The following is a 69167-nucleotide window of genomic DNA, read 5'->3' on the forward strand; positions in this document are numbered from 1 at the left end:
GCTCCCCAGGATGGGTCAGCAAGGCCTCACCCAGACCCCGGAGGGACTCACCAGGAGGAGCTGGACAATAAATGCTGCCCACTGCTCTGGGGGTGATACGCAAATAAACCTACCCCTCTCGACCCAGCTCCATGCTATGGGTAGTGATAGCTCCACTGGCAAGGGGGGAGCAACCCCAGCACAGGGCACCCTGTGCTTCTTCAGGGCACGTGCTGATGAACCAGCCCAATTTTGGAGGAAGGACAGAAAGGTCCCGGCTGGGGAAATGGGCTCCCAGGAGATGATATGCTCAACCGTGGGGGATGCTTGGAAGCGTGTGCTCCAGAAACAAGGCCTGGCCCCCCTTTCTATCCCTGGCACTGATGCTGGGGCTGCATCTGCCCCAGCTGGGTGCACTGATGAGCTGCTTGGTGGGTGCTTGGTGACCAGCACACCCAGAGCTGGGGCTCAGAAACGACCACTAGACCGACAGCAGTCAGACCCCTTGGGATGCTTGCACCCAAAAGCCACCACCCAAAAGCCAGCGGCCAGGGCTTGCCTGCGCAGCATCCCTGCCATCACCCGTCCTCATGCGCGCTTCTCCCTGCAGCAGCGGGAGGGGGCTTGGCAAGCCGCCTCCCTGGGAGACCCCCGCTTGTGGGCCAGGGCCACGGGGACAGCGCTTTGGGGCTCATTTCGGCAGAGGCCAGCCCTTGCGAAGCCAGGCAGCATCCCGGGCTGGGAGTCAGGGACGGAAAACTCAGCAGCCTCGCAGAGACGCACAGCCGGGGAGGTGGGAGGGCACGGGGGGGCGGCCCTCGGGATGGGGACGGGGGGACCCACAGCTCTGCGGAGCCACCCTGGGTTTGGAGGGTGCTCGCCTCCTGCTCCCGGGCTGGTTCCCGGAGTGATGCCGCACCGGGAGCCGCCTGCTCGTCGCAGGGGCTGCGTCCCCCTCCCCGCCACCACCCCCCACCCGGGTCCCTGCGCGGGGGACCCGCTCCCGCGCCCCACGGGCGGACCCGGCTGGAGCAGGGCGAGGGCAGCGTGCGCCGGCCGGTGCCGGGCAGCCCCTGCGGCACCGGCGGCTCCGTCCCGGGCCCCCTCCGAGCCCGCCCCCGCCCAGAAAACACCGCCCCGAGCGAAGGCATAGCCCTACCTGCCCCTGGACGGACGGACGGTCGGTCGGACGGAGCGACGGGCTGTGCAGAGCGGGGAGGGGTCGGGCAGGGGCAGGCAGGGCTGGGCAGGAGGAGCAGCGGAGTTGGGGGCCGGGAGGGCGCGGCGGGGCTCGCTCCGAGGGAGGCGGCAGCCGGAGCCGAGCGAGTGCGCCCTGCCCGGCCCCGCAGCCCTGCCTGGCCCCCCCCGGCTCTGCCCGGCCCGCCCGGCGCCCCCTGCCTGCTCCACCCGCGCCCTGCCCCTGCCCCTGCCCCTGCCCTTACCTTACCTTGCCCTACCCCAGCCCCTACCCCAGCCCCTGCCCCTGCCCCAGACCCCTCCCCAGACCCCGCCCCTGCCCCAGCTCCTGCCAGGTCCCAGCTCCTGCCCACGCCTCAGTTCTTGCCCCAGCCCCAGCCCATACCCCTGCCCTAGGCCTAGCTCCTGCCCTGCCCCTGCTCCTGCCCCTGCCCCAACTACTGCCCTGCCCCTGCTCCTGCCCGTGCTCCTCCCCTGCCTCTGACCAGTCCTAGCCCGTGTTCCTGCCTTGACCCTGCCCCTGCTCCTACCCCTACCCACACCCCTGCCCCAGCCCCTGACCTTTCCCTTTCCCTGCCCTTCACTGCCACAGCCGCTGCCCATTTCCCAGCCCCAGTCGCTGCCCTGCCCCAGCCTCTGGCCCCGCCCTGCCCTTGCCCCTGCCCCTGCTCAAGCCCATGCCGGTGTCCCAGACCCTGCTCAAGACCCTGTCCCTTCCCCAGCGCCAGCACCAGACCTTGACACTGGCCCTGCCCCAGCCCCTGGCTCTGATTCTGGCTCTAAACCTGCCCTGCCCCAGCCCCTGCCACAGCTCCTGCCCTTGCCCCTACCTGGTCCCTGCTCCTGCCCCAGCCCCTGCCCTGCCTTCCCCCTGCTACAGCCCCTGCTCCTCTTCCTGCCCCTAAACTTGCTCTGCCCCTGCCCTCCCCCTGCTACAGCCCCTGCCCGAGCCCCTGCCCCACTTTCTGCCCCTGCCCCAGCCCCATCCTTCATGCCGAAGCCAAGTCCCAGCCCCAACCCCAAGCCCCAGCAGCCTGGCACCAGGGGATGCCAGCCCTCGGGCCTGGGGGGGTTGCCCCCACCGCATGAGCCAACCGATGGGAGGCTGGGGTGCCCTGTGCTGCCAGCACCCTACCCTCTGCACAAATGCATCTGACAGCCTGGCTCTTGCAGCCCTGGGTGCTATCCCAGGCTGGCGGGAGTCTGGCCAGTGCCCGGGGCTGGTAGCGGAAGCATGACTTGGCCAAGGGACGCACATTGGGGTGGGTGGGTGGGGTCCCAGCCGACACTGCTCAGGGTGACACTGCTCAGGGTCATTAAGGCCCACCAGTGGCCCCAGGGTGCACAGCATCACCCTGGACCCACACCCTGGGGTGCTCCTGCGCCCAGGTCCTGCTGCACATAAGGAAGGGACACAACCCTGCCACTGTCCTGGCAATCAGGGGATGGAGAGACAGGTGCCACCAAGGGCTGTGCTCGTGCCCAGGGGAGGTACACGGTGGGCACAGGGACCCTGCGGACACATCTGCTGTGGTCTTGCCATCCTCCCCCGGAGCAGCGCCTGCCTGGGAGGAGACAGGAGCCGGCTCCTTCTGCAGCACCAAAGCTGTCCTGCTGTCCTGGATTCCTCTGCAGGAAGGGAACTGTTTCGGGGAGCAAACGTGCCGTCATTAAAGAAAGGACCTGGGATGTTCCCCACCTAAATAACACACCCTGGCTCTACCCATTTAGCTGAGAAAAGGAGGAGAAAACCCCAAAAGAAATAAATGCTGGTCCAGCCCCTACCACGGTGGTTTGGCGGTGAGCATCTTTGCAGGGTGTTGGGGGGCTCAGTGGGATGGGAGGCCTCTGGGTGGGAAGACCCCAGGCTGGGGTGTGGCTGCCTGGACCGCTCACAGCCCTGGCCGGGGGGGGTGATGATTCCCGGACATCTGGGATCCCGCTGCCGCACTTCCAGGCGGGAACATATAAATATTTCAGTGGAGTAGCCGAGCCCTGTCAGGTTGCATTTGCTTCTGGCAGGGTAAGTGCTGGGAGAGGGGGAGGAAAGGAGGGAGAGAAGATGCTCTCAGAAGATCCGTCATCTCCCGGGAGACGGGATGCTCTTGCCTCCGGGACCGGTGCAGGGCGGTGGTTCGACCCCTGTTGTCCTGATGGCCGGGTCTCACCCCATAAGCACATCTCGGGGGCTGCTGCCAGGCTGTGCCGAGGGGAAGAGGGGATTCGGCAATTTTGCTCTGAGCGCAGCGGGCAGCGGCACGTCCAGGACCCTCTGGGACGCGGCACAACCCAGACTGTAACAAATCCCCTCCCCCCGCCCTGTAAAAAATGGGGGGCAGAAATAAATCCAAGCAGCTCTGGGCAGCGAGGCGTTAAATCGCTGGGGTGAGCCAAGGCGGTGGGCAGCGTCTCCCCGGGGATGCTGCCGAGCCGGCCCGGCGGGATGCAGGGCGAGGGGCCCCGCAGCCCAGAGGCGACGGTAGATGGGCGGGGAGCTGACCCCGGCGGGGAGGAGCCGGAGAAGGGCTCCCCCGGCGGGGGCTGCGCGGGCAGGATGCCCAGGCGAGGCTTTCGGGGGGGCAAATTCCCCCCGTCTCGGACACACAAGCACCGTCCGCCGACGGGGCTCCGGCACGGGGGTGGCCGGGCTCCTCCTCCTTCTCCTCCTCTTCCTCTGCCTCCTCCTCCTCTTCCTCCTGCCCGCTGCACTGTGGGGCTAGTAGTCCCCCCGCCGCCCCGCACATGGGGCACGACTACATTTCCCGAGGGCCCCCCCCACTCTCCTCCTCCTCCTCCTCCTCCTCCTCCTCCTCTTGGGGTTGCTGCGGCTCCGGCTCCAGCGGCGGCGGGGCCGCGGGGAGCCCCGGGACCCCCCCACTGCGCCCGAGCGCGTGCTGCCCGCCGCCCCCACGCCCGCCCCCCCCCCCCCAGGTACGGCCCGGACTGCGGGGCTACGGGGTGCTGCGGTACCCCCGGTGCTGGGGTGGCCAGGGTACTTGGGGTACCGGCGATGTGGGGTGTCCCCGGGGTGCTGGGGTGCCCGGCCTACCTGGGGTACCGGGGATGTGGGGTGCCCCGGGGTGCTGGGGTACCTGGGATGCCGGGGATGTGGGTGCACCCCGAGTGCCCTGTCTCAGGGTGAGCTGGTGCCGCGCACCCCCCAAAACCCTCCTCTACCACGTGAACCCCAAACTACCCCCCAGCACCTGAAGGAGCCACCTATCCCTTGGGTGCTGGGGGGGGAGGCAGATAGGTGCCCGCACGGTGGGCGAGGTTGTATTTTGGGGAGCTTCCCCCCCCCTGTTTTGGGGAAGGTGCCCCAGGGAGTCGCACACCCACATCCCCTGCCCGCTCAGCGACTCCCCACAAAATGTATCGTGCTTCGGTGGCATCACTTCTGTGCTACCGACATGCGGCTGCAGGGAGAGTATCCCCCCGGGGCTGTCCCCTCCAGACCTTGGTGTGGCTCCCCGGGGAGCTGTGCCTGAGCTCAGCTGCCCGAATCGCCTGTGGCCACTACGTTGACAGCTACGTAGCGTGACAGCGATCTCTTGTCAAGGTCACACCACAATAACCCAGCCATAACCAGGTTCACACAGTGATAACAGCCCGTGCTCTGCTCCTTCTCTCTGCCTGGCTTGCACTGGGGCAGAGAGATGACAGCACTGAGCTGGGAGCATCCCCTGGGACTTGTGCCTGCTCACCTCGAGTGGTGGCAGCTCCATGCATGGTCTGGAGAGGTGGAGCTGGGTCTGGCCAGATGGGTTTGGGGCTGGGGTCCCTGCATGTGTGGGGACACACGTGCCAGGAGTTAGGAGCCATAGGAGCCAGTGCTCCCGGGGACGGTGGCACTGGGACAGTGGCACCGAACTGTATCCCAGGTTTAATGTGGATGGTTTCCTTTGGGCCAGGGATGAGCAGTTGTAGCCATCCTGGATGGACACAAAAGGAAACAGGGAGCATCTGCTTCCCAAATGGGTTTAGAGCAGAGGGTGGAAAACAGCCGTCGGGGTCCCAGAGCACGTGGCAGGGGGCTGCCCCACAGAGAGCAGCTGCTGGAGGTGACGATCGCTCACATCTGCAGCCCAGCTCGGGGACGAGCCGGGGATGGGGCATGGTCCAGGCAGTCACGGCTTGCAGGAGCCCCAGGCGGGCATGGCACAGCGTGGTGCTGGGGTGGGCGTTCGGGGGGTGTTTAACCCCCACTCATTGCCCCTTGCCCTTCCTGGCACAGCGAGGGGGCTGCGCCTGCCACCGGCTCTGGGCGATAGCTGGCTGGCAGTAAGTGAGCACCAAATCCCTGTCCCGCCCCCAGGGATCTATGTAAGAGGTAGGGGCTGTTTGCCCAGCTGTGAGCTCTGAGATGTGCATGTTTTGGTGATGCTCGGGCACCAGTGCTGAAATCCCATGGGAATGCTGGTGAGTCCTCGCTGGGGTGAATGGGCACCCCACTGCCCACTGCTGCTTTTGGCTTCAATTATGACTGGCTCTCCCCTGCTGGCACCGGCACCGGCTTGTTTCCCTATTAGCCGCCTGCGTTATCTCACCTCTGAAGAGCCCCCCAGTCTGGCCACACAGGGTGGCAGAGGGGGGGCACAGACTGAGACCATGGACTTACTTTTTAATGACTGTGATTAGTCATTCTGCAATTAGCAGGGTAATCGGGTTTCTAGACCTTGCTCCCACGGCATGGATTGGCACACGTGGATTTTTATGGCTTGAAAAGTGCTGTCAGTGACTTGTCATGGGAGTGGGGAGCACTGGGAGGACACCCGGGCCAGGCCTTCTCCCTTCCCTGCCTTCATCCCATGACTGCTAATCGGGCCTCCCCAGCGCTGCGAGCTTTCCTGTGGCCAAACCTTAGGATTTGAGCATTTAATCCCCCTCTGGACCGTGAACCTCGTGGCATTTTGCATTCTCCCCAGGCTGGGGGATGCCACCTGAGCATCGAGTCCTGCCAGGGGAGAGCCAAGGGGCAGCCACTTGCCAGTGGCTCGGCTAAAGTCCCACTGACTGCCCAGCTAATGTATAACACAGGTGGCCCCATGCCCAGTGTGCACATTAACTTGCTTTCACAACCAGTGCGGTCCCTGTGGCTGCTGCCGTCTCCTTCCAGAGCATCCCTGGCACAGGGTGTCTGTATCCCTCTGCCTCTGGGTCTGCAGCGGAGCGACTTGGCTCAGAGGGAAGTGTTGCTTCGGTGAGGGGGTAAAACCCCACTGACTCTTAAAAGGGAGAAAAAGGAGGTGATGGGAGCCAAGGATGCCCCGCCACAGAGCCGGGCACTTTATGCATCCAGGCTCTTTTATACGGGATTTACAAATGCTGCCTGAAATGGGCCCCCCCACTTTTGCACAGCAAGACGTGCAGCTGCTTTTCTTCTTGCAAGAACATCTCCTGGGGAGAAGGTAGTGGTATTTATTTGCCTTGCGATTATGGAGGAATTTGAGCCCGTGCCAAATGCTGCTTTCTCCCCAGAAACTGCAGCGACGTGGCTTTCAATGTCTCAGAGAGCGCTTGCGGCCAGAGAGGTGCTGCCTGGCCCAGCAAAGCCCATCTAGCTGACAGTCCCCAGGATAACGCTGCTGTCCTGCTGCAGAGCCGGCGGAGCCATGCCCAAGAAGGATGATGATGCCAAAAAGCCAGCATCGGAGACGGTGCTGGACCAGCGCTGGAAACTACAAGTCTTCTACCTCTGCTTCTACGGCTTCATGACACAGATCCGGCCTGGGGAGAGCTTCATCACCCCGTATCTCCTGGGGCCCAACAAGAACTTCACACAGGCAGAGGTGAGCCACGGGTCCCCCTTGGTGTCCCTCTTTCCAGACATGATCACCACCCTGGGGCTGGCTAGAGCATCCTTCTGTGGTCCTAGGGTGTGGAGGGGTGCAGGCGTGCCACATCCCAGGCAAGGCAGTGTGTGGTGACACATAGCAGTGCTTTTTGGGGGGGAGAAGGTGGTGTGGTATGGGTCCAGCTGGCAGCATGTCCCTGTCTCACTGGGCTGCGAGGTCACCCTGTCCCTTAAGTCCCAGGCTCAACTTTCCCCAGCATAAGACCTCGTGCCCAGGCTGGCAATGGATTTTGGGAGGTGATACCTGACCTGTGCCTGCCTGGGCAGCCAGTGGGATGCCAGGAGGGTGCCGGGCTGGGAGAAGCCCCGTCCCATCCCACCAGGGAGACCCTCCCATGCTGGCGCGGTGCACAGTGGGGGGCACAGGGCTGGGCACTGCCGGGCTGCTGGCAACGATGGGGTTAGACGAGGAGGGGCCACATGTCGTCGTCCCCCAACCAAGAGATTCTGGCCCTGGTCCCAGCAGGCTGCTGTGTCCGTGGGAACGCTGTGTTCCCGGCACAGGAGGGGGCCAGTGCTCAGCCAAGCCCCTGGCTGAGCACACCATGGGCCACATTCCTCCCCGAGGAGGTGCTGTGATGAGGGTCAGTGGCTGGTGCTCAGCCAAACCGTGCTCCTCCAGACTGGGGACGTCCCCCAGGGACGTGTCCCATGCTCAGCCCCTCCTTGCATGCATGGCAGGTGACCAACATGATCATGCCGGTGCTGACCTACTCCTACATGGCTGTGCTGGTGCCCATCTTCCTGCTGACGGACTACCTGCGCTACAAGCCTGTGCTGGTGCTGCAGAGCCTGAGCCACGTCTCCATCTGGCTGCTGCTGGTGTTCGGCACCTCTGTCCTGGCCATGCAGCTGATGGAGTTCTTCTATGGTGTCACCATGGCTGCCCGCATCGCCTACTCCTCCTACATCTTCTCCCTTGTTGCCCCATCCCGCTACCAGCGTATGGCCAGCTATTCCCGCTCCGCTGTCCTCCTGGGCGTCTTCGCCAGCTCGGTGCTGGGCCAGCTCTGCGTCACCTTGGGCGACGTCTCCTTCCTCACCCTCAATTACGTCTCGTTGGGCTTTGTCAGCTTTGGCCTCGTCCTCACCCTCTTCCTTGAGCGGCCCCGGCGCAGCCTCTTCTTCAACCGGCCCAAGGAGGCCGGTGACGGGGTTGCGCCCGCTGAGCTGGACAAGATGGCCGGGGGGGATGGTGGTGGGGGGACAGGGGGCTGGCGGGAGGCGGTGCTGTGCCGTATGCTGCGAGAGGTGGGAGCGTTGGCTGGGCAACCCCAGGTCCGGCTCTGGTCCTTGTGGTGGGTCTTCAACTCAGCTGGTTACTACTTGATGCTGTACTACGTGCAGATCCTCTGGAACGAGATCTACCCCGCCACAGACAACCACCGGGTATACAACGGAGGGGTGGATGCCGCCTCCACGCTGCTGGGTATGCTCGCCTGGGCTGGGGACGCCGGGTATGCAGGGGGACACCCCCATCCCACTGCATCCCCTGGGAATGGCTACGGAAACCGGGGATATGGGAGGACCCCCCATCCCACTACGTCCCCTGGGAATGGCAATTCTTACATTTTTGGGGATGCAGCGGGTAGTTTGGCAGTGGTAATGAGCATCACTAGAGATGAGCATCACTAGGTTGGGAGATGCAAGGTAGGTCCCATGCTGTTGAGGTCTTCACAACATCCTTCATCCCCTCCCCAGGGGCTGGTGCCTCCTTTGCCGCCGGGTACGTGAAGATCCGCTGGACGCTGTGGTCGGAGCTGGTGATTGGAGTGGTGACAGCTTTCCAGGCAGGGCTGCTCCTGCTAATGACCACCACCAGCAACATCTGGCTGTGCTACGCTGCCTACGTCCTCTTCCGTGGCTCCTACCAGTTCCTGGTGCCTGTCGCCATGTGCGTGGTACCCCTGGGGACCTGCTCCCACCCCAGCAACCGGGCTGGCACCAGGGGCTCACCAGTTACCCCCTCTGTCACAGTTTCCAGATCGCTACCTCCCTCTCCAAAGAGCTCTGCGCACTGGTCTTTGGGGTTAACACTTTCTTCGCCACTGTGTTGAAGACCATCATCACCATCATCGTAGCCGACAAGAGGGGCTTGGGCTTGTCTGTGCATCCCCAGGTAGGGATGTGGGGCACCTAGCATGGAGGTGGTCCCCTAATGATGTGGGATAAAGCGGGGGGGGGAGGGGGGGGGCTGCAAGCATCACTTTCTCCCCACCTCTCTTGCAGTTTTACGTGTATTTCGGCTACTTCACGCTGTTGGCGGTGGTCTACCTGCTGGCGGCCGTCAGTGTGGGCATCCGGCACATCCGCTGCAAGCAGCCAGGGGAGCTGGCCTTGGCCAAGGAGCCGTGCCAGCTCCCCACCGAGGTGCCGGCACAGGAGAAGAGCGCGGAGGCAGGCGCCGTGCAAGCCTGAGCACCAGCACCGTGACCACTGCAGCCGGGTCTTGGCTCCATAAGTCAGAGTCAACATCACCATGTGCTTTGTCTCCCATTCTGCTGGTGGTCTGGCCCGTTGAGGACATACTCCTTGGGACCCATTTTCTGCTCCATAGGGGCAGGGCTGTGCCCCCCCGAGCTACAAACACAACCAGAGCAGGGGCAGGATGCCCGCCAAGTACTACACAGGGGTACGGATGGAGTCCGGGGGGGTCTCCCAGCCACCAGCTCCCCATCATCTTGCGGAGCCAGGCTACAAGAGGATAACGTGTCTTTATTCAGTGCCTTTAGAAAATGGTTTATAGGACACAACCAAAAAAAAAAAAAAAAGATCCACAGGCTGCATTAATTACACAAAATTCAGTAGACTGTAAGAAATATGTGTGACTCGCACAGCTTTTATGGTAATAATTTCCATACAATAATAAAAAGCTAGGTACGGATTTACTTTTTCTTTCTTTTTTGTTTTTTAGCACCTTGGATTTGCCCACACCAATTCAAACCAGCTTTGCTGCGCCTTGGCCCTTAGAGCGCTGCAAGGGTGGCACGGGGAGGGGGGTTGATGGCAGTGCCTGCCCTCAGTACCATGCATGTTCAACACGCACACCCTCGTAAACACACGCCAAGGGCATGCCTGGCCCCACGTTGGGGCCTCCCCATCGTCTCGGTCCCCGTGCTGGCCTGGGTGTGGCTGTACCCGGGGTGAGGGGCGCAGCGGGGATGGGGGGGACCAGACCCCCCCCAGGACTCATGAGCTGCTGGCCAGGGCGTGGAGGTGAGGATGATTATTGGAGGCTGGGTGGGATAGTCCTTACCTGGGGAGGACGGAGACCATCTCGGGGGGAGCCCCGGCACTGCCATAGGATGGTCCCTTGCTTGGTGGGATGCCGGGGTTTTGGCTGGAGAAGACCCCATGGCCCCAGCAGTGGGGATTTGGGTCTGGCCCTGAGCTCCTGGCGAGGACAGTGCAGGGCTGGGCGGGGCGGGTGTGTCAGAGAAACCCCTCCAAGGCTTTCCAGGAGGGCATACCACGTGGCCATGCTGAAATCTCCCTACCGAGCATCCTCCTGCCCAGCCACCCCAAAAAGAGCATCCAAGTGGGTGGTGGATGCAAGCTGAAGTGGTTAAATATCAGGGGTTAGAAGAGAAATGGAGCGAGAGGAGGAGGAGGAAGGCAGCCAGCCCATGGCTGCCCTGCCCCAGAGTGAGACATGAGCCCCTGCCGACCCAGGGCAGGGGCGATGGCAATATTCTTTGGCTTCAGGTCTGTGGGAGAAGAAAATCCTGCGGGGCGAGGGCAGGAGATGGAGGGGCTGAGAACCACGGGGGTGCCAGGGTGCAGGCTGGCTCGACCCTCCCCGGGGAGATGTGAGGTACCCAGGGGACGGGGCGGGGGACAGGGGGGTGTCACTTTTTGGCAGCAGTCATGAAGCTGTTCTCGATGCAGAGGACAATGAAGGCGTGCTGGCAGCTGCTGGCCGCCTGCTCCAGCAGCTTGCCGGAGCCCAGCGAAGAAGCCTGGCCAGTGGCAGTGCGCTCCTCTGTCCGCCACGTCTCACAGTAGCTCTCGGGCAAGCGCCGGCCCTTGGCATCCGAGCCGTGCCACATGCTCTTCTGCGGCCTGGAAAGGAGAAAGGTGGGGGGATGCTGCTGCCCCTACCGCGGTCTAGACCCCCATCTCCCCTCCTTCCCCATCACTCGATCCCATGCTCACCATCCTGCATCCCTCAGGACATCTCGGCCGTCGAAAGAGAGGATGCGGGCACCAGCTCGCAGCGGGGCCCCGCTGCCCGTGAAAAGGGCTTCCCAGTTACTGAAGAGCACTTCGTCCTGATGCGGGAGTGGAAAAAGGGGGGGGGAGGTCAGCCCTGCCTGCTCCCTGAGAGCATCACAGGAGGTCTGAGCCCCGGCAGCCCCCAGGGAGGGGATGCTCCATGGTCACTGCTGTGCAGATGGATGAGTGCTTTGGGATGCTCTGCGTCCCTTGGAGCTCGCGGGGTCTCAGGAAAGGACACACATACCCGGAGGTTGACGATTGGCACGGTGGCACGGTCGGCCCTGCGCACGATGCTGTAGAGGTCCTGCAGGCGGGAGGAGAGGAAGGCGCGGAAGGTGCCGGCCAGCCCGACCTGCCGGGCTTGCTGGAAGCACTGGAAGTCAGCGCCCCGGATACCACGCATGCCACCACTCAGCGGGGCGTTCAGGGCCACCAGGTGAAGCTGCCAAGAGGGGACAACAAGGATTGAGGTACACGGCTTTGGCCACCATCATTGCCTCCCCTTGGCCGGAACGCGGCACTCACGGCGGGCTGGAAGTCCTCGTGCACGTGGGCGGCCACGGGGGCTGGATCCGGCCGGCGGTGGATGTAGTAGCTGTTGAGGAGTTCATGCTGGTGATGGAGCAGGGGTTGTTCAGGCAGGCGGTGCTGGTTGGCCACCACCTCATCCCCGCGCCAGGGTCGGGCAGTGGGAGGGGGGCTGTGGTTGCGGAGCGGGTGCAGAGGTCCATGGGGCTGGAGGGGGGGCTGGGGGCCAGCGTAGTGGATGCTGGGGAGCTTGTCGTACACCTCATTGTCCTGGGGAGCGGGGAGAGACAGGCAGAGGGTTGGTGCTGTCCTGGGCAGGGATGGTTAGGGATGGGGATGGTGACAGGGATGGGTGGATGGAGATGGGGATGGGGGACAGGGGACTCACCAGAGCTGAGCTGGGAACCAGGGTGTGCTCCTCCAGCTGCAAGTACATGCCACATCAGATCCCAGCCACCCCCCCTCCTCTTCCTTGTGCAAGGGTGGGGGGGAAGCCCGAGCATCCCCAAAAGATGCCACTGAAACCCCAGGGTGATGCTGCCTGCACCCCCTCAGAGCCGGGCAGTGCAAGCCAAGACGGGGTGCCCCCCTCGCACCCCCCAACTCACCAGCACCCGGCGGAAGCCCCCACGCAAGCGGACGTAGAGCTCTTGCCGGTCGGTCAGGAAGATGAGGCTGCCCTCGGGCAGCTCGTGCACGGCGCTCAGCATCGCCTGGTAGGTCGGCAGGGTGCGCAGCTGCGGGCACAGCCCAACAGGCAGCTCAGGGCTTGTCCAGCCACCCCGCGGGCAACCCCCTGTCCAGAGCCCCAACTCACCCCCAAGGATGTCCCGCTGGTGCCTGGTGGTCCGGGGGGTCCCGGTGGCCCAGGGGGGCCAGGGATGCTGATAGCTGGGAGGAAGATGGGTGAGATGGAGCGGCCTGCAGCACGGGGCACGGGGAGGGGTGCAGGGGGTGTAGAGAGGGGTGCAGGGGGTGTAGAGAGGGATACAGGGGGTGCAGGGAGAGATGCAGGGTTAGCAGGCCTGTCCCTGCAGGGGCACAGGTACTCACCTTGTCTGTGGGGGCCTGGGAAGGAGGGTGGACCAGGGGGGCCGGGAGGGCCGGGGGGGCCCTGCCGCCCCTCATATCCGATACCGGGTGGGCCCTGAGGTCCGGGAGGCCCCGGTGGCCCAACAATACTGTCCCCCTTGGGACCCTAGGCAGTGTGAGAGAGCATCCCTGGAGCAAAGCACCCAGGGATGCCGCCCTCCCATGCCCCCCTCATCCCCCATGCTGTGGTGTACTCACCGGCAGTCCGGGATAGCCCTGGGGCCCCGGAGGCCCTGGCAGCCCAGAGACGCTGGGACCATAGAGCGGGGTGCTGCCTGGCTCACCCTTCTCGCCCTTGGGACCTGCCTCCCCTTTGTCACCCTGCAGGATGGCACAGTCTTAGGGTAAACAGCCAGGGTGCACCCCAGTACCCCAAACCGTGCCACGTGCCGGCTCTGTGAGCTGCTGCTGGCAGGCAAAGGCTTACCCGCAGGTTAGCACCGAAGTGACTCAGGTCGTAGGGGAAGTGGCCTGTGGAAAGGGAGAGGGGAGAGGAGGGCAGAGGAGAGCTGGGGTGAGCACAAGCCACCCCCTGCCTGCCTCTGCCTGCAGGGATGGGTCACCCACCTGGGGGTCCTGGGGCTCCGGCATCGCCTTTCTCTCCCTTTTGTCCTGGAAACTGGTGGAAACCTGTGGGGAGCAGCAGAGAGAGGCTATCTCAGCACTGCAGCATCCTGGCTTTAATGGAGGGGGTTCTGTGTCTCCCCACCAGCCTTGTTGGGCGTCCCTGAACTGCCCCAAGGAGGCTGGGAGAGGGACACCCCCTTACCAGGGAAGGCTGGCAGCGCGGGATGGCTGGAGTCGCTGAAGGCCTGCAGGGATTCAAAGGAAGCAGCTGCAGAGACGGCAGCATCCTCAGGGACCCCCACCTTGATGTGATGCTGACGGCAGCCCCACATGCCAGCCCTGGCCAGGATGCCACTGGAGTGTCCCCCGTCCCCTCCAGCCAAGCAGGGGGCACTGGAGCGAACTGGTCACCAGCCCTCAGCTCCCCACATCGCAGTGACCATGTTGTTACTCACATTGCTGTTGTCGTAGACTATGCTGCCAGGCGGCCCAGGGGGCCCTGGGGGGCCTGGGGGTCCTGGGGGACCCTGCAGTGGGAGAGAAGATGCATCAGGGTACTGCAAAGTGGACAGTCCCCATGGCAGGGGGACACCAGGGCCATGCCCTGCCCCAGAGGGGCAACCAGCCCCTGAGAGAGGGAGGCATGTGCCCTTTGCCAGAGGGATTTAGGTCCCCAGGGAGATCCTCAGTGTGTGTGTCCCCATCTGCTGGGCCAGCAGCCCGGAGGGACTGCAGCAGCACTCACCCGCAAGCCCAGCACGCTACTGACATCCATGGGGTCACCCTTCTCGCCCTTCAGCCCGTTCATGCCAGGACGTCCCTGTGGATGAGCAGCACAGATGAGCCTCGTCCCTGTCCCCCTACCAGCTCTGGGGTGACACCCTGGAATCACCGCTGGCACCCCGGAATCACCCCACCCCTCGGCACCACAGGGACACGATGGGGTTTGGGGTTCAGTGGGTGCAAGACATGCAAACCAAGTGGGGGGGACACGGTGGAGGAGGTGATGGCCGAGGGGGCAAACAAACCGGGAGTGGGTCTTACAGGTCTGCCCGGAAAGCCGATCTCTCCTTTCATCCCTGCTCGTCCCTGGGGACCCTAGAGGGGAGAGAAGACGAGGATGGGGGTGCTCAGAGCGGGGGCACCCCCCATCTCCCTCTGCCCTGGATCAGCTCCATCCCTCCCTGTAGGATACGAGGAGGATGGCGATGGTGACTTACTGAGGGTCCCATCGGTCCCCGCAGCCCTGGCTCCCCCTGCAGACAGCGGAGACAGAAAGGGCATCACCACTGGGACCACCCGGTATCTGTTGCATGGGGACATGCCCCCCGTTCCCGTGGCACACCCACCTTTTCTCCTTTCACCTTTGCAGTGACCACGGTCCCATCAGGGCTGATGATGACGCCAGGCTCCCCCTTTTCTCCCTGCAAGAGAGGAGGAGGCGCGAGGGGAGATGGAGGGACCAGGCTCCCTCCCACGGTGGGGCTGGCATCACCACCGGGACCTGGTGGCCAGGCAGGATGGGGGACCAGGAGCGTGACCACCCCACAGAGTAGAGCTGGCCTGGAGCAGTTACCTTCAAGCCTGGGGAGCCCTGGGGACCAGACGATCCCCGGTCTCCTTTTGGTCCCACCGGTCCCTGGAGGGAGGAGCGCAGAGCTCGTATCAGCTCCGACCCACCAACAGCAGACCCCAATGACCCCCTGGCATTGCTGCAGCAGGACCAGCAACCAGAGGTTTCACCAAAGCATACCCAGAGCTTTCATTCTGACTCCCTTTTCTGGTGCCCAGGCACTGCCCCATGCCCCACTGTGGGCACCAGTGCCACCCCTGCGGTCCCCAGGCCCGCCACCAACTCACCGGGAAGCCGGCGTGACCCGGTCTACCCTGCAGAGAGAAGCAGAGATGCTTGTATGAGCAAACCCCCTCTTTCCAAGAACCCCGGTGCCCTCTGGGCACTGCCAGGGGTTGCGGGTGGCAGGGGGGCACCTACCTCTGGACCGGGCAAAGCCGCCAAAGACTTCTGGAAAAAGACAAAACAAGGTTTTTCACCCTGATCTTTGCTCTGAAGAGGTAAGAGCTCCTGAAGAAGTCTCTCTTGGTCCCCCCGCATGATGGGCGCTGGGCAGGCCCCTTCCCTTCCCCCCTCCCCCAATTTTAGCTCCCCCAAGCTGCAGTGAAGCCAGGACCCATCACTTACATCTTCGCTTGAGACAGTGATGACCTGTCCAGGGGGACCAGGTGGACCAGGGGGGCCAGGCAGCCCCACACCATCTTGGCCTCGATCGCCCTGGAAGACACAAGCCATCAACCCCAGGGCCACTGCTGACCAGTCCCTGTCCCCAGCCCAGTGGCACCTACCTTCTCACCAGGGCTGCCTCTGTCACCTTTGGGTCCCTGGAAGGAGGAGCAGGCAGGGGTGAGCTTCCCATTTGGCACCACAGACAGCGGGACCCTGGCTCACAGGTGGAGACTCTCTCCTGCCTGCGGCTCAGTAGAACTTTTCAGGCCACCCTCCCTGCCGTAAGGCCCAGGCAGCGAGCCAGGGTGGGACGCTTTTGGGCAGAGGTGATGGCGAGCAGAGTGGCAAGCTGATACGTATGGGGTCCCAAGCAGTGTGGGCACCCCTGGCACACGGTGAGCCTGGTCCCAGAGCAGAGGAACAGCCAAAGGCACAGGGGGGGTGGATTTTGGCTTCTGGGATGGATTTTGGCTGGTGGGGATGGAGCTGCTGCAAGTGGCCCTGTAGCACGCAAGGGTGCCCTGCCTGGAGGGAGGGGCGCTTCTGCAAAGGGGGGACTGATGCTCCTACCTGCGGTCCGGGGAAGCCCTCCAGTCCAGGGCGGCCGTCCACACCGGGCACACCAGCATCTCCCTGCAACAAGGTGCGGGAAAGGGCAAGATGCAGTACAGAGCATCCTCCCAACAGCCCCAGGTTGGGGAGCACAGGGGTCCTCCCCAGCAGCCCACCAACCCCAGAGGCTCACACACAGCCCGTCCTGACCTCTCAGTGCTCCTACCTTTGGTCCTGGCAAGCCAGGCTGCCCAGGGCTGCCGACCTCCCCCTGCAAGGAAACAGTTGTCAGAGCAGGAGCATCCCCACGAGCTGCCTGTGGGCATACTGCAAGGATGGAGCCAGGCTCCTGCAGCTGGCTGCATTAAAGGGCAAGGAAGGCATTTGAAGGTCTCCTCACCTTCACCCCCCGCAGTCCCGGCACCCCCTGCAAGCAACAAGAAGGGGGCTATGAGTGTGGGGAAATGGCAGGGGACACAATGGCAGAGGATGCCCCGGGAAGCCCAGGATGGAGGGGAGGGAAGGAGCAAGAGCAGTTACCTGTGGTCCTTCAGGTCCGGGTGGTCCAGGGGAGCTGGTGGCGAATGGCAGCCCCGAGCCCTCCATGTCACCCTAGGCAGGGGGAGAGAAGGGGCTGAGCTGCATCTGCCCCCCACTCCAGTTTATCCCACCCCCCCCATCACAAGGGTGATCACTTACAAATCCAGCCTCGTAGCCTGGCCCTGGTGGTCCCGGGAGACCAGGGGGCCCTGGCTGCCCTCGGGGTCCAATGGGCCCAGGAAGGCCAGCTAACCCCATTTCTCCTGGGGCTCCTGCTGGTCCCATTTCTCCCTTGCTGCCCTGCAAAGGGGAGAAGAAAAAAAAGGGGACAGATGGGATGAGGTGGCAATGGTCCCTGCCTGAAGCCTGCAAGCGGGAGGCAGCACATCCCCTCCCACATCCCCAAACTGCCCCCTGGGACAGGGCACGGATGCTTCCCTGTCTCCAGGGCAGAGGGGCTTTGTGGGACAGGGGATCGCCCACCTCCAGCTTTCCTCGTCCCGGCTGTCCTTGCATGGCCCTGGCTCCCTGTGCGATGTGCACAGTGGCCACCAGAGGCTCGTCTAAAATCATAAATGTGATTTTTTTTTTCGCATGCATGCATTGCCAGCTCCAATGCGGCGGCAGAACTCAGCACGGAGGGGAGATGCTCACAGGCACCCTTGCACTTTGCTACGGGTCTCCAAGTGGCAGGATCAGTCCTTACACCCACTGCCACCCCATCTACCCTCTCAGTATTGGCAGCGTTAATAAACCTTAACTTTTGAGGCTCTTGCCCCCAGCTCAGGCTGCGATGGATGGGTCATCCCAAGGGGCATCCTGGCCCCTGAGGGAGGGGAGGGTGATCATGCGCGTCCCAGCAAGCCTTCACTTCCACCCTTGGGAATGTGGGGCGGAAAGAAGCTTGTGCAGGCAGGCAGAAGAGTAATGCGCAGAAGATGAGGTGTTTCCCAGTGGGGTGCGGGCACCCAAAACCCTCCATGCAAACCCTCTTCCATGCCTTGAAACACCTGCTTTGGCTTGCCTGCCCACTTCTGGAGGCAGCAGTACCTGGACCAAAGCCAAGCAAGGGTGGTGGGAGGCCAGTGAGCATCCCAGGAGTGGGCGGTGGCTCCACACACCCTCGAGCCACAGTACTGCTCTGCTCTGGGAGGAACCCAAATGCCAGCATCCCCCTCCCCGCTTTGGCACGAGGTGGCCCCCCAAGCAGCATCCCTGCCTCCAGTCTGCAATGCACATGGGACCCCCTGCAGAGAAACCTGCTCCAGGCACAGTACCTTGGGTCCCGGTGCACCGGGGAGGCCGAGGTCACCCACATCACCCTGGGGAGGAGGAGGAAGGAGAAGAGGGTGTGAAGAAGCTGCCTTGCTCCAAGAGCAGGTTGATGCTCTCCAGTCTGGGGATGGAGGAAGCTGGGACCTCCCGGAGATGTGCCAGGGGACCGAGCATCAGCTGCTGCGGCTCCCCTGGGGTGCCAGCTGCCCCACAGGGGAGCCATGATGTGCTCCCAGGGGACATGGGACAGGGGACACTCACCCGCTCTCCTTTGGGCCCCGGCTGCCCAGCCGCCCCGTCTCTTCCAGGAGGACCCTGAGGACCCTGCAAGATGCCCAGGAGCTGGCTCCAGCGCAGGGAAACCCTGCGGGGCTGGTGAGCACGGAAGCCCCCACTGCCACAGGAGGCAGTTACGGCCCCACCACCACGGGGTGGCCCTGGGGTGTGTCCCCTTGGCCACCCCATACACCTACCGCTGGCCCCGGGGGCCCAGGGGTCCCATCCCTGCCCGGCAGCCCTGGAGGTCCCGGCAGGTCCGTGCGGTTCATCCCAAACCGTCCCGGTTCCCCTGGCAAACCAGGCACACCGGGTGGCCCTGGAGGACCGGGTGGCCCTCGTGGACCCTACAAGAGAAGGAGAGGACGATGGCTGAGCATGTCCCCCCACTCCCTGCCGGTAGGAGGGGACCTGCACTCACCCGCAGGCTCTCCAGGTCGCCGCCGAAACCAGAGCCCTCCATGTCGATGAAGGTCTGGGGGAGAAGCAGAAGGGTGATGTCAGACACCGACAGCCAGGGCTGGGGTGCTCAGCGGCGCAGGGATGCTGCCTGGGGCCCGGTGGCAGCATCCCGCTCCTCCATGCCTCCCCCCCCCAACCCTGTGTCCCAGGGGCCACCTACCAGCTTGTCATGCTTGGAGGAGGGTCCTGGTGGTCCCGGGGGACCAGGTGGTCCAGGGGGTCCCCTCGGCCCCACGCCTGGGTCACCCTGGCACAGGGGAGAGAGCGTGGTTTGCAAGCGTAGCCCAGCCGCTGGTGAGAGGACGGGGGGGCAGCAGCGTGTGCTGTCCCCCCACACCAGCACTGGTACTCACCTTCTCCCCCTTCAGACCGGGCTCCCCTGGCATCCCAGGGAACCCCTGTGGTCCCATATCACCCTGCGAAGGGGAGCAGTGGGGGGTCAGCAGGCGGCGAGGCAAGGGGGTGGCTGGCACCCATTGCCCCGCCACACCCCCCCACCCCACTTACGGGTTTGCCATCCTCGCCGGGATCGCCCTAGGGGTGGCAGAGAGGGGAGAGGTCAGTGTGCAGGCAGGCAGGCAGGCAAGCAGGCAGGGGTGGGGGAGAGGGGACACCCAAGGGGTGGGGGGTTTGACTCACAGGCTCACCGTCCCTGCCAGGGGCTCCGTCCTTCCCTGGCGGCCCTGGGGGACCGGTGACTTGCTCCACCATCAAGCTGTCAGTGTGACGCGAGAGGGTCCCAGGGGGGCCAGGATCGCCCGGCTCCCCTTTCTGGCCCTTGGAGCCCGGGTAGCCAAATCCAGCACTGCCCTGGGGAGCGGACAGAAATGGCGATGGGTGGCACATCCCCCGGGGTGGCAGCCCAGGCAGGCATGGCTTTGCCCCAGCTCCCCCTGAGATGCTCACCTTAATGCCCAGTTCTCCTTTCTCCCCCTGAGGGATAGAAACAAAGCGAAGCAGGTGTCAAACACGGACAGGTCAGTGTCATCCTCGAGCCCCTGGGATCCCCCCTCTCACCCACCTTTTCACCCTTGACACTGCCCATACCCACGATGCTGCCGGTCCCTGAGTCCCCTTTCAGGCCACGCTCACCCTTCTCCCCCTTTTCGCCTTTGGGGCCGGTGCCTGTGGAAAGGCAAAAGGGACCCGGTCATGCTCGGGGACAATCACCCCATCACATCCCCACTGGTGTGCCCCAGGGCCAGCTGGCATGGCAGGGAAGGGGATGCTGCTGTCGGCATTACCTCCTGCGGAGACCTGCAGTGTCTCCTCTGCTCTGGTCCTCTCGGCATGCTGCGGGGAGCCCCCGCCGCTCCTCGGCCCACTGCCCACTGCCACAGGGGGAGAGGTGACGGGGAGAGCATCCACCAGCCCCGGAACACCCTGTGCCAACAATAAGGGGACACTGCGATGCTGTTCACCTCCTGGCGCCCTCTCAAAAGGGACAAGTGCCGGGACACCATCGGGCATCCCAGGACCTCGACCATGGAGGCCACCCAGCCCTCCTCATCCCTAAAATCCTGGGGTCCTGCCACTGAGTGCAACACCCGCGGGCACTAACTCACCCTGTCTTTCCCCGAGGGTTGGTGTCCACCTTCTGCCCCGCTGCCAAAATCGCCAGAGACCTGCATTTGCCCGGCAAAAAGGGGCCAGGGGTCAGCCGGGAGCATGGGACAGCAGCCCCCCAGCCTGCCCCAGCCAGGCTTCCAGCGCTCACCTCCTCAGTGTCGTCCTCCTCTTCCTCACACTGGCGCTCGGCTGCCCGTGGGTCCCCTTGCAGCTTCAAGTCGGCAATCACCCCCTGGAGGGAAACCACATCGAGGGCTGCCACAGATGGGTTTGCACCATGGACAGACACGCGCCACAAGCCACCCCGCAGCGTGATGTGACCTGCTGTGCCACCCAGCCATCACGTCCCCGAGTGCCCTGCGTACATCAGGCTCTTTCACCTGGTGTGGACAGTGCTTCCCATTTGAACATCCATGTCCAGGCACAGCGAGGTTTCAGCCTTGCAGCCCCAGTCCCCAGCGCCACCAGCATGGCTCGACAAGCCATTGGGAAAAGCCCTGTGCCAGCAGCGGCACCAGGCCGGCCAAGCAGAGGTGGCAGCCAGGATCTGGCCAGCCAGACAGCAATGCTTTGTCCATGGTCCTCATTCCCCATCTCCAGAGGGCTTCCCAGCTGCAGACAGCTTCTCTGCTGCAAGCAAGGGCTGCTGGCAGGTCCCAGTCCACTGCAGCCCTGGTTTTGTATTTCTTAGGCTAATCTGCACTTCCTTACCATTTATTCGGGTTTTGCAAGCACTGTGTGCATCCAAACTGCTTGTTTATACAAGTAAATGCCACAAATTCCTTCCTAAGGCTGCTGCCTCCAGACAAACCCCTGCAGCCGAGCTACCTGCACTGCCCGGGAGGGCAGCATCCCCGTATTGACCAGGGAGGGTGTGTGGCTACCACCCTGAATCTCATGGCTCCCACAGCAAGCGGCGTCACCCAGCACATCTCAGAGCCCAGCCCAGGTCCTTGCTGCTGGGATGGGGCATGGAGACACTGCTGGGATGGGATGCTGCCGGGATGGGATGCTGCCCATCCCTCTGATCTCGGTGGGAAGGTGTCGGGGACCATGCTGGGAAGCGAGCTCAGAGAAGGCAGATACCTCCTGCTTGATGTCTCTTCTCTGGGCAAGACACCTAAAATAATATCTGGGCTCGCTTGGAAGAACAGCACACCACAGCCAGGAAAGAGCCGCACTCAGGAAACACAATGGGTTTAAGAAAACAAGAATCAGGGGCAGTTGCAGTTCAGCCAGGCTGGCTATGATATTATAATACGAATATATTATAAATACATTATATTATAGATATATAATAAATATATTATAAACATATTTTATTTTTATATCTATATAATAAATATATGTATCTATAAATCCCTCCCACAAGCAAATGCCCCTCAAGTGCGTTGTGACCCCCTCCAGCTGGCTGCCCTGGTGACAGCCGGCTATAATCCATCCCTCTCCTCCCCGCTGAGCACCAGCATCAAGCACAAGCTTTGATAAATGCAACACTCCAGCCTGCCCTTCCTGGTCCTGGGGCTTGCTGGAGGCATCAGAAATAATCCGGTTCCAGCCCTGAACCAAGGCATTCCCATGAGGGATGGTTATAAGGGCCCTTTGCAGCCCTTTTGCCCCAATAAAGGGGGCAGCAGCACTGTAGGTCTTATCATGCATCCAGCTGCAAACAAACCTTCCTGCCAGACCCCCGCTGAGACCCCATTTACAGTAACCCCCTTGATATCTGCTGTCCCAGGGGCTTCTGCATTACCTGCAGGCTTCACCCCTCCAGGTTTCATCCCAGTGACACAAAAGCAACTTGGGAAGAAGCACAGATGCCAGCTGAGAGCCCACCAGCAGCCCTCCAGCTGCCCATGAGCAGCTTGTCTCGCGGCTTGACTGAGGGCCAGATTTTAATCAGCTTGACGCCCTGTTAGTTCTAGATAACGCAAGCCAGGGCTGGTCGGCGATGGAAATACAGTCAGATGGAATGGCAGTCAGATGCCAAGGAGACATCCAAGCCCGTGCTCCCTGCTCCCACCTCGGCCGGCCGAGGCAGTCAGCCTCCATCCCTCGATGCCCAGCTATTCCCCGTGGGAAAACCGGGGGTGGGAGGTGGGATCAGGTGTTTGGCAAGCTCGGGAACATCATATGCTAGAAAGGCAGGAGTGCTTTGCTCTGCTTTGAGCTGTTGCTTTGCCTTCCAACTGGTGCCAAACCCTCTCCAGCTGGGGAGAGGAGTTCCTCCACGACCATGACCTGGCCCTCCCAGCAGGTTCAAGAGCAAAAAATTGCTCTTCAAGAGCAAAAGGGACCAACCCAAATCCCGGCACAAACTGGTCCCTAGCCCATCAATCATTAACCCTTCCGAGAGGAACTTTCCCTGCCCGAAGCGGTTTAACTGGGACTGCTGCAGCACTGCTCGTTAGTCAAGATGATGTTTAAGCTCAGAAACATGCTTTGCAAAGCTCCCCGGGAAAAGCATTGCTCCACTCAGCAGAGTGTTGCTGGGCAAACCATGCTCAACCCATGAGAAACCCGGGGGTGCAATCCTGAACTTTCCTCTCCTCAAGCACAGTGGGGGATTTCCACAGCAGCTGAGCATTTTCCCCACACTTTCCATAAACCTTATCTAGAGCATGTCATGCTCAAATCACTGGCTGAGCTATCACCTTCTCTCCTTGCTCTCCAAAGTCTTCCTGTAGATACCGCCCAATGTCAGCCAACAAAGATATGCTCTGGCCCAAGCATTTTTTCCAGCTAAGAGAGACATTTTACCTGCCAAACCAGCTCCTCCACCAAAGGAGTTGGGTATTTTTAGCAAAGGGGAGACTCGAGGAGGCTCAGCGTTTGCTGGAAAAGGTACAGGCAATGGTGGCTGCTGTAGCACAACCCCATCTCCTCCTGCTAGCCCACCTTGAGAGCTTTGCCTGGGTGAGTCCCAAGACAATAAAGTTGGTGGCATCTGAAGCTACCTTTCCCCACCATCTCAAGTGCCTCCTTCCCCAGTGACGCACATGGAGCATGGCCACTGGTTTGTCTTCTGGGCAAAGAGGTTGGTTCAACAGGCACAGGCTGGTGTCATGTCCCTCCAGCCTCACCCAGGCTTCTCCTTGGAGTGACGCAAGCCCTTACCTGGTATTTATCTGGGTCAGCTCCTCCAGCCTGAGCAACAAAGAGCCCTGAGCCATCTTCCAGCTCCATCTCATCTGGGGAGCGCTCGAAGTGGACCCGCTCATGCTCCTCACAGTCCAGGTAGAGAATGACTTCGTCCTCCTCCACGCTGATGGCAAAGCGCGTCCACTGATTGAGCAAGGTGGGCACGGTGAAGGTGGCTGCTACATATGAGCTTGGCGAGCCCGGCTCTGTGTAGTAGAAGATGATCTGCTGCTTGCCCAGCTGGAGCTCTGAGAGCTTGACGCCCACATAGATGATGCTCTGCGAGGAGTCCGTGATGGCAAAGAGCATGCCAGCCCGGGGGGTGGTGGGCTGGATGTGGAACAGGAGGGAAAAGTCCCGGTAGAAAGGGCTTGGCAGGTGGTACCGGGCCACCTGGCCCGTGTTGGCATTGGGGCCAAAGACGTAGCCGGGGTTGTTGTCGGGGCCATAAATTTTGAGGATCTCCTCTGGCGGGGGATCTCCAATCAGCTCCAGGAGGCTGACCTCAGTGCTCAGGTTCTCTGCAAGAGGAAGGGAAAGGGGATGGTCACAACCAGCCTGGCAAGGATGGTCACCCTCAGCAAGGTGCCTTGGGAGGACACCACTGGCCATGCCTCCCCCAAATGCCACTCTTGAGCTGCTCCCTCTACTCATCCTCCCCAGAGCCTGGGATTTTCCTTCAGGCTGCAGGTTGGCCAAGGCAGCAAAGCTCCTCGAGCCGCTCCCACCACACAATTGGGATGCGGCTCCCAAAATGTCACCCTCTCCCTGCTGCTGACCCTCTGACCACGGCCAGGACATCCCTGAGATGGGAGAAAACCAAAGGGATCTTGTACATGGTAGCAACATGGTGCAGGCAGTGGGGGATGCTGCCAGAGCACCGGGATGCTGAACAACCACAGAGCCGCACGGAAGTGTGTTGCATCTGTACCTGCTCGGGGGTCACGGTGACCCCCCCACATCATCCCAGGACAACCTCAAGGGGTCACCCTGGCTGGGAATAAATCAGAGCCATCCCCTTGCAACACGCTGGGAATTGGGCTCAAGCCAGCGTGCCCCGTCAGCTTCCCAGATGACCTCAGTTTGGAGCTCGCCTCCTTTCCCAACTCCTTTTTCTCAAGGCGCTTGGGGAAGTTCTGCTCAGGACGGTCTCTCCTACCCGACGCAGCTGAACATCTGGCCGGGGCGAGCCAGCCCTCTGTACGCCAGCTCCTGTTGTTTTGGCAGCAGGCACATCCCCTCATCGCCCACACACCGGGCGCTGGATTCCTCCTCTCCTATGTCAACTGCTCGGGGCGAGTGCCAACTCAATGGGATTGAGCACGCCGGGTGCTTTTTAACTCTGCATTTCCCGGGAGTGAGGAAATCCAACCACCCTGGCTCCAAAACAGCCGAGGGCTCCACACTGAGAACAGATGCCTGGTGCCGATTTTAGCCCCATCCCAAGTCGGGAGCTGAGACAATTCAATGTCCCCAACTCCATCCCTGGTGTTTCATGTGAGCAATGGGGGGTTATCAGAGGTGTGTTGAGCCTGGGAGGACCAGCCAGGAACCTCCACCCTGCTCCGGAGCCAGACATTCTCCTCCAGAGCTCTTTAAAAAATTAAAAGGGGGGGAGGGGATAATAACAAGAAATCAGCCCAGCCTTGCCCAGCCTGGAAGGAAAACACATCTCTCGGGATGGTGGCAGGAGATGAAACCCTGGGTGCCTCTTCCAAAGTCCGGGGGTACCTACACACACGGAGCAGCCCCAACCTACCCCTGCTGCCAAGCCCCAGTGCCAGTGCCAGCCCCATGACAGGGACCAGGCAGCGGGGACATTAGAAATGCCACCAATTAGAGGTGGGGGCAAGTTTTCTCTCTGCCAGACCCCAGACCCACTGATGATCTCCTGAGCTTGCTGCTCTGAAACTACTCTGTGCCCACCCTGCTCCCCCAAGCCCCCAGTCCCTCCCAAGTTTGGCATCCCAAAACTGAGCACCCAGCTGGGAGAAAACCTCCCTCCCAGTCTTGAACCAGCCCTAACCCCCTCATCTGCACTGCACTGCGATTGGGCTTCCCCATGGGGCATCCCCAACCCGCTCGGAGGGGAAGGGCTCAGCACAGCCCCTCTGCCTCACTGGCCACAGGGACCCCTGGATCCTGGAGCCCAGCATCCTTTTGCACCCAGATGTGTGCAGCCCTACACCAAAAATGATGGGGCAAGTGAGTGGGGCTCCCCTGGACCTGCAACGAGCCCCAGCCTGGCACCCACCTTTGAGACACGCCATGCTCAGGCACCCCACAAGCTCGCTCCCACTGTCCCATCCCCAGCCGCACCGTCCCCAGCCACACCAGCCACCCTGCAGCAGGCAGCTGTGGCCAAGCTGATCACAAACACCAGGATGCAAGGATGGAGCTTATCTTGGGCTGGAGGAAGCCAAATTCACAGCAGCTTTAAGGGAAGAGGAAACCAGAGCTTCCTCCCAGGGGTCTGCACTAGTGTAAGAGCCGGTGCTGCAATTTCTGCAGCCAGACAAGCCATCGTCTGCCCCCAGGGCTCAGGATGACGGGGACAGGCTGAAAGAGGCTTTTGTTAGCAATGCAATTTTCAACCATGCTCCCCTTGGTCTTTCAGCTGGTTCTGGGGTCCTCCCTCCTCTCCAAACATGCCACTTGCCCCTAAGCCCCGAAGGGGAGCTGGGTGCCGGCGCTTCCCAAAGCAAACGGGGACACATCTTTCCCCTGCGCAACACGCAAAGCAGGCAGAGGCCAGGGCTGTGAGGCCAGATGGGGCCTGGGGATGGGGGGGGGTAGAGGGGAGACCCCTTCAAATGGCTGCTTCCCTGCAAAAGCCAAGTGGCCCTTCTCAACCCCAGACCTTTCAGGCCATGCCTGCTTTTTCCAAAGGGCACCCCCTCCTCCCCGCAGCAAACTGGCAGCACCCACCACGGAGCACAGAGTCAGAGACGGCTGATGCTGCAGTGGTTTTGGGATGGGTGCTGTCACGAGATGGCTGTGGGGATGCCTCTGGCTGCAGCAACCCAGCCATTTGCTCCTGTTGCTGTTGGAAAGGCCTCAGGGGTGCTCCAAGCCACCTTCCCACTCTGCCATGAGCCTCCTGGCTAGCCTGAGCCAGGGCTGCCAGTGTGGCCCCATGCATCCCATCCCAGCTGGGATGCAAGGGACCCCCGGCACTCAGGAGCATCTCAAGTCACTCCATGGGGTGCACCACAGTCCCCATGTCCCCCACCCATTCCCAACACTGCCCATCTGGGAGCGCATGCCTCCCCCTGAGCATCCCCATGTCCTGCCGCACCCGCCTGGGGTTGGCCAGCGAACAGAGCCGCTTTGATGCCACGGGGACCATGTGTGCAACCCTTGTCCACTGGCCCCCAGATAAATTGCCCCTCTGATGGCAGTGGGTGTCTCGCCGCTCCTGGTCGGCAGCCCCAGGCCATCACCCGAGGGCGCGGGGGGCCGGCGTGGGAACACAGCCCCATTCAGAGGGCTTGGCGGGGGGAGCAGGGGGAGCTCCTGCTTTCATCCCAAACTGTGTTCTTGCTTACACCCTGACATGCATTTCTCTGAGTGCCAGCTCTCCCCCACTCCCTCCCCCCTGCCCCAGCCCCACAAAGAGGCACGTCTTGGTCCCTGGCTGACTTGCACGAGGGTCACAACCACCTAATGACGAAGCCTGAGGCGAAGCAACCTCTCCTGCCTGCCAAGCAGGGGGGGATCAAACATTAGCTGTTGGGTAAATCATTAACCCCAAGGCAAAGGGCCGCTCTGGGAGAGGGAAGCGTGCAAGCACGGCCGCAGGTCACCTTGAAGCCTCCTCACCGCCACAGTCCCTGATGCTACTGTGGTTGGGCGGGCGCAGGGTCCTGGTCCTTCCCCCATCCCTGCAGGGAGCTGCCAGCTCTGCGAGTGCCCCGCTCCTGGGAGGGGCACACCAAAGCCCTTTGGCTTTGCTGCACTCTGCAGCACCTGCAAACCAGCCCCGAATCCCACCACAATGCTCTTGGGAAGCATCTCTTGCCCTGGCCACTGGGACATTGCCTTTTAACCAGGCCACTGTGTTTCATTGGGGGTGAAACAGCCCGAGAAGGGGATGGTGATGCTCAGCCTTGCGGAGGGAGCCAAAACCCGCTGGTGGTCCCTGTTTGAAGAAGCCAAGGCTGGATGGAAAGTGATTTTGGACTCAGCAGCATCCCATGGGGACAAGGCAGAAGCATCCCTCGTCACCTAAAAACCCAGAGGAGTTTGAGGTGGGGAGACACACACACATGGACATCATCCAGCCACATTACCTGCAGAAGCATTAATAAAGACACAAGAATACCCTTCGTCCTCCTCGGGGAGAGCATCACAAGGCAGAGGCAGGCGCCCGCTGGCCAAGTGCGTCCAACACTGGTCTCTGATGGCCTCACAGAAGCCCTGGCATGGCGGGGGGGTTACAGGGACCGAGGCGCTACACCCAGGGAGCAGGAGCAAGCAGAGAAACCACTCCACGTAGCGATGGCACTGCGATTCAAGCAGCCCCTCCCACTCATGCAAAGCTGCCCGAATTTCCGCCTCGCTGCCGTGGCGGAGATAATTCGGTAATCTGAAATGGTCGGTGCCCAGCACACTGCAGAAGGGCAGGTGGGTCAGGATGGGCAGGCAATGGCCGGCTGGTGGCATCAGTCTGGGTAAGAAGGATGCAAGCCCTGCACCACTACTGTAGAGCTGCGTAGCGGCAGTTAGTAAATCAAACTCGCGAGCACCAGAGTTATTGGCAGGAGGAGGATCCACAGCCTTAGCCACCCTCCTGTTAGGCAAAGGAGGGCTCTGGCTCCCGTTCACACCAGCCAGCACCAGCCCCCAGCGGCCAGTGTCGTGCCGCAGGTTCGGTGGGGCAGGCGATGATCCATGGTGGCGGCGTGGCATTTGTGCCGTGGGGTCCCAGGGAGGCACCGCCTGCTTGTGGGTACCATCACCTGGTGAGAAAGGGAAAGGGGCACTACCTGGCCGGGGACCCGCTGGTCTCTGCAAAGACACCCATGTCCCTGTCGCTGTGGGGGGCCCCGTCCCCAGGAGCTGCAGGTCCTCCGTGTTGTCTGTCCCCAGGAGCTGCGGGTCCTTGGTGGAGCTGCTGCCCACATCCTGGCCACGGGCAGGTGATGTGCCGCGGGGAGGAGCGATGCTTGACCGTGCCATGCTCTCCGCCAGCCCTGTGGCATTCCCGTCCCACTGCTTGGTGGTTTTGGCCTCAGTCCCCTCACCCGCAGGTGCTGCTGTGCCAGAATCCAGCTCCTGGTGCTGTGGGGTGGTGACGTCCCCCACCACCTGGCCACCCCACGTCCCTGGGGACGTGCTGGGGGTGGGAGCAGCCACAGATGCGAGCGGCTCCAGTGCCATGGTTCCCTCGCCGGGTGCTGCTGGGCTTCCCGTGGTCTTCATGCTGTCCCAAATCCAGTCCAGGAGCTGTGTTTCGGAGGAGGAGAAGCAGCAAGCCAGGAGGAGCAGAAACCCCAAGCGAGGTGGGGACGGAGCCATTAGGAAGGGAAAACAAGCCCCGTTGCTTCGGAGGACGAAACAGAGAGGCCAGAGGAGGGAAAGGAGGGAAGAGGCAGGAATTTTGCCCCGGCCAGACTCCTGGAGCGCTCACATTGCTCCCTCCTCCCCGGCTCCAGCAAACGACCCTTCAAACCCGAGCAGAGCGGGAGGAGTGGCCGCGCCGCTGGCCCTGCCAAACCCTCCTCTCCCGAGCGCCAGCCTCCTCGCACCCGGCACAGCCCCCCCATGGACCCTGCCACCCAGCTGGGGACCCACCTGAGCCCCCCAAAACCTCTGGGAGCCAAGCCAGCCCTCAGACGCACCCTGTTCCCTGTCCCAGCTGCTGCTGCCAGCTTTTTAACTCCTTCCTGCCCAGAAAATCCTACATCCTTTCTCCCTGCTTGGTGGCTCTGGTTATATTACCGGTGTCGAGAGCCATACATGGCGGGGTCACACATGGACATGGTCCCCACAGATGCCCAGCTTCGGTGGGACACACAAGTCCCCCTGTCCAGGTCTCAGGGAAGGGTTATAACAGAGCAAAACCAAGTGAGCAGGGAAAAAAAATCCCAGAAAACATTTCCAAGATTTCCACCGGCCGGAAACACAAGTCCCAGAAGTGAAGTGCTTTTGAGCCGTTTTCCTGGCTCGGTTACAGGGCCAGGACCCCCCAGGTGCTGTCTCAGGACGGTGAGTGGAACGCTTGTGGTCTCCCCGGCGCCATGAGCATCACGCGCCAGTGACATCTGCAAGCCAGGAGGTCTGAGCAATCGTAACCTTGAGTACTTGAGTTTTAATGAAGCCCGGGATGAAAATCTCCCGTGGGCAGTGCTGGCACCCTCCCACGCCCCCAAAAATTCAGTCGCTCTTTGCCAAAGCTTAAAAAAAATCACCCAAAATCCACTTATCTGTCCCATTTCCCCACCCCAATGGTGCCCAGCTCTGGAGATGACGAGCCCTCATCCCTGGGGACCACCAAGTCCCCGGTGTCCTGCCAGGATGCAGCATGCCCGTGGACCACACTGCCATGCTGCTCTTGCCGTCATGGCTCAAAAAGTGTCCCCAAGAATGGACATTGACAGGGAGGTGACAATTTCGGCCCCCTAGCCCGGATGCTGCATGGCTGGGAAGCCACATCTGTGGTAATGTGGTCCCACAGCATGGAGCTGGAAGGGATGCAACTCTCCTGATGCTCTAGTTTAAAATATTCAGAAAAAGCACTGAAACGAATGCTCACATGTCTATTTTGCTTTACGCAACATTTCCCATGCTAATTTTTAAGCAAAATGGGTGAGTTTTCCCCTTAAAATGGTAGCTGGCACAGCAAGGATGCTGTTGCTAATAGGCTTGCCACACGACTGATGCTGTTAGGGGCGCATGTTGTGGAACAGCCCACGACTAATTGAATGTGGGATGCATTTTTATCTGTATGTCAGAGTTTCCATACGGCCCCCCCGAAGCTTATGTGCTCCCATCAACCCGATGAAAGGAGCCAGCCTGCCAACCCGCCCTGGCGTGTTTGGACGGGACCCCGCCGCGCCCGGCTCTGCTCCCCTGGGGCAAGGGTGCGGCATCCCGGCAGGGTGCACGACTCCCCCTACGTCCTCAGCGCATCCGAGAGGGATGCCGGTGACTGCTACTCCTCTCCCACCTGTGGGGAGGACAGATGGAAAAGATCGGTGTTCCCACAGCCTCTCTCCCAAACTGGGAGGAGATAAGTGGGGTGACAGCAGGCAGCAGGGATGCAATCCAAGCCCCCCAGAGCTGCCCAGCATCCCCAGGACAGCCCCTGGAGCTGGGGGGGAGCATCATGAGCCCTGATGAGCTGCCTCATCTCAGCTCAGACAGGAGGGTTTCAGCAGTGGCACCATGCTGGGGTGCCCCAAGCATGTGCAGACACGATGCCCAGCTGGAAAAAATCCCATTTCTCCCTTCTGCTGTGATTAGGCAGCTCACGATAGCGCAGCAGAGGAAAGCAGCAATCCCACAGGACCTCCCTGTGCATGGGGCCACCACTGCCAGCCCTCATTAAGTCAATGATCTTCATTTCATTGCACACCTCTGTGCTGGCAGCTCCTGGGGAAGGAGCCAGGGCTGAGGCGTCCCAAAATAAGGGACCCGGGATTTCCAAAATAAGGGCTCAGAGGGTGGCCTGGTGGCACAGGTGGCACTAGAGCATCCCGACCCAGCGTGCCCAGCTCTGCCATTGACCAAGTGGCCAGGCAGGGACAGGGAACATACCATCTGGTGAAATATTTTGGAGAAGTATTTCCCCAAAGAGAAGCCATGGCAGCTGGCTTGCTGGCAAAGCAGGGAAAACCCCTTGTTTTAGCCTCCTCTAGGCTAAAGGCTCGCAAAAAGCACCTTGCATGCTCCAAGGGATGCTGCCAGAAGCTCAACGTGACCTTGCACTTCTTTAAAAGCAAAATTGGACCCTCAATCTGGTCCCAGTTCCCTCCTGAACAGGCTGGCTGCATCTTCTCACTGCTGTCCAGCATCCACTGGTGCAGCCTGGTCCCTCTGGAAAAGGGGGATGAGGCTGCCCTGCTCACCGCGGCCTCAGTTCTGTCCCAGAAGAAAAGAGAGGGGGAAAAAGAGAGGCGGGAAAGGAGAAGAGAGAGTAAAAAAGGGGAGGGAAAAAAGGGGAGAGGGAAAAGGGAGAGAGAAAAAGAGGGAGAAGAGAGCGCACAAAAAGAGAGGGACAAGAGAGAGCAAAGAGAGAGCGAGCAAAAAAGGAGGAAAAAAGGGGGGGGTGAGGAGAAAAAAAAGGAGGGGAAAAAAGAGAAAAAAAGAGGAAAAAAGAGAGGGAGCAAAAAGAAAAAAAGGGAAAAAAAAGAGGGGAAAAAAAGCCTGTCACGCAGGTTTCAGACCTGCAGCATCCCATCAGTGGTTAAAGAATAGCGATGTTATTCTTTGGGAGCTGAAGTGGGGCCGAGTGAATGGGTTTCAAGCCACCTGGCCACGTGTGTCCGCAAGCCAAGGGAGCAGCCTGCAGTGGTGGCCACGGACGGCCATGAACACACGGGGCTTTGCAGCGTGCGCTGCATCCCCAACCTGCGTCCTGATCCTTCATCAGGGGCAGCTCCAGGTTGCTCTCCCCTCCGCATTTTGGGAGGGGACAGGGATCCTGCCCCAGCACAGCTCAGCAAAGCCCCACTCCACAGTCCAGGGCTGGGACCCCCCAGCAAGAGCCCAGCAGGCAGAGACGGACAGACAGGCAGGCAGGCAGACAGCAGAGGGAGCCTCAGGATGAGCAGAGTGCAGAAGCATCCTCAGAAGACCCATTTTGCTGCACCCCATCCTGGTGGCCTATCCCGGCCACGAGCCCAGAGACCCTGGGTCTGAGATGTCCCAAGTGAGAAGCCTTGAGCCCAAAAAGATTAAGTGCAGCTGCAGAAAGGGCTTTAATGCCAACAGCGGATCCCACTGCCATGAGACTGAGCCACAGAGGGAAAGGCCCTCCAGGGCACCCCCCACTCAGCCATGCGCCCCTGCAGCCAGGGAGGGATGGAGCTCACAGCATCCCCATGGCACAGCTCCCAAGGAGCCTTCCTTAGCAATCGGGGGCTTTAATTAACAAATTCGCCTGTTACCAGGCTATTTTTATCCATTTTCTCTTTGCCAAATCCAGCCCTGACTTCCTCCAGCCCGCAGGCTCCAAATCACCTCTCGTTTTTGGCCACCACTAAAAATGTCCCTGGTCCCTTTGGAGCAGCTGCACCAAACCACACACAGCGTTGCATTGGGGGTACTCCATGAAATGGCCCCCCCAGGACCAGGAGGAAGGATGTCTGGAGTCAGCCCCAGGATGCAAACACATCACAACCCCACGACCTTTCCAGAGCCCACTGGCACTTCAGCAGCTTGCCGAAAGCTTGCCGGTTACCACTAGTGATGGCAACATTGCCATAGGGTGCTTGAGAAAGCATTCACCTCCAAAGGGCACAAAAGTGCATTTCAGACCACCACTGATGTCCCTTCCATGGATGCTGCTGGGGAAGGAAGGAAACAAACCTTGACACCAGCACAGCCAAAATGCTGGAGGCGGGAGCACTCATGCACCGAGCAGAAAAATTCAGTGACTGTCAGCAGCAGATGGTATCTATAAATCCTATCGATGTTTGGGATTTTAATCCATTCTTCATCTAAAAGCCCAAACAACAGTTAAAAGGCCCTCATCAAGAGACATGCCGAGGATATTGCCACATCCCGAGCCGCTGACCTCCCATGCGGAGACAGCCCTCGGGGAGAGGCGGTGGGACCCGGCCCATGGATGGGCGCTCAGCCAGGGAGACAGGAAGGCAGGGGCTGGGGACAAGGATGCATGGAGGCCAAGCCAGCATGAGTGACGGCACCCATCACAGCTCCAAAAATAATGCAGGTGCCAGTTTGCTGGGACCTGCCTCTGGGCCAGCATTTCCCCCTGCCTGCGGCTACTATAACACCGCTGAGCCCCCGGGACCACAGCGTTCCTAAACATTTACTCATGGAGAGCCAGAAACATCCTCCCAGCAAATTCCTCGATAAGATAAACCGTGAAAATGTCACGACTGTCTCAGGGAGCCATCAAATAACCCTGGGGGGAAGAAGGGCAGCCGTGCCCACACCCCCGTCGTTACCTGCATCCTCCTCCTGCTCCCAAACTGAGCAGAGACGGAGGCACCCGCTGCACTGGAGCATCCATCCTACTCATCTAAGGAGTATTTTTGTCAGCCCTCATGGGAAATTATGCAGGCAACAGCAGCGGGCAGGGTGAGCAAAATGCAAAGCAAACAGCCTTCCTTCCAAGTGTGGCTAAAAATACCCGTGGGGGTCGAGCCCCCAGGGAACAGCGTGTCAAGAGGCAGGTCTCACCAAAGGCATGTCAAGTTTGCCTTGTAACTCATTACCCTCCAGCGAAGACTGGGAGCCCCAAGCTGGAGAACACACAGTCAAGAGATGCTGGTGTCCCCCTTTTCTCCATCTGCATCGGCAGGAGGACAAGGCAGCAGGGGCAGGGAATTGGGGCTGGGGTGACTTCAGCCACCCCAGGGGATGCATGGTGGAGAGGGGCCATCAACCTCTGGGCACAGCTGAACCCAAGGGAGTTCTTCAAAAGTGCAAGGAGGTCTTCAAAAACACAGGGTGAGCTTGGTGTGACCTGTAGCCCCCAGCCCCACCACCAGTCCCCCCCCGGCCCTGCCTCTGCAGGGGCCACCGGCTCTGCTTCCCATCACTCGACTCCCTCTGCAGCTGACCGACAGCCGGACAGCCCAGAGATAAGGCGAGGGGAGGTGAAGGAAAGAATTCGACCCCCTCACTCACTCCCTGCCGTGTTAATAAATCACCTTGCAGACTAATTGCTCCTTGGAGGGGGAAGACTCACCCCATCACCACCCCTGACCAAGATCCCGGCTCAGCCTGGGAGCCACACTCCCAGGAAGCCCCAAATTTCAATCACGTTCCTGGCATTTCTGCCCCGGCATGCAGCTGAGGGGGCTCCAGCAGTGCCCACGACCACTGTCCAGGCAGGCACGGGGGGCTATCCCAGTTATTGGAGAGGGGGGTTGGTTCCCATCTCTGCGAGGGACTGAGCAGGTCCGCAGCTGGGGTGCGCATCCCTATTCCCAGGCATCTATTTATCTAGAAATACAGGTACTCCAATGCACCTGGCATCCCGGCTCGTGGACAGATGCTGTGCCACAGGATGGATGCTGTACTGTGGGCCAAGGGGAGATCAGCGCTGGGATGGAGGGTTTACGAGCTGACTTGATGCCATTGCAACCTGCTCATTTGCACAAAGCAAAGCAGAGAAGAGGAGGACAAGCTACCCAGGTGGGGTACGCTTCCCCGGAGGTCAAATGAAGTCTTCCAGCATCACGCAGCAGAGAAGCCAATAAAGCCCAAAACATCAGGACATGACTCCCATGAGCATATTCCCAGCCATGGAGAGGGCTGGGCACCAAGAGGGACCGGGAAAGGGTCCATGGGACACCCTGCCCACCCCTCAGCCATGCTTGTGCGCTGCACCATGCCAGAATGTTAAGCCACTGGTGCCAAGGAGTTCTGCTGGAGCGTAACCCTGCACCAGCTTTGAAGGCTGCGCGACAAAAGCTGGGAGTTGCCCATTCACAGCTGTTTTTCAGGACTTTAGCACAGAGGAAAACATCAGCACAGCTAAAAAGAACCCCAATTCACCATACAAAACACAGAAGAGCTGCCAGATAAAGTAGTACCTGAAGCTACAATGGAGTGGTACAGCATTCATCCCACGATACAGCATCCATCCTGCATCCACCGCGAGCTGGGGATGCCGGGTGCTAGCTGGTCCGTGCTGCTGCAAGAGGCAATTGCCATAGCTTGTGGATGCTTTATGGAGCCTCTCCGCAGCTTTATGGCAAGAGAAACCCACCCAGCAGTTCATTAACCTCATCCTCAGTGCAGCTCGCAGCCAACAAAATCCAAGCTCATGCGGTTGCTGTGGGGCCAGGTGGTGAGAAACACTATTTTGCTAGGGAATGGAAAGGAAAAGAGGGATCCGGGAGGGGTTTTTGTTTTTGGACTTCAGCTGCAATCTCCCGCTTGTCCAACCAGCCTCAGTCTTGTCAGCGCTGCCCCCCTGCAGCGCAGGGGACTTTGTTTAGCTTGGAGCCTCTGGAAGCCCCCGGCTGTGCTTGTAATAAGACTCCTTGTCCCCTCCGTGGTCCTTCCACCTCTCTGCACTCCTCAGACAATAGTTCGCCTGTGCTGCTGACTTTGGCATCATTTCCCTGCTCTTTCCAAACTTTTCTCTGCACCAGGCAGCCGAGCTTGGACATTCTGCTTTGGCATCCGAGCCCATCCCAGGGTTGTCTGCTGGGCACCACGCTTCATGCCAGACCTTGCCACAGCTTTCAGTCCCCCAAGGTGGGGGAATACAAAGCGGCGAGATGCCCAGCAGACCCTTTGGGGGTGGATGCTGGGGTCAAAGCTATTTAATGCCTTCGTTAGCAGCCTGAATGAAGGGCCACTTCAACAGGGAAAGTGTCGTCTGTCCCTTGAACCCACCCAGCTGCCCATGTCCCAATGCTAAAGAAAAAACAGATCAGTTAAACGCCTTGAAATTAAGTTGAGCAATGACAACTTGATGTCAGCCAAGGCTGAAATCCCCCGCTCCCTACCAGGATGACAGTCTGTGTCTCCACTGGCACAGAAACTATTTAAGCAGCAAAACGTAGATCTTTTGAGAAAGTCCAAGCACCACTGGAGACGGACATCAACACGGTCAAACAAGTTGATGTTGTCAGTGGCTACTTTGCTGCTGCATGCAAGTGGAGAGAAGGTATGTTATCTTCCTTCAGCACTGGGGAAAGCCAACAGGACCTGGATGAGGCCAGAAAACACATCATCCCTTTCCAAGCAACAACCAAACATCCCAGGCGAGAGATGTACTAGTCCTCAGCACAAGCAGGAGACAGGGACCAAAAGCCACCAGTTGACCAATTATTCCCTTCTTCAGCAAATCACTTGGCATTAAATATAAAATGTGACGTCAATAAATATCTTTAATGCACTGGAGTTGACCACGTATAATGTGACAGATGTCAAGAACAAGAATGGGGGTAAATTGGGTTACTGCTCACATGCGGATGGAAATTCAGGAGCAGGTTTGCCCCCTCCTGAGCATGGGGATGGTGCCATGGGGGGGCAGTGTCCCCGGCATCAGCATCCCAAAGCAAAGCCAGCCAGCCCATGGGCACGCTGCCACCAGCCATGGACCCACCAGCCGAGGCTGGCCATGTGGCACAGCGCCACGGAGATGGCTCGCCACAAGCTGTTTTCTGGGATGATAAGGGTTAAAAAAAAAACAAACCACACAAAAAAACCAGCAGGCATGCCTGAAGAGGAGGATTAGAGAGAATAGGGCCATTTCTCAGCAAAGACTATGGCAACGTAAATAGAAAAGTATCAAGACCGGCCCTTTCGCTTTCCTCCTGCCCTACAATGCCACTATTGTTTTGCTGACAACTGGTAATTATCCCAAGCTGCACACACTGGTATTCCCACCCTTTAACCGGGAGGGATTTTGCTGCCCCGACCCTCTGACACCAGCAAAAATTCACATACCATAGGGTTCAAAGGGGGGGCGGGCTGGAAAGGCTGAGCGAGCCACATGGCGTACGTCATTCGCACTGTATACGTCATTCGGGGACCTCCTTTTAGTCATCCCTAAAAAATAACGCTATTAAGGATGGTTTTGCTCCTGACGGCCATGCTTAGGGTTCAAGGTGCCCCAAATAACAGGAAGTCTCTTCCCTCATCCCAAGTGAGCAGTACCCATCACCACCCAGGATGAAAAAATATTCACCTCCCAAATATCCAAATCTATGCAGTGAGTCCTTTCTCAGCTTGGCAGCAAAGAAGAAACTGCAAAAATATAAATAATCTCATGGAGGCACGGTTTTCCTTCCCTCCTAAAAATCTCAGGCATCCCTGGGGACCCTGGACACCTGGGATGAGCCCCTGCAAGCAGCCACTGCCCTGCTGCCCACTGCAAGGGGGCTATAATGGGGATGAGTCAGACCCACCACTTCTCATTGATGGGATGGGGGAGTCACAGTCCCAACTTCCAGTCCCCAGCCCACCAAGAGTCCAGCCCAGTGCCGGCACCAGCTCAGATAAGGTGATAAAAAATGCTGGCAACTGCTTCAAGGTGGACTGAAACACTCCCATGCTCAAAATGTGGATTTTTTTTCTGCTTTTGCAGGGTGGTGCATGGGGCAGAAAGACGAGAAAAAGAGCAAAAAAATGCATTTTTTTTTCTGCCACAGGCTGCAGGCAGCACAGCCAAGGACAGAGCAAGGCAGGGGACACACACAGCTGCCAAAGGACCCAGCTACAAGCACCAATATCAGCTGCTCTGGGATTTATTGGCTTTTTTTTTCTTCTGCGTTTTAATTGCAGGATCACAGAAGTTTCTTCCTAACGGGAAGGCTGGAAACCAGTTTTTCCTGCAGCAAGGCCAATTCCACAAATGCTAGCAGTGACCTGTAAAGATAAAAAAAGCCCCATAAATCAGCAGAGCAACATCTTTCCTTCCTTGCAGCGTCATTGGCCTGTTTCGCTGGGGTGGGTTTTTATTTGTTGTTGTTTTAAGTACCCAAGAGAAAAGAAACTGCTCCTAAAACCCCACTTAACCCATCCCAGCTGCACATAAAAAACCCCACGTAGGCAGAAGCTATGCTACGGGACTCTGGGCAAGCTCCAGCCTGTCCCCACAGCGCCCGGTCGGGCTTTGAGGGGAACGAAACCCCCCTTCTCCCAACCCTGGAGCCCTGCCAGCCCCTCGCCTAATTAAAGCGTGTGGCCGCTTGCAGGGCGGAAAGCTGGCAGCTGGAGGATGGAGGCTCCAGCACCTCCGGGGGTGAGCCCCGCCACCGGACCAGCACCCCGTTTTTAAGGATGCTGAAGCCTGGAGGAGCTCCCAGGGTCGCACTGGGAACTGGCCAGCCCCAGCTCCTCTCCACTGCTCACTTGGCTGGAGCAGCGGCACAACTGGAGGGCAAAGATTAAACCCAGATTTTGCTCTTTAAACCACTTTTGGCCAGCAGAGGTTCCTTTGCATCTGCCTTTTGAGGAATATTGAAGCAAAACAGGTCAGGAGGGATAGCAAGGAAGGGACAAAGGCTTGCACAGCTTGTGGGGGAAATGCTCGCCAGCCTCTCTTCAAGGAAGGGAGAGCAGGAGAAAGCCCGGAAGGGGCTGCAGGGAAAGCAGAGGAATGGCTTAAAAGATTAAAATGGGACAATGTTATCAGTGGGCAGCTGTCCCGTGCCCTCACGCCACATACACAGAGGGCTCCAATGCTGGCTCTGGCTGTGCGGCACCCATCAACACCCTGCGGTACCCACTGGGGTACCACCCATCAGACATTCAGGTGCCAAACACTGGCACTGGCTGCACCCCTGAACCCAGGCACGAGTGGTAAAGCATCACCAGCAACACTCAGAAGCAAACTGGGGTCATCAAGAGATTGAACAGCAACAGTGCAATAAAAAGATTAAACAGCAAAACGAAAGAAATGAGAGATATTTTTACTCCATACCCAAGGAAACTGGTCTTTACTGGTGTTCGCGTAACTGCAGTTCATCAGTCCAAACCACATCAGTCACAACCCAAGGCCAGAGGGATGCTGGTAGCTTAACAGCAACCCCTGCACAGCGACTGTTTGCACAGCCAGAGCATTGGGGATGTACTGGGAGACCTGAGCATTGGGATGCCCAACGGGTGACCCATTTCCACTGTGAAAGTCAGATTTACAGCAACACAGGCTGTCCCAAGGTCCCAGTGCAGTCACGGTGGAGCTGGTGCAACCCGGTGGGCTGTACCTGGCCATGGAGCACCCCACCCCAGGGTGCTCCCCAAACCAGGCTTGGTGTTAGTCTGGGGCCAGAGACGCTTCACCACTGACCCACCCATCCCTGGATGGATGAGGGCCAGCCGAAACATTCGTAAGCCTGTTTTATCACCCTTCTCCCAAATTTCCCCACCACTGGACTTAAGGTAACCGCCAGGAGCTGCTGGCAGAGCCTGGGGCAAGTGCAGGGAGTGGGGCCGGGGCTGCCCGGCCATGCGGAGCGGCACGCATCCGGACCACCAGCCCGCAATGGAGCAGGAGCTAGCCAATGTCCGCCTTACACCACTGCATTAATCCTGTTGCTAGGACACCCGCGGGTGAAGAAATACAACACTTGACGGATTAGCGTCTAGACTGGCTGACCTTTCCCTCCGCTCGCTAGGTGGAACCGGGGTGAAAATCGGGCACCGTTGGCTAAAAGGAGGGGTTTTTGTAGTTGTTTTCTTTTTTAGATGGGAGCCAGGGAGGGGGGGAGATCACTGTCACTGAAAGAGCCATTTCACTACCTGCCACCGGAGAGGGATGTGCAGGAGATGGACCCGGGTCTTGCAACCTGCTGCCAAGCCTGGGCTTTGCCCAGCAACCCAGCTGACAAAAGAGCCTTTCATGAGAGGGGACGATGTCAACTCTGCAATTAGCAGGGGAAAAGAAAAAAGAGACGAAAGAAGATTATTACCTCCAGCAGTTGCTTCTGGGGGCCCCTCTCAAATGGTTTTGTTAACTCTTTCAGCTGAGCCCAAGGAGAAGGTGGGGAAGAAGCCACCAACATCAGCAGCAGCCAGTGGCCGGGTGGACCCAGGGTGACATCCCAGCCTCGCAGGATGCCATGAGGAGAACCATCCCCTTGGACGCTGTTGGGACAGGCTGGCAGCAAGTGACGTCTCTGCCCCTGAGCTCCAATGCTGGATTGGACCCAGCGGGAACCAGGACCACCACCCTCTCGCATCCCGGCTGGGAGGGAACCACACTATCTCCAGCCCAGCCCTCTGAGAGTCCCTGCAAGATCAGACACTGACCTTGGTGAGCAGCATCCTCACTCAAGCCATCAAGCAGCCACAGGGTATGCCACGCACCAAACCTCTTCCACCTCCTGCCTTGCTAAGTAATGCGATGAAGAGCCCAGCCCAGCCCACTGGGTACCACGCGCCAGGGGCGATGCCAGGACACCCCCACATCCTCCACCTTCATAGCCTAACATCTCCATCTGCCCACCAAAAAGATGCAATAGCTTGTTAAAATAAAAAAACACATGTTTTTATCAGATGGTGCCCTGGTTACCTGGTGGGAAGAGGTTAGAAACCTCCCTCCAGGCATCTTTTCACTTCCTGATGCCAAAATGTCCCACAGCTTTCCTTTTTTTCACTCACCCCAAGGAAACCCAGGACGGGTCACCCGGAGGGGAGTGGCTCGCCCTGACGGTGCCACTGTCCCCCACCCCAGGTGCATCGCCCGACGCAAGTTGTCCCCTGCAAAAAGCCATCCGGAGAGCAAATCCCCAACCTGGCCTCCAGCGGCTTTGGCAGGCAAGATGCCAGCCTGAGTGCAGTCACAGGATGGGGACGCACAGGGACAGCTCACCCTTCTGCCAGGAGTGGCCCTGTGACTGCTGCTTTCCAGGCTCACCGCAGGTCTGCGGCACTCGCTCCGGAGAAGCCAGCCTCGGCGTCCCCACACCCCAAGGATACCCTTGGGGGATGAAGCATTGGCCTTGTCCCTGCGCAGAGGCTTAACAGCAAGCCCCCAGCACAGAGGCCCTGAAGCAGCTGCAGAAATAACAACTGGTTAATCGAGTCCTACATTAAAAGCCAAAAACCCACACATGCTGCTGCCACATACCTTCCTTCATCCACAAAGTCAGGGACTTTCTCCCACTCCCCAATATTCAAGGGGATTTAGTACCAGCCAAAATCATTGCAGATCTCTTCCATGCCATCTCCCACCCATCAGTGCCTCCTCTGAGCACTAGCTCTGAGCAAGATGGGGCACATCTTCCTGGAGGGCAGCTGCACCGCTGCCCCACACATGTTCGTACCCACAGAGGGCAGAGAACAGATGGAGCAATGGGGTGAAGCAGAGCCCAGCACTGGCTCCCCATTCATCACAGAAGATGCTGCCTCCAGGCCACGTACGGAGAGATGCGCAGGACGCTCTTGGAAAGGGTCCATCTCCCTCGATAAGGCTGCAGGGAGCTGAGCCATTGGGTCCGTGCCTGTGCCAGAGCAGGCCTCTCCAGCAGGCTTGCTGGTGCTGGCATCTCCCGGGAGGGCAGTGGCCATGCTGTGTGCTCCACACCGGGGCTCTGGGGAGGCAAACCCTGCTCATGATGCAGCGGGAGGTAATCTCCTTACAAAACACGAGGCCTCCTGGCTCCCAAAGTGCCTGTCCGCTCCCCAGGGCGAACAACCTGGAGCTCAATAGCAGAGCACAAATTCATCTCGTGAGTGAGGCAAGCGGTTATTAATCATGAACATGCGCTAACGAATGCTGGATTGAAGGCTTATGGTCCTGGCACATGGAAGAGTAGCTACTATGAGCCCTTTGCCTGTTTCAGTACCTGGCTGGGGAGGTGCTGGCATCAGGGAGATGGTAACATGAGGTGTCCTGGAGCTCTGTGTCACCCGTGGGTCTCAAGTGTGGGCAAGCCCACTCCCCTTGCCACAGCACAGCCCCCTGCCCAAAGGGAGGGAGGGAGGGGCAGCGGCTACAGGTGCCCCATCCCTGGGGATGATGCTGAGAGCAGGCGGGTGTCCTAGGGGAGCTCCCCAGGAGGGAGCGGAGAGATGACCCCGTGCTGGGGTTTGGCGGGGAACCTCAGGAGTTGCTGCCATCCCCAGATCAGGCTGGCCATGTGAGCGCTCACCACTGAGGCTGAGCCCACGGTCTCCATCTGCACCCAGCCCCCTGCCAAGGTTTCCCCAAGATGAGGGTCCTGGCCCCTCTGGAGAGCAGTTCAGGGCCAGAGGGGGAGGACCAAGCCAAAAAGATGCCTTTCCACCCTGGGGAGCTGTTTAGAGCAAGACAAGATGTAATTTCACCTTCACCCTAACACGCTGATGGGTTCCTTGCTACCCTGACTTGCATGCATCACCCCTGCAACCTGGACCATAGGTGCTTAGGAGGGGGTCCACATCACCCCTTCCCTGGGGACCCAGCTAATCCTGCTGCTGGCAAGCACAGCAGAACATGCAACACACCAGCACCACCCATCTCACCAGAGGCATGGGTCCCACATGGGCACTGAGGGGAAAGCCCCTGGCTTTTGGCAACCCCTTGCCTTCCCCCATCCTGCATCTCCACCCGTTTAATGAATTACAGCCTATTGTAAACCAGAGCAAACGTGGAGTCCGTGATCCGACAGCAGCAGCCTGGGGACCTGCCGGCAGGAGCGATGGCCAAAGCCTCACGCACCCATCAGACACTGACCTCCTTGACCTCCCTCCCTGGGAGGTGCACCCTGGTGCGGCACCGCCTTGGCTGGGAACACCACCAGGCTGGATGGAAAAGTGGATGGGACCCAGGCCACCATCCACAGCATGGGCGCAGCCAGTGAGCTCTGCTGGCTTATCTGGGGTTATCGAAAAGGTGCTGTTTATCCAAAAGTCAACAATCCCCGACTCAATTAAGTTACAGACTAATGAGGAAGCTGGAAAAAAAATAATCTGTTTGACTACGGCGTTTACTGGAGGGGAGGCAGGTGGCTTACTTCTGAGTTATAAAATCAGAGATAGCTTCAAGGGCCATCAAGCTGATGGAGTTTTATGCCAGTGGTGATGGTGGGAAGAGCATGGGGATGGTGATGCTGGGCTGGCGAGCTGCAGAATCCAGGTGCCCTGGCTGCTATTCCCACCCTAGGCTGTTTGAACAGACTCCCACAACCTGGGGACAGGGTCAGAGGAACAGCCAGATCTTCCAGTCCCCCAGGAGGAGGAAAACAGCAGATTGAGCTTGGGAATAAAATAAAAATACAATGAAATCCACTAATGACCAATTTCCATCTTAGAAAAGGGTTGGGAGGCGATGCCAAAAAAAGCAATAAAAATTCCACAAAAGCAACCTTTTCAACTGAAAACCAGCAGACATGGGATGTTCCGGACCAGATGTTGCTCGCTGAGAAAGCATCTCCCCGGCGCCGGGGATGCTCCTGCCAAACAGTGCTGCCGGTCAGAGCCAGGAGAACAGCAAGTCTCCGGAGCCTTGTCCCCAGAGCAGCCCCATCCTGCAGCTCCTGGTGACTGGGAGGGATGCGGGACCTGAGGCTGCGACATCACAACAAGATACATAATGGCTTTCTCTTTAACAAAGGCTTCTCGCTCATTAATAGCGGAGCCAAGCTTTCCAAGCACAGGAGATGGTCTCACAAGTGTCTGAGCAACTCTGCATTAACCCAAATCCAGACAGATGGCACCCAGAGTGTATCAGCCACAAGCTTCCCAATTTCTCCTAGTTCCCCCTCATCATGTCCTTCCCTCTCCACTCTTTGCTCGCTCCCACCCAACACGACCCAGTTTTGCCCTCGAGCCTGCTCCAGCTCTCCCCACGCCTGCAGCCTCCACTCTCACGTTTCTCCCAGTGGCTCCAAATCCACATTAAGGCAACGCCGGAAGCCCCCGTTAGCTATACAAATGTCCAAACCATTTTCTAATCCTGTTCAGCTCCTTGCTTCAATTATATCTTTGGCAACAAGCTCTCTAGGCTAATCAAGTCCTACATTAAAAGCCAAAAACCACACATGTGCTGCTACCACATACCTTCCTCCATCCACAAAGTCAAGGACTTTCTCCCACTCCCCAATATTCAAGGGGATTTAGTACCAGTCAAAATCATTGCAAGTTTCTTCTCCACCACCTCCACCCATCAGTGCCTCCTCTGAGCATCAGCTCTCAGCAGGACAGGGCACATCTTCCTGGAGGGCAGCAGTACCGCTGCTCCACACACATTGGTACCCAAGGGATGAGGAATGTGGCTGGAGGACAGGAGAGCCAGTGAGAGCACCCCACCGATGGCAGAGAAGAGATGGAGCCATGGGGCGACGTGGAGCCAGCACTGCCCCCCCATCCATCGCAGAAGATGCTGCCTCCAGGCTGTGTATGCAGCCAGAGATGCGCAGGACACTCTTGGAAAGGGTTCATCTCCAGCACTTTCTCAAATGTCATCAGATACCTTAGAAGATCGTTAAAATGCTTTATTAATCCCATACCTCTGGGCTGCTTATATACATCCGATACTTAATCCCAGATGTCTCCTTCAGTGCTTTGAACTCTCTACTGAAATGCCAGAATTAATTCTTTTCTTGGTAAACTATCAGAGTTTGGAAGAGACACAGCGCACTGGCTGGGACTGTTATTTCAGGGCTCAGAGCATCACCTCTAAAAGTCGCCGCAGACCAGACCAGTGTGGGAGAGAAGCTGGCACTGCACACATCCGACAACAGTGGGAGCAGTGAGGTGTAGACAAGCTCCTGCTGGCAAAGCTGCATGGCAGCCCCTGCCAGCCTCACGCAAGCAGCTTGCATGGCATGGCTCCTTCCCTCCTCTGTCTCCTCCAGCTCCCTCTCTCCACGCATCCTCCCAGAGACGCTGCCCTCTGTAAAGCATGCCCAAGCTCAGATCATCTCTTAAGGCAGGGAAGCATTAGCTGGAATAACATAGGAAGGTTGCCTGTAGATGGAGGATCTTCTCCTTCTGCTCTCCAGACATCGGGCGAGTACCCCTCCTTGAACCCACCTCCCTAGTATGTCCCTCCTGGCTGAACAGGGCTCTGCGTGGACCCTACTGAACTGGAGCGTTGCTTGGGCCCTACTGAGCTGGTTACAGTGGATGCCTGTCCGTCACGGCCATGGGAGACCAGGGAGCCCCCAGACAGCAGGAGGCAGCCCAGGTGAGAAGCATCAGGACTCCAGCGCAGGAAGGATGCACTGTTGAGTCGCACACCAGCATGGACCATGGGGCTTCTCATGCGGCTGGGCAACAGGTACCCCAGATACCCATCCTCTAGGCAGTGCTCAGAAGGAAGGGGGTATGTCAATGGTGGGATAACCTAAACCAAGACCACAAACCAGAGCAGGAGCGGCTAGAAAGCATGGCCAGCAGGTCAAGGGAGGTGATTCTCCCCCTCTGCTCTCTTGAGACCCCACCTGGAGCACTGTGTCCAGCTCTGTGGTCTCCAGCACAAGAAAGACATGGACCTGTTAGAGTGGGTCCAGAGGAGGCCATAAAAATGATCCGAGGGCTGGAACACCTCTCCTATGAGGAAAGGCTGAGAGAGTAGGGGTTGTTCAGTCTGGAGAAGAGAAGGCTCCAGGGAGACCTTACTGCAGCCTTTCAATATATAAAAGGGAGCTTATAAGAAAGACAGAGAGAGACTTTTTAGCAAGGCCTGTAGTGACAGGACATGGGGCAATGGTTTTAAACAAAGATGGGAGGTTTAAATTGGACATAAGGAAGACATTTTTTTATGATGAGGGTGGTGAGACACAGGAACAGGTTGCCCAAAGAAGCTGTGGATGCCCCATCACTGAAAGTGTTCAAGGTCAGGTTGGACAGGACTTTGAGCAACCTGATCTAGTGCAAGATGTCCCTGTCCATGGCAGGGGGGTTGGACTAGGTGATCTTCAAAGGCCCCTTCCAACCCAAACCATTCTGTTACTCTATGATAAAGCAAGAGCGGGTAAGTTAGTAAGACCGCAGACGTGCAGGGTGAGACACCTTGGGCTTGCGTAGAAGAGCAGGTTGCCCCGGGAGCTTCCTCCCAGAGCCACTGTGACAAGCCCCAGATGTGCTGGAGGACATAACAGCAGCATCCCATGGCACAAGCTGGGGTGAGAACAGCCCTCCCTATCCCAAAGGACAGAGGACAGACCTCAGCTCCACCAGACACCCCCCGGGCTGCCCAGGAGGCTGGTTTGCAAACAGTGGTGGCTGTGCATCTGGGTCCTCAGCGTCCTCTGCAGGCTCTGTGCTCATGGGAGGATGCAGCTTTGGATCAGTCCTCACCAACCCCACCCCCCACTCCACTTGCTCCTACCTCCTCAAAGAAGCAGTGACATCCCCTCACTACAGAAAAGACTCTTTCCCAGCAGCACAGTTATCTGCTTGGGGTTTTTTAAGCCTTGTGATAACACTTGAAACAGGATTGCAAAACGTGTTCCTCTGTCTTCTCCAAGTGCTCAAGGTTTGCTATTTAACAGCACCCAAAATCGTATCGTCATAAACAGTGCAAGAAGAGGTTATTCCAGGTGCAGGCCAAAATAAATAAGAAGCAACATCACAAAGAGGCTGCTATTCAGAGCAGAAACCCCACTTCTCTGGGATCTGGTAGTGTGTGTGCATGATCTTCCAGCGGCCACAGGGAAAAGCAGCTCAGCTCTCCATCCTCCCAGGAACATGCAACAGCGGGGAGGGAGCTGCCAAGCACCCATGGCCATGCAGGGCCAGGAGGCACCTGGGCTGCTCCCTTTCCCCACCTAGAAACCTAAAATCAAGTCAGAGCTCTGGGAGAAGGATGCTGTGGATGGACTGAGTCCAGGTACAGAGCTGCAAAACCACTGAGAAAATTAGGAGTGGGGCTTGAAAAGGTTGCTTGCATCAAGGGAAGTGAAGAAAACTCCTGCCTGGGAGCGCAGCCGCTCTGCAGTACTACTCGGTCTCTTTTTAAACTAAGTTTCCAGCCCCGAAGTGCCATCCAAGTGGGGCCACTTCATCTCCACTGTCTCTTCCTCAGGATGGGCAGGAGGGATGGGATCCATCTGCCAGGAGACAGACCAGGAGCCCTGGGAGCATCCAGCAGTGCTGCAGGGAGACTTCCACAGGCTTGGCTCCTTCCAGCTGCTGGCAGCCCGGGGCGGCTCTCCCCCCCCACCAGCTCCCACAGCAGAAAGCGGCAGCCCAGATAAGGTTTTGCAAACAGAAGTCCCTCCAGCTGATAAGATGAAGAGTCCACAGGGCCTCCTGAGCACAGCATCCTCCCCAGTCACTCCAGCCCATCCCAGGGGCCTCAGCAGCCAAACGATGCTGTCAGAGCTGAGAGGTGCCAACTTGCCCTAAGCCGAACCCATGCTGATGGGTGCTGCCCGTGGCCGATTCCCCACAGCCCTTCTCATAGTCTTTAGACGAAATTCTTAAAATAATGTTTGCAAAAGCTCCGATCCACCTGTCAAAAATCCCCAGGCACCAATGCCAAAGTAGTTATGTCACAGGCTGTAAATCGCTTTGCACGGCACCTGTTTCATCTTTGAAGGCACGTGCTTGCAAGGAATCCCAGCCATTGAGACTGACAAGCCATTGAAGGTGGAAAGAAAATCAGGCATGAGCCTGTACGCCAGCAGCAAGCAGCTCCGGCACCTGCTATATTTAACAGCGGGAGGAGACAGCATGGCTTCCCAGGTGCTGCCTGCATCCTCCTCATCATCACCAGCCAAGATCTGGATGTACCGGCCCATCCCAGCCCCAAATTGATGCAGAGAAACTCAGCGTGAGTTAGAAGATGAATGAAGTCAGGCCATCTCCACCACCAGATTGGGGCAACCCTGGCCAGCTTTGTAAACCCCTACTGGTGGGGAACCCCCATCTCCAGGGACCTATCCCAGGGTTGTCCCCCTTACTGGGAATGGGGATTTCCCCAGCGGCTGACCCAGCCCAGGCTGCTGCCCCGTGCATGGGGGACACCCACAGCCCTACGCGTGCCCCGATTCCCCCATGCTCTCAGGACTGGACCCACAGCAGCATCCCTGCAGCATCCCCATCCCCTGCGTGGCTACGTGCCCTTGCTGAGGAATCCCAGAGATCCGGTGATAAGAGGTAAGACCAGCTCTGGGCAGCTAAGCCCCCAAATTTGCAAGGCAGGCAGATAAACAGAAAGGTTATCTCCATGCCAGGACGGCCTTCAGAGCAAACATTCCCCAGGAGCCATCACAAAGGAGAGCTGGCAGAACAGGCCCTGCAGTCCTTGGACATTGAACCAAGGGAAGGAAAAAAAAAAAAAACAAAGAAAGAAAGAAAAAAAAGCCACACCAACCCTCTTGCAAATTCTTTTAAAACCCGATTCGAAGCCTGCCTTTGGGAGACAGCCAAGTCAGCTGGGTGAAACGGGCACCTCCCTGCCAGTGGTGACCAGCGCCAGCGGTGCTCCTCCAACGTTTAACCCATCTGCGTGCCATGTGAAACCTCCTTGGGGTCCCCTGGCATGGCTGCTTAAAGGTGGGGGGATGCAGCTTCAGCTCACAAAGGGTCCTGGCCAGCCCTGCGCGTCCAATGCCGTGCCGGGAGCCGGGACATGGGCAGAGAGGGGGGTGGGAAGGGCACGAATAGCTCTGAGTAACTGCTGTTAAACCAGCTCCCAGCCCTCCAGCTCAGCTCGGCCGCACTGGACAGTCTCCAGGGACCTAAAATAGTCAATTCAGGATTTCACATGGAAATGATGTTCCCATCTCTGAAGACCTCCAAGGGGAGCTTTGTTCCCATGGTCCCTGGGGAGGCACCCATGACACGGAAAGCAATGTCACAAACCCAGCCCGGGGCACTTCGAGAGCTTCTCCAAGCATTCCCAGACACGCTCTGAGAGTGCTGGGCATTCCTGCTGCCCAGGCCACCCTCTTTCCTTCCGCAGCGTAACCCAGCCGCCAGCAGAGCCAGCCTCCGTGCAGCCGTGCCCGAGCTGTTCCTAGATGACATGAAGCCTTGCTCCAGTAAATAATCCATCGATTTCACGGCCCAGCGCCTGTCCGACTTCCAGCTTGCCTGTACCTGGAGCAGCCACTTACCAACATGTCTCACCCAGCCTACGATGACAGAGAGGGGCACGAGCCATGCCTTGTAACGTGCTGGCAAGCTGACAACGCTCAGCGCAAGCAGAAGACAACCAAAACATCACCCAGCAGAAAAGCCACCCTTGCCTGGTTTTGGGTCATCACTTGCAGCTCAGCTGCTTTTGCAAATGGGGTTCCTGGGCCGCAAGTGGGGTCAAGGGCTCCCTGTGTCAGCCATGGCTCTCTCTGCCGCCTCACGCTGGGCACGCATCCAGAGACCGGCTGCAAGGGGAGGAGGGCTTTCACCCGGCCTGGCAGGCGGGAGGAAGCTTCCCCGACAGGGAGGTAAAGTTCACCAGGAAAACAGGCAGCTCGTGCACTCAGGCAGTGGGAGAACTGGCTCGTGTGCTCTGTGGGGAAAGAAGGGCTGGAAAGCTGAGTCAGCGCCGAATTCCCCTCTCCTGGGGCACGAGCAGCTTGAGAGCGAGATGAGCGGGTTGTTTCGCAGAGCCCCGAAGGCAGGGGAAAGCCAGTGAGTGGCGTGGGAGGTGTTGCATCCCCAGGGCACACATTCGAGGCTTCCTACCACTCTCAACGCTTCCAAGGACACGCAGTCACGAGGAGGACTTCTGCAGGAGCGGCAGAAACCACTAACACATGGAGCATGGCCACTTTGAGGTAATACCATCCTGTCTGCCCACAACCCAGAACAGACCAGACAAACCACTTTCACCCCAGTAAAGCCTCCAAGCGCACTGCAGCCAGGCATCTCTCAAGTGTTGCCTGGCACAGCATTTCCCCATCATCCTTCCCTAGTGGCCCATTGATGAGATGGGGCACATGGGACCCCAAACCTGCCACCCTCAGCAGCCATGAGGGACGTGGCCATTGAAGGGGTGCATGGGGGGAAACTCCCCCCATCACCCGTCTTTTTGGGGACTTCTCTTTGGATGCAGCATTTGGCCCAGGGGGAGACGCAACCCCATGCCCGCTGGGGAGCAGGGCTGCGTTCACAGAGCATCCCAGGGGACAGAGGGCTTCAGGACAGGGAGGGGGTCCGGGATGGCGGGCACAGCGGCAGGGACCCCCCTCCCCAGCATCCCGCGCACGTTACCCGGCTCCTGGGAAGCAGCGGGGATCAGCAGGACAAAGAGCCCGAGCAGCAGCCGCCACGGAGGGCACCTGCGGGAAGGGGAGAGCAAGAGGTTACCCACCCTCCCGCCGGCTCCGGGGCGCCCCCCGACCGGAGGGGTGCACCCCCGCTCCCGCAGTCCCGCGGCTCCCCGGCAGCTCGGGGGTCCCCACGGCATACCGGCACCCCTCCAGCCTCGGCGGCACCGCTGCACCGGAGTCTCGGTGAACCCCAGCCCCGGTGGCTCCGGGGTCCCCGCCGTGCCGGTACCCCCGGGGTCTCCACGGCATACCGGTGCCCCCCAGCGCCGCCAACTCCGGTGTCCCCACGGTACCGGTGTCCCCAGGGTCCCCCCCCAGTGTACCGGTGCCCCCCAGCCCCGGCGGCTCCGGGGTCTCGGTGCGCCCCGGCCCCGTCGCTCACCCTGGGCGCATGGTGCCCGCTCGGTGCCGGAGCGCGGCTCGGCTCGGCGCGGCGCGGCTCGGCGCGGCTCGGCGCGGCCCGAGGGGCGGGCAGGGGAGGGGCGGGGCGGGGAGGGGAGGGGCGGCCCGGGCGGGCGGCGGAGCGGGCGCGCCGGGGCCGGGGCTCCGCCCGCCCCCAGCCCCCGGTCCCGGGCCTTGCGCGGCCGCCGGGCTCCTGCAGCCGGGAGGGGGTCGGGGACACCCCCCCGGGGCGCCCGGGCTCTGCGCCAGCCCCAGCGCAGCCGGTGTGCGGGGGGCACGGCCCGGCTCCCCGAGGAGCATCCCTTCCGCAGGAGCATCCCCTCCCCGGGGCGCCGGGGAGCGCCCTCGCCCCCAAAGGGCACCGGCAGCCCGGACCTGCCCCGGCATCGCCTGCTCCACCAAGCCCATGGCTTTCGGCTCGCAGGCCAGGCCTGGTCTTGAAAGAAGGAGTGAATCAGTGAGCTGAGCTCATTCCCTCTCCTCTCCCCTCCCCTATCCAAGCCCCAGGGGCACCAAGCAGGGAAGGGTGCTCCCATCTGGGCACCCCACGCCCTCCTCTCCTGGGCCTTCCCTACCCCAGCGGCCCCTTGCTCCTCCGCGCTGCAGTGGAGGGGCTTGGGAACCCCAGGAGCCTCACTCGCCGCTATGGCTCTTCATGCGATGAACCTGGCCCAGCCCGACAGGACGGGGGGGCCTGGGGGTCCCTGCGCACCCTCGTGGGACAGCCCTTGCCGGGGGGCTGCACTGCCAGAGCCCAGGCGGCAGCGCACCTCACCTCAGCTTTCCCATGCAGGGAAAGGAGTTAAAGCTGGCGCTGCCGCCCACTTCCACCTCCTCCCCTTACCCCAGCTTTCATCTCCCTCCAGCCCCAGCCCCGTGGAGGGCAGGATAATCCCCACGAAACCTGCCACACCTTGCTTTGTCTTCTGCAGCATTTTAGTGCCCCGCGGCAGCAAGCTTCTGAAATCCAAGCCCTGGAAACTTCCAGGGGATCTAGAAGTGATTCACTGATGGCAGAGTCAGTGTTTAGTCTAAGCCACAGTTTGGATCTAGCAGAATAAACCATGACATCCAGCTGCTCGGCTCCGTGCTTGCAGAGGTGCACACTATCACTATTCGTCTTTTAGCAATAAATCTTTTAACCGCGCCTTGCACCACAGAGCCAAAGGCAGGCAGCCCCTCCACACAACCCCAGTCTGGGGGCGATGAATAGACGCCGAATCTGCCTTTTGTTTGGGTGCAGAATGATTTCATGCAGTCGGGACTGTTAAATTTACACTTTCCCGGTTGGATGCCGAGTGATTTACCGCCCCTTTCTTCTCCTGCAGCTGGATTCCTTTCCTCCAGGTAGACACTGATGTGTGTTGCCAAGTACCTGAGCTGCACAAAAGGCAGCACGTGGCAGCCCTGAGTCACTGGGCTGCCATTTCGCGCAGGGTTTTCAGAGGGCTGAAGGGGCTGCAGGAGGAGTCGTGATGGCACTGGGCCTGGAGAGCATGGAGCAAGTGGGAGAAGAGTCCTGAGGCAAGGATAGTGCTTGAAAAAATCTCCTTGAAAACAGAAAATGATCCTCCCGAATAGCAATGGCCTCTTCAAAGTGAGCTGGCTTTTAATGGGCTTGACAAGAGCGGGCGGGTAAATGCTCCCGTGGGGTGGGAGAGGCCATTGGCAGCTCCAGGGCAGCTGCTCCAGGCGTTGCTCTAGCTCAGCGGGGAAACGCAGCGCTGGCCCTTCCTATCATTATCAGCACGGCATGGCCCAGGAGGTGCAAACCTGGTCGGGGCTACCCTGACCGCCTGCCTGGACCTTCCCACGCACTGACGCAGCGGGTGCGTCACTGGGAGCAGAGATGTTATCGCTGGGCGCTGCAAGCGCCAAGGTGCAGGTGAATGTGGAGCTGCTTTACAGCCCTGACTTCCTCCTTGCTGCACCTTTGGGCTCTGCCTGGCCTGGCCGCGCTCCCCAGCTCCTGCTGTGCTTGTTCTCCAGGGAGAGACACGGGACAGGTTCAAGTGCATCACCTTTTGCCCACTCTCCTGCCTTCCCTGTGCCTGCCAGTGGGTCTCTGCCCCAGTGCCAGCCCCACCGCCGCGGAGCCGTCTCCCACCAGCAGACCTCCATGCAAAGCGCCTGGGTGACACCAGGGCAGTTTCCCATCGTAAAATTTCCTCCCGCTGTGCTTTAAAGTTCGAGAGCCACGAAGGACAGATAATGAGACTCATCTTCTCCCAAGCAAACAAACATTGCCCGCGGCAGGGGGGGACATGCTGCCAGGGAGGCAGCTCTTTCGAAAGCCGACCAAATGGAAACCAGCGGTGCTCTGATGACGGCTCGGCCGCTCGCAGCCGTGACTTCCCAAACTCCAGCCAAAAAGTGCCTCCTGACCTGCAAGCTTCAAGCTCCAGCAAAGCTTTGGCATTTTTCATCTCTGCACAGCTCCTCCAGGGTCCCCCTGCCCCTCCACCCCTGCTCCTGGCTCCCACCCGCTCCCTCCCAGCTGCATCCCATGGCTAGTTATCCCACGCTGCTGGGTGGCCCTGGGCAGGGGCACCCCAGTGCGGGGACAGAGGGGCTGCCCCAGCTCCCAGCACACAGCCCCTGCCAACTCAGCAGCTGGGACAGCGTGGCGGCCGAAAAAATGTCACCCTGGCAACCCTGCGGGATGACTGGCCTGTTTTTCCCTCCTTTGGGCGGAGGGGAGGAGTTGGAAACGCCAGCCGTGCAGCCCAGGCGCGGCCCCGGCAGTGGCTCCAGGGCTGGCACACATGGCCTGCGTCCACGTCCCCCTCCCAAAGTGGCTTTGGCGCGACAGCTGCCCCTGCACTGTGAAGGGCAGCATGTCCCCAGGCTGCCAGGCAGCCCGGGGAGCCATGACTCGTGTGCCGTGGGAGCGGCAGGGGTGCCAGCAGACACCGTGAACTGTCGCCACCACTGAAAAACAGTTGCTTGCGCATGGTTGCCTTGAAATGCGCCTGTGACTTGCAGCTGGGATGCGGGCAGGGGGCTTAGTCCCGCTGCCACCGTGCTTTTTCACGAGGGGCTTAGGCAGCAGGTTGGGGAGCAGCAGGAGCCATAGGACTGGGGCCAAGGGGGCAGTAAGGGACAGGAAGGCAAAGGACAATATTTGGCAAGTGTCTGTGCAGAAAAACAAAGGCTGCAGCAAGCAGAGGGGGCAGAAAACCACTGATGGGCAGGGCTGTCCCATCTGCGCCAATCCCCAAGCAGTGGCTGTAACCAGTCCTGACACTTTGGTGTGCCATATCTGTGTTAAAGCTATCTTCTCCCAGCTGCAGCCCCTGGGTGTGAGCGCTCAGGACCACTGACACCAGCCAGTTTTGCATCTCTCTGCCCCACCCATTGTTCTGGCTCAGAAGCCCGTGTCTGCTGATGGCCCAGTCCCTCCAGGACAGTGGTGGAGGAGCTGGTCCAGGAGGGATGTCCCCTGCAAAGGTCAGGACCATGCCCTCCCTTCAGCTGACGCCTTCAGTGAGGATCCGGCAAAGGATGACGCGACAGCATCTTGGTCTGTGAAAGGCATCCCCCCTTTCCGGAGGTGAAGCTGCGAAGGTGGGCGTTTGGGAAGGACCCAAGGAGCTCAGGCAGGGAGTGGGAATAATTGGAAATCCAGATATTCCCCCAAAGAGGAAAGCTGGAAAGCACAAGAGCTTGGACGAGTGGGGAGCATGTTACCGGCCCATGTGGGCGGGGAGTGAGCTAAGCCAGGTTGGGAGTGTAGCAGCACCACGGCGTAGCAGCACCATGCCTGGCCCCAGCAGCCAGATCTGGTGGCTGTTAGTGAGGGGCTGCAGATGGCAGAAGGAGGTGTTACAGGGGCAGCCAGAGGCCTGGCCAGCAGCAGAAATGCTCCAGGATCCGGACCCCACCCGCATCTCTCCCGCGGATGTGAGGAGGACAGGACAACATGGATTGCTGTGGCTCGGCAGGGAGGTGAGCCGGGGCCAGGGGACCACCGCGCTGTCACCTGCTACCTCAGCAGGGACAGGACAGACTCCTGTCCGCAGCTCCCCACATCACGTGGCACAGCCCCACCACCACCACAGAGCCTGGAGCCCCGCACATAGAGCTGGGTGGGCAGGGGACCCCAGCCCCGGCCACATCCCAGAGCTGCTGCCTCTCTCCCTGGGCTGTGGAGAGCTCTCATCTGGCGGAGTCATGATGTGATGGAGAGGGCCTGGCCTGTTCCCAAGCTGGATATCAGCAATAAAAGAGCCGAGTGACACAAGAGAGAGAAGGGCAAGGGAGAGCATTTGCTCCAGAGCCAGCAGATACACAGCCACTAATTCATCAGAGGAACAGCTGAGAGCTCACCCCCCTACGCACAGTAACCTCCTCCCCAGGGAAGGAGGAGGGGGACCAGAGGAGGGATCCCCCTTCCTATCCTAGGGCTGGGGAGCCCCATGCAGTGTTGGCAGGGACAGAGCCAGTCCCAGACCCCCACTGCCTCCTTCCTGCTCTCTCCCCGCACCCCTGGGCAGTGCCTGCTCCCGCCCGTGCAGCCTCCCAACCGGACACAGGCACCTGGGGTGTCCCAGCAGCCTCCGCTCCCTCCCGGCTTCTCCATGACTCATCCACTCCAGGGGAAAATCAATACTTCAGCACACATCAGATGAAGGACTGAGAGAAGCATTTCATGGGAAAGGGGACGAGGCGAATGCTTCTCGCATGCCTCATCCCAGCGGCTGGCACTTGGGTCTCTGCCTCTTGGCTGGCTGTGGGAAATGGCACTTTTTTCCCTTCCCGCCGCGCAGTCATGCTCATGCACTGCCAGTGGAAGATAAGAAGGGTAGAGCTCTGGAGCTGCGTGAAACCTTGATGCATCTGCATCCCAGGTACGAGGTGCAGGTCTGGTCCCCCATAGCTGCAGAGAGACCTGTTGGAGCTGGGGTGAGGAGGATCTGCAATGATGGAGGGGTTGGAGCAGCTGCCTGAGGGGTGAGACCACCTGGCGGGGGCTCTGGGAGGGGAGGAGGGGGTGGAAGTGGGGGATGATGGAGGGCTACACGCTCACAGAATTGGTGGGCAAGGTGGATACAGAGCTGCTACTCACTGCAGCCTGCAACACCAGCATCGGGGACACTTGCTGAGGCTCAGCGGAGAGAGGCTGAGAGCAGATCCCAGCAGGCATTTCTGTCTCCAGCCACAGCACTTGCTGCTGGGGTAGGATGGGGAGGTGGATAGGACCAGCTAGAAAAAGGGGAGAGAAATTCATGGTCGTGAACAGGTCCTGAAGAGCCTGGACAGGCACATCCCCACTGATATCCCTGATGTGATGACTACAGACACTACGCAGAGTACAAGGGGACCAGCCCACAGAGTTGGCCAGGCTCACGGCATCCCCCCAGCCTGTGTCCCCATCACCCTCCCAGGGGAGGACACCGGGTCCCCCTCTGCCTCTTCCCACTGTACTCCCTGCCCAAAGCCCCCATCCCGCTGCAGGACTGGGGCTCGCCGTGAGCTCCGGCAGTCCCTGGCTCTGCCAAACCCAGCAAGGCTGGGAGAGCTCCCTAAGTCTTTCCCCAAATGCCCTGGTTGGCTGTGATGCCTAAATTGCTCATACAAGGGAGGAGTCCTCCCACATTGGGACACCCTGGCTGCCAGCTCCAGCCCCTCCATGTCCCTCCTATGGCTGGTGGGGGCCACCCACAGCCTCAGCTCCCAGCTGGGACAGGTCCCCTGGGCTCTCCCTCTCCTCGCATGGCCTGCCTGTGGGTGCTGTGCCCCAGCAAGCTCTGCTCACACACCCACCTCCCCATTCTCCCCCAGAAAGGGCAGTTCAATTCAAATCAACACCCACCTGCCCTGTTTGGTGTGAGCCCGGGCCAGCAGCCACAGAGCAAGCAAACTCATCCAGATTCCTGCTTCCCTTCCCCAGCCCTTTCAGAGAGACCTCTTGAAAAGCAGTTTGTTTTTAACGTGATAAAAAGAGCATGTTCCTCTTCCTTCCTGCATTGACAGACAGGTGCTTGCTCAAGGGAGAGCCTTGAAATTGGGCCAGGCAAGACCAGGTCTCCAGGAGAGAGCCAGGTCTGGCACAGTAATGGGGCTGAGCCCAGGCTGCCATTTGGGGGAGAGCCCTGTAAGCATCACCATCGGCTTGCCAGGCACAACACTGATGGGCTGTAAGTCATGGCTGTCTCTGGCTCAGGCACATGGAGCGGGATGCAGGCAGGAGGACACGGGTTGCAGTGCAGGGTGGTGGCTGGAGGAGGGACCAGCGGGGCCCTGGGGATGCTGTGTTGGTGGTGAAGCATGCCTGCATTTTCCCTGTGTGGAGGTAATGCTGAGAGCAAACAGCCCCGAAACTGAAGGTCCTGGCATGTGGCATTGCTGCTTCCTTGGGGAGTCTCCCAGCAGCCCTGAAGTTGTCACCTCCTCTCTCCCAGACTGCACTCGGCAACTCTTCTGGAGAGGAACGGTCAACTTTGACTCAGCTGGAAAAAAAAAAAAAAAAAAAAAGAAATCAAAGTCCTTTGCTCCAGCAAGACTCAAAATAGGAGCTGTTTCCTCCCTGGGAAGAGGAAATTCCCAGCTTCCCATAGAGGAGCTTGGGCTGGCTGGCTCTGCAGGACTGGACTGCCCCAGGCTGCTCAGCAGCTGGATGCCCTGAGGTTCTGCCCCAGTTCCCCATGCCAGGATGCACTGAGCTGCCAGGCTTCCCACAGCCTGGGATGGGGTCTGGCCACCAGGAGGGATTGCTCCCGTGAGGACCCCCACGCTCAAGGATCCTTGTACCCACCTTGCACAGGGTAGCGCTAGGACCTGACCACGCGCCTGCTGACAGTCAATATGCCCCATCCCTTTCTGGCCCAGCTGGTGCTGGCCACCTCTGAGCTGTCCAGGACTGACTGACATTTAGCTTGTCTCTCCAGGATAATCCCGACAGGATTCCTATTCCAATTTATAAGCCCTCCCTACCTACCCGATGAAAAAAAAAACGAGCTGGGATGGGTGGGGGTGGGAATGCCCCCAGGGCAAAGACCTGTTCGCTGTGGCCATCCTATCCCTGTGCACCCTGCTCACCTCATGGTCCCTGCAGTAGATTTGCTGAGCTGTTCACCGCTGGTTTGAGCACATTTGGCAGGACAGTCCTCGAGCCTGCTCCTAACCTTCTTGCTTCCCTGTTTATATCCGACTTGCTGCATTTTTTTCAGCTTTCCTGTTCTTCTTTTGGCAGACCTTCTGCTCTTCAGCATCAACGTTTTTCCTGTGCTCCCCGTTCTTTCCCATCAGCTGTGCGAGGGCTTTATGAGATTGCCCTGTTTGCTCTTTGCTTCATGTTTTACTGAGGCTTTTAATACGGTATTTTTCCACAGCCTCCAGGCAGCTTGGAGGCCTCTGGCTTTCTGGACCACACCTCTGAGAGGTTTGGGATTGGCCTGTTTTTTTCTTTTTTGACACATTTCCTCATTTTTACATGGTCTCTTGTCTTGAAATCGAATAACCACGTGCTGGATTTATTCAGCCTGCTCTTCCTTACCATAAAATTAAAAGCAAGTGGTATTACAGCTGGCCTAGACCCTCCCAAGCAAAGCCCCATGTGTTGTGCAAGAGCAGATCCAGAAAAGCATCTTCTGGTGGTTCTCAGACCGCTTCTGGGGGGATGGCACCATGTACCACATTCAAAGGTTTTATCCTTACGTCTTGTCCCCTGACACTTTGATCCAGTCCACAAGTGGGTAGTTGAAGCATCCTCTTATTACAGCCTCCCCTAAAATCCCTAAGTATCTGGCTTTAGGTGTCTGGCATTGGTGCAGGAGCACTTGTAGGTCTGCCCTTGCTCTCTTGCCCAGACATGCGCTGGCTGCTCTCCTGGCACTGCAGGGGATCTGATTTGCCTTCCTTATTTATTGCAGTTACTCTGTTTATTTTCCTGCTGGCATTTTCAGAAGTGTACAGAACATTAGCTGTGTTCCCCACCTCAGTCCCGTCACGCCAGACCAGGTGCTCTCCCCTAGCCGCCTGCTTCTGGTTTAAATACTCTCTGGCACTGCAGTTATCAGTGCTGGCAGCCTGCTTCTGTTATGATAAAGCAATAGCATCTCTGCCCTGTGCGTGTCCCTAGCATCCCAAGAGGTGCCCCAAGTCCTACCATAGCTAAATGCCCCTTCTCTGACCCACTGTCTCATCCCCACCTGGAGACTCCAGCTCTCCGTGTGTTTCCTGGGTCTCACCCTTGGGACTGGCAGGGTTTCAGAGAGCACCACAGGCAGGTCCTGGGCACTGGTGTCTGGCCAGGCAGCCTGGACGTAGCTGCCAGCTCACCCTCCGATACTCATCTACCACATGGCGTGGCACCATCAACTTCTCTGCTGTAGGCAGAGCATCTCCCTGGCAGTGTGTGAAGGCAGCGAGCATCAGGGCATCCTGGTGGAGTTGCTTACAGCATACGAAGTAACTGCCACCAGGTACCGCTTTCCCCAAAGAGCCTGACCTGCTGCCTACCCTGGTGATAAGAAAATGGGCCATTTTCTCCCAGCACTTATGAGCTGCCTTTGGCTCGTCTTCACTTGCTCAGCAAACACCCCCGAACAGGTCAGCACTTTCTTCACAGCAAAGCTATGTGAGGAATTTCTCCTAAGGCAGCTGGACCCTTTCCAAAGAGGGCGAGCGGCCAAATTCCCACCGCCCCAAGCCCCCGGCAGAGAAACAAGGTGCAAACTTGGACCCTGAAGGCTTGCTGTGCACTTCCACTTCTGCCCTTGTGTCTGCTGGAGCTGGGGAAGAAGGGGCCCTCTCCACTCCCCTCCCACACCTGGGCTGACTGCACCAGGGAAAGGACTGGTCCTGCCCCGTCTCTCCCAGAGAGACCTTTAGGTGTCACAGCTCTCCCCAAATGAAGCAGCTAGAAGACACAGGTGTGGGTTTGCATCTCTCCGCACTCCCTTCTCCGCTCTCAAGTGGTGCCTGGCCCTGCTGGGCGGTGGGTAGCAGGCAAGAGGAGGCTCCTGACATGCAGGCTGCATGGGGCTGGGGGATCCTTGGGCACTTGCTGGTCTCGTTGCCTGCTGTGATTTATTTTCTTTTCATCTCAAATTACTTCTCAAAGCTCCAGCTGTTGGGCTCACGTGCTCAGGCGAGACACTAGGCTTTCCCATAAAAGCCCATCCCTAGCCCTCCCAGCATGAAGAGACACTTGCAGATGTGTCCCCACAGGCATGCTTTCCACCTGCTCCCACTCAGTGGGTCCTGCAGAGTTTTTGCCAGCAAGGCACAAGAGCCCTGCGGAGCATGGTGACTGCCCTGGCCTGGAGGAGGACAGACAGGCTTGGCAGGCTGGAGAAAAAGCACACCCTCCAGGCACGGATACCAAACCACCCCCTGTGTGTGGCAAAACCAACTGCAGTTGAAATTGCTTATCCTATCCGGGTATCTGAAACTTCCTGCTATTTATGAGCATGGCTGCCGGCTGCTGCCGGCTCCTGAGTTGTGGTGTGGGTTCATGACTTCTCTGCCTTCCACCTCCCCAGCCTCCCCAAGGCCCCTCGAGAAGGTGCAGCCCCTCCTGCCTAGCCCCCAGCCCCTGAAGTTGGCTTTTTGGCACATTGCCCCATTGGCACAGCTGGACACTCATCGGCTTCATTTCTGACTACAATTCACGGGTAGGAAAGTTGGCTTTTTTGTCCTGCCTGTCTGCTGGGAAGGCTCTAAGTGTCAGGCCCCTGAGGGCACTAATGGATCTTGATGACCCTGAGTAGCCTCACCTGGGACCCCCCATACATCCTCCAGCTGTGGGCCCTGCACTCACTTCAGCTCAGCCCTGAGCACCTAGTCCTGGCCTGAGCTCTGTGAGGATGTCGGTATCGATGCCTCTGTCTCCAGATGGACCTTGGTCCTGTGTAACAGGTAGCTTGTCTCAGGTGCTGTCTCCTGGGCGGAACCCATACTCACAGCTTGTGTTCAGCCCATCTGCTGGATGGCCCTTGGACAGACGTTGCAGGGAGCTGGTCTTTGTATCTGGCCCCATCTCCTGGATGGAGCCCTCAGGTCCACGCTGCAGCCTTGCTCCCGGTGTTGCCTCCAGCCCCCTCTCCTGCTGCTCCTGTCTGGACCTCAGCCCCGGTCCATCCTCTTGCAGGGGCTGCTGACAGACCCTGTTACCCACACGTAGCATAGCTGGGAGTGAGCTCCTGAAAAGCAGGACAGGGCTGGAGCGCAAGAGGCACTGGCTCTCCTGCACTTGCTCTGGGGAGCCTCCGCACGGGCCAGGCCAGCTGCCAGAGCAGGGCTGTGCTGCCTGCCTCTTACCCAGGGTGGGCTTGTTCCCTGTCCCCCAAAGGATGCAGGTTTTAAGCTGAGAGTAGGATCTCTGGCAACTCTGAGAACAATTTTGTTGGCACCCTGCCTATTTTCTGGCAGGGACCCTGCCCAGCTGGCTGCACCTTCCTCGGGGAGGAGGTCGGCTGGGCACCCCAGCCTCCTCTTCATCGGCAGCTGCCATCTATGGCACTGCAGTGGGATGCCCTGGATCCTGGGAATTGTTCTCGGTCACCCTTTGGTGGGATTGTCCTGCCCTCTGCCGATCTTTTCAGCAGCAAGCCGGGAGCTGAGGAACGTGCCAGCAGCCTAGCTGGGCTCTCAGGCAATGAATGTATGGGAGAAAACCTTTACAGATGCCGGGGGCTGTAAATATTTTGGAAGCAAGCAAGCAAGATGCACTCTCAGCCGCTCGCCTGTCTTGTGCACACTCTGCAGGGTGGTTGTGTGTAAAAGCAGGCTTCCGCAGCCAGGGACCCCCTTTTCCCTGGGTGCTTGCTGCCTTGCTGGAAAATCAGGTGGGTTTGAACTTGGGGAAGCAAACAGCAACAGACCCTGACCAGCAACAGAGATGCTTATGCTGCTACTCCAACGAGATGGGTTGCTGCTGTCATAGCTGGGCTGGGAATGACTGCCCGGGGATGCACCCTGCCTCACAGCAGGTGCAGGAGGCTTTGGGGGCAGACTGGATGGCAGCCGTTACCTCTCCCAGCAGCACCACGCAGACTGCAGGGCAGCAAGGCTGGGTCCTGCCAGCTTCTGAATATGGTGAGGCGTTTTCTCAAGACCTACTGGGACAAAATGGCTCCATAGGGCAATTACCTGGTGGGTGATCAGTGAGGCTGTGGGCTCCTGCAGTGCTTTGGGAGTCACTCAAGCCAGGTCTCCAGGAGAGGAGAGTCCAGCTGGGAGAGCTGTGGTCTGAGAGCCAATGTCCCCACACAGGGATGCGCACCCCACTGTGCCATGCAAACATGAGCCCCTGAGACCATGTGTTAACATCTCTGACATGGCACCTACCTGATGAGGGCTGAGCTCCTTCATCTGCCCTGGCACAGGGGTCCAGGAAGGATGGACAAGGAGCCCTGGTCCCCTGCCAAGCATCACCGTCCCCTTCCCGCACTGCCTGCTCCAGCCCTGCTGCTGGGGATGCTTCACTATCCCGGCTTGCCATCCATGGGTGGGAGAGGCACACACTGCCCCTTCTTTGGGGAAAGCAGTCCCAGGAGGAGTGCATCAGCCATGGATGGACAGGGCAAGTGATAGCCCGAGGAGCTCAGAGGAGCTTTGATCCTGCAGGGTGCTGGGTCTCATGGGGCTGGCACATGCCTCCCTGCAGCTGCCCCACGGGCACTGGGAGATGTGCACAGGAGTTGGGCAGGCATGGCAATGGAGTGGCATGGAGGGAGCGTGAGCACGCAGGGAGGGAAGTGGGGAGGTAAATGTTCCCATGGCAGAGACCAGAGCTGCAAGGTGGGAAAAGAGTTGCACAGAGTGCTTGAAGGAGAACGCAGCTGACCTGAGGGTCATTCTCCTAAAATCTTCTGCCAGCTTTTCCTCTGCAGCATTGAGACCCAGGACAGATGGAAAAAGATCCTCTTGGGTCGCCAAAGGGGACCTTCAGAACAGGGACCAACCCCTCTGGAGGACCTTTTGCTGTGACCTGCCCTCATTCACCTCAGCACTTGTGTCAAAAGACTCTTGCAGCTGCTCTTGCAGCTCCAGAGGCTGTGGGGACAGAAATGGCCCAGAGCTGCAGGCTGTACCACATCCACCCCCTGCCACATGAGATGTGAGTGCTGCAGAGCGGGTGCTCAGGAGGCAAAAGCTTTTCCTCTCCTTTCCTCTTGCTCTCGCAGGCTGGCAGAGCAGCTGGTGCCTGTGACCAGGCCATGGGACATGGGTATGTCCGACGCTGCTGCTGGCTGCCGGAAAGCGGACACGGCTGGTCACTCTCTCCTGAGGGTCTCAGTTGCTTCAAGGCCTGAGTTTTCCACTGTTTTGTTTCCACAAAGGAAAGACACGCAGAAGGCAGCGCCTTCTCCGCAGTCCCGTGCTCAGAGACCATCGCCCTCCACATGGTCACGCCAGCTCTGCAGGCCCAGAGCTCTGTGTCAGCAGGGCCTCAGCCACAGTGCTGTGGCACAGGTAACCCCGGGTCCTGGGCTGGCCACCAGCGCTGCCTCCGCCCCCTGCCCCTTGCCAGCAGCACCCAGCAGACCTGCCCCTGCGGGGCCTCCTTCTCCTCATTCTCCCCCAGCCAGGCCAGCCTAGGCATGTTGAGGGGTACCCCACCATCCTGCTGAGGCCGAGCCTCGAGTGCTTCTGCTGCAAGGATGAGAGACACCTCAGGGAAGCACCACGGAAGCAGGGTGGCAAGGAACGAGCTGGCTGCGTGGGGGCTCCTTATGGCCTCCTGCCACCCCATCCTCTCAGGGCTTCCCACCCCCCAACTCCTCAGGGCCTCCCACCACTTCATCCCCTCAGGGCCTCCCACCACTCCGTCCGCTCGTGGTCTCCTGCCACCCATCCCCTCATGGCTTCGCACCACTGTGTCCCCTCAGGATCTCCTGCTACCCTGTCACCTCAGGGCCTCCCCAGCACCTCATCCCTTCATGGCCTCCCGCCCTCCCCTCAGGGTCTCCAGCTGCCCTGACGCAGCTGCAGGCACCCCACTGCCCTGTCCCATCAGGGTCTTTCACCAGCCCATCCTCTCAAGTCCTCTCACTGCCCTGTCCCCTCAGGGTCTCCCCCCAGCCCGGCAAACCTGCCCTGCAGTGGCACAGCACTGAAGGAGCTCCATAGGAGCCGGCTAAAAGGGCACTTCAGACCCCTCAACAACCCAGCCAGCAACACACAGGCAGCAAACAAATGGCAGTTCATGGCTGGGAGAGTATTTGTGGACATCTCCAGGGACAAGTTTTTCAGGGATCCCCACACAGGCAGCCAAGTTTGCACAAACGGGAGTCAGCACTGAAGAGGATACAGAGGACGGCCAACTTGTTTGAAAGCAAACCCAACCCGTAAAATGGGTGGTTTTCTTTGGAGTTCCCAGGATAATATACTGTGTGATTAAATGAACATCAGGCTGCCTGTGGACTGATAACAAGCTGCACCTGCAGCATCGTCGGTGATCAGCCGAGGCCAGCACTGAGGCAGACCGAGAAGTGCCCGTTCCTCCACTGCCCACTGAAGTAGGCTGATTTGCTTGCTTCTAATGTCGCTGATCCACAACTTCATTTTTTGATAAGAACTCCCTAGAGCTGTGATTCTTGCATCTTCCTCCCTCAGGAAAGAGAGGATCAAAGCACCCAAATCCCATAGGCTTTTCCTCCAAAAATCAAAACTGCATGCGCTTTTCACTTGTGTGTTTCAGTTCCCAGCTTCCAAGGTGTAGGGTCTCAGCTAAGCTGACAAATATTCAGTGTGCTTTGTTGACACTTCCTTCCTTGGTTGATATTCTCCAAACTGGAAGAGATCTAAAGAGTGATAACAAGAACCAGTTGGTGAATATAGCTGGAGAACTTCCACTGCTGCCTCAGTGCCAGCAGTCTGCATGCAAGCCTTCCAGCACATGAGGCTTTAATCTCATCTGCATTTACTTTCTGCAGCTCAACTGACTCAGGAAGACTGGTATTTATCTTTATGTTTTAAAAGGAGGAAAAAAAATATTCAGGATCTTACTTTTTTTTTTTGTTTGATATTGAACCTGACAGTTAGCAAAGGTTTCTGTTAATTTTAATAAGACTTAAAAGCCAGGGTTTGTTCCTGGAGAGGAGGTTGCCATGAACATATGTTTGTCAATGGAGAGATCATGTTCATACAGAAGATGTCTGAACTATGGGCATATGTTGCTTTGAGGATGGCTCCAGCCATGTTCTTTACCTGGATTCTCTGTCTGATCCTTTCTCAAGCCCCCATTTCTTCATCCGTTTGCCGCAATGGGTCAGACTGCAATCTCCCCACAGGCCTCTCATCCTACACCCCAAAGCGACAAGGAGACAAAGTACACCAGGTCAAAGTCCCCTCGTTTGTAGCACAACCCGGGAGGCCTGTACCTCCTCAGCAAGGCATCAGCACTGGCAATGATGCCAAAAGTGGGGATACTGTGAGCACAATTGCACATGGTTTGGCAGAAGGCTTGGGGAAAAGTGGCCATAAGGGCTTTATATTGACTTCCCAGCCTCACAGCAACACTTAGCAGCTTCAGGTGCAGCCTGTCATCCTGGCTGCCTTTAACTGCAGTGCTTGAGGTTAGACTCACCTTCCACAGTCAAGTGTCTCAAGCCAGCTGCATTTGTGCCATCATTAGAGGCTGTGATGGGACCCGAGCCTTGCAGTGCATCTGCTGTACCTTTCCTTCATGCAAGCACCTTAAAAACATGTGAATGAGCTTCTAAACGCTAAATCCAAGTCTTACTAGGAATAAACCATAGCAGTGCTGCTTTCAGAGGAACTCTTGGCATACTTTCAGTCATAACTGAGGCTGGTAGCTGCAAGCCCATGTAGCTTTCTCTAGGATTTCCTGATGGTGTTCCTTCTCACAGGAGCCTTCTTCTCTCCCCAGGCCCCAGAGGGGAATAGGACATGGTTGGGAAGAGGAACCTCACTTTGCCCTTCTGAGTAACTGCACAGTAGGAACATTCCCCAGAAACTGGGATGTTCTGCACACAACTTCCTTTCCTGAAAACAAGAAAGCCAGCTCTGCAACAGTGCTAAACCCACAACGTGCATTGCCTGTGGCATCACACAACAAGAGCCGCCAGGCACATAAGAAATGTAGGGGTTTGTATGCCCTAGAAGAGGAAGGGGTAGCAAACACTGAAGAAAAGCAGGGACTCGTGGATGAGATTCAGTGATGAAGGGAAGTAAGCATATTGCTTTGCTCTGCTTGAGAAGATGGGTCACATTGGGGTGCGCTAGAGCCAAAGCCTCTGACAGCAACATGGGGTGAGCTCACAAACCATTCAAAGATGAGCAAGAAAGCATCAGAATTGCCTGAGCATGTGCTGAATTTGGTATCTGCTGAAAAGATGGCCCAGTTCACGATCTCAGACTTTGCTGCTAGAGGATCCTACTCTGGTCTTGCTGGACGCCATTTCCTGCCAATGTATGGCCATCCATTGTTCCTGGATCAAGTCTTCCAGACCCATGGGAACAAGTCTGCCCAGTGCCCATCTGGCAGCAGAAACTGGCAGAACATGTCTGCTTCCAGCACTTCTCTTGGCTGCTCCTTCAGGATGGTGGCATCATAATCAGAGACCCAGAACAGGTTCTCATCCCAGAGTTATCCTCATCCTCTGCACTCCTCAACATGTCTCCCTTGTTATTCACTGGGGAACCTCCCTGTTCATGGGTGTACATTTCCTTGCACAGCAGGCATTTAGTTTTGTTTGGATATCAACTGCTAGCAGCAGCCGAATACACAGCAACTGGAGCGTTGAACACCAGAGACTGGGCTTCTTTTTTTCCACAATGCAAGAAAAAAGACAAAAAAACACAAGGAAACTTGAAAGTATCCCTGTACACGTCTAATTGACTTGTGAAACTCAGCAGCTCATGATATTGTTGTGCTGCAGGTAATCAATTCCATGAAAAATCATTCCAGGAAGGAACAACAGCTTCTGTATCCTGACAGATACCAGCTATTGCCACTGATTCCTCCAGTTCCACCTGCGAGAGCCCAGACACCAATGCACTTTGACTTTGGCTGACCACTTACAGAGAAGTCACACGGGGCACAGGTCTTTGGGGCAGGAGATGGGCACCACAGTTCTCAAGAATAAGTGGGGTGGCAGGTCTCCTTCTGCAAGGACACATTCTCCACCATACCTACTGATTTCAGTACATCCGAGGCAAAAGTTGTCAGATGGCCATTCGGGCATTTGTCCATTTGGACACATGGTCCTTGTCCGTGTTTGTTACAAACAATTTTTTTATGATTATCACAAGCTATGACTTCTTTCAAGGAGGCCATGCCAGCTTCTTTGTAAGGCCCCATGCCCTTCCTGCTGAGGCTGCTTAGGCAGCCATAGGTGCTCCTTCTGCTGAAATGAGAAGGTAGAGGAGGGCCCCATCAGTGAGGTGAGTGTTTACTTATTTTTTGAGCTGTTACTAGGACTCATTTCCAGCTGTCTTAGGCAGTTTTGAGAATGGATCCTTCTCCCAGACACAATGCAGTCAGTGAATTGCAGCCATATCTCAGGTGTAGCTGGAGGGGATGGGTTGGGGGAGATGGAAGCAGACATTTTGCCTATACTTGGCTTCCTGAGACAGTGTTTAGAGCACTCTGCTGTCACATCAAATCAGAGGAAGATGCCATGAATGGCTCGTGTCATTCCCCTCTTTCCAAAAGGGCAACATGCTGTCTTCTCTCATGTTGACTTCTTAAGGTGCTTCTCAGCCATGGCTGTAAGGAGGACACTGGAGCTGGAGAAAGGCCACATACTCTTTAAAGTCAGCCAGACTTAAACAGAAGGAAGAACAGCTGTGTGCATCTTGGAGCTCTCCTTCACCTCTTTGCCCTGATGTAATCAGGCTCTTCCTTTTTTCAATAATTAATAGCAACAGTAATAAGAGCAATGCAAGAATAACTGAGGAAACCCACATGACCATATAGGACCATGCATTAACAACATCTTTTACTGTCCAGTGTGACTCACAGCCCTGTTCTTACCATGACAAGCACACAGCCAGGTGAGCGCAGTATTTTCCAAGGCACTATGGTGCCAGCTTTCCAAAGCAACTGATGGTTCTGGTTGGCTCTGGTCTTGGCTGCCCAACTCAGAAAGTTTTTAAAGGGCCCAGTTTTGGAAAAGCAGAAATAACTTCTCCAGTGAAGCAACTTGGGTTGAACACCTAAAACTCACAGGTTCCTCCCTGTTCCCTGCAAACAAGATCAGTCCATATCTCCTCTCATGCTCACAGTCCTCCCTCCTTACCTAAAGCTACCAGAGTCAGGAGGCAGCTAACCCCAAGACTGCTGGTGAGGAGTCTGTCATCATCACTGTCAGGGCCCTGAGGGCACTAATAAGCCTTGATGGTCCTCACCAGCCCCTCCACTGCGACCTCCACCCACAGCCCCAACTATTGAAGCTCAGCCCTGTATCTTCAGTGCCTGAGCTATGTGGTAGGAGTGCCCATCTCCAGCTCAGCCAAGAGAACATGGCTGGAGTGAGTTATCTAGATATCTAGGCTTTCCCTCACCCTCACTGTTTTTCCTCTCCATGATGTTGCTCTGGGAAGCATAGGAAGAGCCTTTGTCCTCTCCTTGTCCCTGTCTTTCTCTCCTCCACTGGATCTGGAGTTCAACTCTGCCTGTATTTTGGCTATGGCTCTGCCTGCATGGGGGGCCCTTGTTACACTGGATTGCACTGGAGCAATTCACAATTGCTGTGCTCGACCTGCAATGCCATGTACTGGCCAACACATGTTGATCCATCTAGTTTCATTTCTTCCAAGTCCCATATCCAGTGTCTGCATAATCAACACTGGGCTACAGCGTTCACACTGGTGATGGTTAGAGGTGCCCCTTCTGGCTGTGATCTTAAAGATCCAGCAAAGCTATATGCATCCAATTTCCCCACATGAGGCTTTTGAAGAATAGCTCCTATGCTTCGTGGAGCACCATGTTTTATTTATGAGTCTGCCAAAAGATTCAAGGCTCTTCCAGAGCAACATCAGGGAGAATGTGGCTACTTCCAAACAGATGGCCCCATAGGGGTAAGTGCTACTGAATCAATTAACAACCCCACACAGTAAAGGTGACGCCTTTGGTGAGATTTTCAGGCCAAGCCATATGTCTGGCATCTAACCCTGGAGATTTGACTACAGTCCCAGGGAATGGCGGGTTTGGGGCCTGAAAGAGCTTTGCCTCACGGCAAAAGCTCATGGGGAGAAAAGGAAACAATCAATATCAAACTCTTGTGCTGCTCTCTCAGCCCTGGCCCAAATTTCATAGACCATGAGAGATTTCATTAACCCGTGGGCATGGGTACACCATGGGCACACCATGCCTCATGCCTCCACTGGAAGATGGGAACAACTCAGGGGAAACAGCCGTCCCATGGTGATCAACCCCCCTGACAGCCCAGCTCCAGAAAGGCAGAGAGGTCTGGCAATCTGTGCTTTAAATCACTTGGACTCAGTTCTAACTACTAAGGTGGAAAGACACATTACTCGGGATTTC

The 69167-nt window shown here is 58.5% G+C and overlaps 2 protein-coding genes across 3 annotated transcripts; one reads left to right on the top strand and one right to left on the bottom strand.

The window, feature by feature from the left end:
* Positions 1-6788: 6788 nt before the first annotated feature.
* On the top strand, positions 6789-9606 carry SLC19A1 (solute carrier family 19 member 1; the record flags this gene model as incomplete). The annotated part of the gene is made up of 5 exons (XM_082312092.1): positions 6789-6965; positions 7712-8459; positions 8732-8924; positions 9008-9149; positions 9260-9606. 5 exons carry the CDS (start codon positions 6789-6791, stop codon positions 9446-9448), a joined length of 1449 nt encoding a protein of 482 aa, XP_082168218.1. The 3' UTR covers positions 9449-9606.
* A 119-nt stretch (positions 9607-9725) lies between these two features.
* On the bottom strand, positions 9726-50729 carry COL18A1 (collagen type XVIII alpha 1 chain). Of its 2 annotated transcripts, XM_082312091.1 has the most exons (43): positions 50685-50729; positions 50244-50311; positions 23469-24013; positions 20500-20583; positions 20348-20407; positions 20027-20165; positions 19804-19907; positions 19689-19715; positions 19422-19592; positions 19290-19316; positions 19136-19198; positions 18943-19029; positions 18742-18795; positions 18518-18667; positions 18306-18368; positions 18047-18091; positions 16929-17069; positions 16770-16841; positions 16630-16656; positions 16456-16500; positions 16248-16310; positions 15797-15832; positions 15636-15725; positions 15429-15458; positions 15296-15322; positions 15012-15074; positions 14785-14859; positions 14656-14691; positions 14480-14533; positions 14181-14255; positions 13891-13962; positions 13638-13680; positions 13436-13498; positions 13296-13339; positions 13067-13189; positions 12830-12974; positions 12594-12667; positions 12385-12513; positions 12165-12200; positions 11774-12046; positions 11493-11690; positions 11186-11301; positions 9726-11092 (listed from the first exon to the last, which is right to left on the bottom strand). In XM_082312091.1, exons 1-43 carry the CDS (start codon positions 50693-50695, stop codon positions 10879-10881), a joined length of 4062 nt encoding a protein of 1353 aa, XP_082168217.1. In that variant the 5' UTR covers positions 50696-50729; the 3' UTR covers positions 9726-10878. The 2 variants fall into 2 exon arrangements, with proteins under 2 accessions (XP_082168217.1, XP_082168216.1); XM_082312090.1 differs by lacking the exons at positions 50244-50311; positions 50685-50729 and adding an exon at positions 28481-29019.
* Between the last annotated feature and the right edge of the window lie 18438 nt (positions 50730-69167).

The sequence above is a fragment of the Platalea leucorodia genome (genome assembly GCF_965183815.1).
Source record: "Platalea leucorodia genome assembly, chromosome: 5".
Lineage (NCBI taxonomy): Eukaryota > Metazoa > Chordata > Aves > Pelecaniformes > Threskiornithidae > Platalea > Platalea leucorodia.

Coding starts and splice junctions, on each gene's coding strand:
- COL18A1 (XM_082312090.1), bottom strand. CDS start 29,012: ATGGCTCCGTCCCCACCTCGCTTGGGGTTTCTGCTCCTCCTGGCTTGC. Junction 19,716..19,803: donor GCAGTGTCAAGGGTGAAAAG/GTGGGTGAGAGG, acceptor TCTATCCCTCAG/GGGGAGAAAGGAGAACTGGG. Junction 12,975..13,066: donor AGGGCTATCCCGGACTGCCG/GTGAGTACACCA, acceptor CACACTGCCTAG/GGTCCCAAGGGGGACAGTAT.